This window comes from Quercus lobata, chromosome 5 (genome assembly GCF_001633185.2).
Source record: "Quercus lobata isolate SW786 chromosome 5, ValleyOak3.0 Primary Assembly, whole genome shotgun sequence".
In the NCBI taxonomy this organism is placed as follows: Eukaryota; Viridiplantae; Streptophyta; class Magnoliopsida; order Fagales; family Fagaceae; genus Quercus; species Quercus lobata.
In genome coordinates, this window is record NC_044908.1 from 48983813 (window position 1) to 49055901 (window position 72089).

A 72089-nucleotide genomic window follows, 5' to 3' on the forward strand; every position below is an offset into this window, starting at 1 on the left:
TTTTGCATAAAAATAAATCTGCACGAGATTCAATCGATCGAGTCTAATTTTCGATCAATCGAACTTTGCAGATTTAGCCCAATAAATTCTGTAGTCACTTGATTCCAATTTTACAAATAAATACACTTTGAGCAAGCCTAAATCTAAACTCTATATTTTAATCATGGTTTTCCAACAGATTATAAATTGAAGTTCTAATACATTTAGTTTCTAAAGTCTTAGAACCTAACAAACTCCCCTTTTGACAATCCATGACAAAAAATATCACAAAAATGAAATGCTCAAAGTTAAGAGAAACAGCCATTCAAATTAAACAGCCCTATATATAATTCAACCTAATTACTATCTATCAACTACTAGACTAAATTAACCTGTAAATTCCTGAAACACTCAACAAACACATAAACACATGCGTTGAAAATACAAGTAAAACAAAATAAAATTTTGATTTCACATAACATAAAATACGACATATACCATGAATAACCTCATAATATAAATCAATAACCAATGTATCATATGTGAAACAAAAAATAAAAAAAAAAAAAATGAAATACATCAAGAAACTCCTAGATACAATCTATCTCCAAAACAAAACTCCCCCTATCTCCATGCATATGTACTCCCCTTTTTTGTGACGAATTGCCAAAAGGCAATCATGACTCATCATCAAAAGGTGGAGGCTACAAAGAGACTCAGGCCAAAACTCGTATAGCCTAAAGCTCAGTGAGCACATCCAAAAGAAGCTAACCATGGACCGCCTGAATGGTCATAACAGTATCCAGCATGCTCCACAAGGACGAGTCGCTCGATAAAGAAGCAGGAGGCTCAACAGCAACTGTAGGGTCTACAAACTCCTCAGTAGTGGGTTCACTAGATGTAGGAGGCCTAGATGCACCTGTAGAAGACTCAACTTTAGGGTATTGGAGCTATGATATGTATGGGCTCAGATGCGGGAAAATCCTATAAACCTAAATCTAACAAAATCCTATGAATAAAAACTTGAAAGAAAAGACCATGAGATTTTGCACTACTCCTATGAACCTCAACAAGAGAGCAAATGAAAAGAGTAGGAAAACTCATAGGAGTATCGATAATAAGAGTATACAAAAATGCACATCTCTCAATGGGAATAATGTGTAAATGAGAGATAGGCCAAATGGAATGACAAGAAATCCGGAAAAAAATAATAATTAAGCTTAGTAAACTCATGGGATGTGACACGAGGATCAGTACCCCAACTAATGGTAGTACCAGTGATGAAAGACATGATGTCATTAAGAGGAAGGGCCTCGATGTATGGGTACACGGGCTGTTGTACTAAATGTACACCAAGAGTAGAGGCCACTACAGTAAGAGTAATGACATACTCTTCACCCCTTATCCAACTCCTCACATATTGAGTGTTGGAATCATTAGAGTGAACAAAGATATTCGAATAGAACTCTCTAATCAAAGTAGCCAGAGGAGGATGCTCAACCTCCAAAAGTGGAAACCAGCCCCTACGCTTAAAGTTCCTATGTATCCCCAGATCTAACTCATCTAGAATGACCTTACACTCAGCCCAAACCGACCTATAGATGCTAAGCTTTTCATAGGTTTCTTGGTTTTTCTCGGTTCTAAACCTATCACTCTCGAAAGCAGGGGTAGAAGGGGTGGTGGTTTTCTTTGCTTTAGACTTCCTAACCATGAAGCTAAGGGATGAAAAAAAAAAAAAAAAAAAAAATCCAAAGGCAGACTGCATTAGAGAGGGTTAGAGCACAAAAATCTCAATAAATAACAATCTATATGATGCATGTAATGAATTCACATATGATGCATGCTCAAATGCATTCAAATTTGTTCAATTTTACTTTATAAACCATCAATTGACTTGAACATAGAGTTTTAGTTCAAAAACCCCAAATTTTGAAAAACCCAATTCCAAAAATTAAATTGATCAATTAATCATTACACTAGTTAGAAAACATCATATAATGACATAATCAATCAATAACACAAGTCAATTTCATCAACTTTAGCCCAATTGAACAAAATCCCTAATTTCACAAAGTTCCAAGCCCTAGAAAATTCAATTTTCCTCAAATCACAAAATTAATCAAATTAATGCATGGGAAAAATGTTAATACCATCTAAAAACAAAAACCCATTGATTTATTTTAATTAAAAACAACTGAAATGATCTTAAATCCAAAAAATGGTTGGTTCAAAATTTTCAATGAAAATGCTTGAAAAATGTGATTTTAATGAAAAAGAAAGGGTAAAAGAGAATTACATAAGCTTGAAGATAAAAACCCTTGAGAGATTTGTGGAGAAAAACGACAAAAATGGCTTAGACTGGATCGGTCGAAAAAGAATAGTGATAAGAGTTTTTGAAAAGTTTTGAAAATAATGAAGAACACGTGAGAAACTTCTTTTTAAAACAATCATTGATTGACTTTTGATCGGTCGAAATTAAGACTCAATCGATTGAAAAATAGATTCAATCAATTGAGCATCAATCAAGCATCGATCGAGCTAGGCAAATTTAAACCAAAATTTTTATCGCAATTTTGATTGGTCGAGAAATATATTCGATCGATCGAAAACATGGAAAAATGAGTTTTTTGAAAAATAGAGCAATTTTATGCAAAAACTCCTCAAAACACAATATTTCATGAATGAAATGCATGAGTATGAGATTAAAAGTTTTTCAAAAACACTTGAATTCAACCTAGATCTTCCAAAAACAAATTTTGTAATCAATTTGTCCTCAAAACTCAAACATTAAACACATTTTGCATTAAAATCAAGGAACATATAATCTTGGATGGCCAAAGCTAATTCACACACCATATCATGTACTAAGTTTAACAAAGAATAACTTGTGTAGTGTGTGCAACTTGAGATACATGTGAGGTGATATGTAGATAGTAATCAATCACAATTTCTACAATATTCATCACATAATTTTGAAAGAGACTATCATCTAAAGAGTTATATCATATAACTCTCACATCTCCTAGAAAACAAACTTGCAATCATGTAAGTTTCTTGTTTTGCCTTATAGTGTATACACAAATTTTATTTCATTATGAAATTATTACATTAGTCAGATAATGTACACACTAATTTTATTTCATTATGTCATCTTTATTATAACCCAAAAATATATACACCAATTTTATAATTAATACAATGCTACACCTTATATTTTTTTTGTGCATGTACTACGCTTTTTCGAACACATAATCTTATAATATGCATTAAGGTGTTCATAATTGGCTAGTAAACAGTGGTGAAATGGTTATTTATGCCTTTCTCATTAAGTTCAAGTCCTAACAATCAAAAACATGTAACTTCAAAATCAAGATCAAGTGATCAAAAACTATAAACAACTTCCACACAACATGCACTACATAGTTAAAACTAGCAAAGTGCATTAAAATAAGTTCATCTAAGCTAAACAAGGTACACAAGCATGTTATGTAAAGATAATATGGCCAACCTTGATTACAAATCCAAGATATATGACACAAAACACATATTTCCTTCATTTAAAAAAAAAATAAATAAATAACAAAAACAACCTACCATGAAATGCATGAATGTTATACAATGTAAATCCTAAAAGCAAAAAGAAAACAAAACAGCAAAAGAAGAATGGTCACAAAGAACATTGAGATGAAGCACAAAGATCAAGAGAACCAAGGATGATTAGGGACACAAAATCACACCAATTACTTGACGAAGTGTCTCAAACTTACTTCTATCAAGAGGTTTGGTAAAGATGTTAACATTTTGACGTTCAGGAGGAATATATTCAAGAATAACAATCTTTCTTTCAACTAGATCCCTAATAAAGTGATATCTAATCTCTATGTGCTTAGTGTTAGAGTGTTGAACAGAGTTTTTAGAGATATCGATAGCACTAGAATTATTATAATAAACGACCATGGTGTCTTGTGATATCCCATAATCACTTAAAAGTTTTTTCATTCAAAGAAACTATGAACAACAACTTCCAACAGCAATAGATTCTACTTCTGCAGTAGACAGAGAGACAAAATTTTGCTTTTTACTCATCCAAGCATTCAGATTGGCCCCTACATAAAAACACTCACTAGTGATACTTTTTCTATCATCGGTATTGTTGGCCCAATCTGAATCTAAGTATCTAGCAAAAAACAAATTTAACTCTTTGGTATAATACAATCCATAATCACAAGTTCCACTAATATATTTTATGATTCTTTTAACAGCATTCAGATGTGAAACCTTAGGATTAAATTGAAACCTAGAACATACTGCAACACTAAAAGTAATATCAGGACGACTTGCAGTTAAATACAAAAGACAACCAATCATGCTTCTATATAAGGTAACATCAACAGAATCACTCGAAGGATCATTGGTTAGTTTTGCATTAGTAGCCATTAGTGTTCTAGTATGTGCAGCTTTTTCAAGTCAAATCTCTTGATAAGATTTCTAGCTTGGTTGATATAAATTCCAGAATCTGTTTGCTTCACCTGCAATCCCAAGAAATAAGTTAGTTCACCAACTATACTCATTTCAAACATCTTTTTCATTTCATCTGCAAAAGATTGAGCAAGAGAATCATTAGTAGCATCAAAAACAATATCATCAATATAAATTTGAGCTACTACAAAATAATTCTTATCCTTTCGTATGAAGAGAGTAGTATCTACAAATCCTCTTTTGAATCCATGTTCAGTGAGATAGGTAGTTAACCTATCATACCATGTCCTACATTTCAATCCGTAGAGGGCTCTCTTTAACTTGTAGATATCATCCGCTCTCTGAGGATTAACAAAACCCTATGGTTGTTCAACATACACCTCTTCTTGCGACATCCCATTCAAAAATGCACTCTTGACATCTATTTGATACAACTTGAAATTCAAATGACGAATTATGGCCAAGAGTATTCTAATGGATTCCAATCTTCCATCTCCAAATGTGATTGTCCCAATCTTTCCTTCAAAAAGTGTCTTGAATAGAGCTTTATTTCCTATCATATGTCTGGAACAACCACTATCCAAATACCAAAGACAAGAATTATGTGCCTTTAAGCAACAAGTGACATAAACCAAAAGTAGACCAGTTGGAGTTTTAGCAATAAGAACTTCAAAGAATCCATGACAACCGGGGTTAAGGATCAACTCTTAGATCAAAAGATCTAAAACACAAGAGCTAACCGACTCTGATACCATTTGTGCGTTTTTAGATATTTTAAAACACAAGTTGTTTAACTAAGTGATTATTTAGATAAATTATTTAGTTCTAGGTTAACACATTCAAATCATATTATGTAAAAAATGAGGAAATATAAAGAACACATGATATGATAACTTAGGAAAACCAAACCAGTAAAAAACCTGGGGAAGATTTAACCTAACTATCCTCAAAGTAAAATAAATCCACTATGAAAAAATTGAAGTTTGAACAATAGAACTTAGACCACTAACATCCTATTGCTACTTTGAGTAGAAAACTTACTACCACGACCACGTGATAACTCTAAGTCCACGGACTACTTATTTCCTTGATCCACTGCAACCACAAGTTCTCCTACTTGTGACTTTAAGACTCCACTCAAAGGTTTCACATCTTCTTTAAGTTCTTTATGCAGCAACTGAAGCAATCACCAACTTCTTGACATGAATCTTGATCTTGATAACTCTAAGTGTGTATTAATATAAACACCTCTAAATTTCACAAGAAATTCAACACACAGCATATCAAAAGACTTTTAAAATATAGTTAGGGTTTTTTCTTTTATACTTGGAGTAAAACATAAAACCTTATACATCATATGGGCTTGGGCTAATCGAATTGGAAATTCTGCAGAAAAATAAATCTACACGAGATTCAATCAATTGAGTCCAATTTTTGATCGATCGAACCTTGCAGATTTAGCCCAATAAATTCTGAAATCACTAGATTCTAATTTTACAAATAAACACACTTTGAGCAAGCCTAAACCTAGACTCCATGTTTTGATCATGGTTTACCAACACATTACAAATTTAAGTTCTAATACATTTAGTTTCTAAAGTTTTAAAACCTAACAACAATATTAGGATTTTTTTTTTCTTGGATTTTTCCATAATATTTATTTTTACAAGTATTCAATTTCAGCCTACCTCACTCCAACTTGTCCTCCTTGGTTTTCCCATAAAGCAATTATCATCTATATAGATTACACAAAAATCTCTTAGGTCTTTAAAGATTTTATCCATCAATCTTTGAAAACCTTGAGGATCCCTTTTAGTTTTTTCTTCTTCTTCTTCTCAATAAATTTAAAAATAAAATAAAAATAAAAATAAAAGTCCAAAAGGGTATTACATTCCGATGATAATGTAAGTGTGCTAAATGTTGTTAATGGTTTAGACTTCTCAGTTAACTGTATTTGCCAAAATCCTGACTCACAATCAAAAATGCTAAAAATCTTTGATCCTTTGGTTTGGTTGACAAACACATCTTTTCAGGGAATTAAATGTCTATCAAACTCAAATTGTTCATTAAGTAAGTCTCTTATAGTTGATTACCATACGAGTTTTTCCTCTTTTGATTTCACTATGGTTTCTTACCATTAAAAGCAAGATTAGAGTGGGAACTGTTTGTTTCTTCTATTAATTTTTTTTTTTCTTTTTATCAAGAAGTTCTTTAATGTGAATATCAAAATCGTCTATATCTTGTTTGGTAAGATCATGCGTTTGACTAAAATAAAAAATAAAAAAATTTTAATTTTAAGCCACAGAATCGAGGGTTTAAATTTAAAAGTGTCTTCCAGATATGAGAAATGAGGTTTTATCTGTAAACAGTAAAGAATCTTCAAATCTAAACCAAGTAAATCATAACATATATAGGGTCAACATAAAGAGAACACAAGGGGAGAAACAGCAAGAATATACCAGAACCAGATACCAGGTAGTTGTTGGTCACTTGGTCCTTTAAAAAACCATTAAATCTAACTAACCATTAAGAAGTCTTTAGTACCCATCGGTTAAGATCATGTCAATAAGATATGTTACAAACCATTTGAGAAATTACGCCAAGTAATGTTACGTTGCATATCGCAAGCTGAAGCTTACAGTGGTGGAACTTCACTAATGAGGACAGAGTCAATATATGTGGGAGCTTAGTCATTTCATATCTATTTATTATTATTATTATTTTTACAACTTCATAGTTGGGTTAAGAGATTTGAAATTTAGATGTTTATATAGAAAATATCATAAAGTGCCAACATTTTTTATTTTGTTTTATGAGAAACAAAATAAATATCAATCAATTGAACTACAAGCCAACAAGGCATTTGGCTGCTTTCAATTTTAAATATGTTGAGACATATTATGGCCCAAGTGGCCCAAATCAATTGAAAGTCTATGTATTTGTAGAATATTAATCTTAGGTTAGTTCATGGTTCGCCTAGGGTTAGTTAAGTTTTCTCTAACCTACATTGCAGCCGTCAAGAGCTTTCTCATTATAGACACAGACCGTAAAACCGAACTATGTAAACATTTGTGTATGCTCTCTCTTTCATACTTCCACTCATCATTCAATCATTACATGCAATCACACAACAACTTTCAAACTATCAAGATAAAGTTTATTTTTGGATTGGCCAAAGCAACCTTATTTTTTGCGTTAATGTTTATTGCACACATTCATACACAACCTTGAAAATTCATGCTTTCATTTTAGTTATAATTTTGAAATTGTGAAATCAAGGTTTTACCGTTTAACTAAAATTATGTTTTAAAAAAACCATTTTAACTGAAGTGACATACACACCTTTTTTTTTTTGGATAACAAAAAAATGACATTCACACTTATCAGTTTCGGTATGTAATAATCAACGCTTTATTTATTTTTTTATAATACATGATTGGGCCAAAGCAATATTAAAACTGCATAATGCCATTGAAAAAGGTCCCATTTGATTGGTTTTAAAATTCATATATATATGTACGACAAGTGGTATTTAAAGAAAATTGGTTCGCCTATTACATTAAAAAATGTGACAAAGGGTTGAACATTTACCAAGTTTGTGAAAAAACGTAGACCGCTTCACTGATTCATCACTAGAAATGGACATTTCCATTTCCTATGTTTCTCATCCCTCACTGAAGCAAGAATAGTATACCATAAGATAGTGATAACCTTCTCAAATATAATGCAAAGTGTTTCTTTCCTTGTAACTGTGGCCCTTTGGGCCTTGGCATCTGGCCTCCTTTGCTTCTGCCTATGACCCTAGTCCTTTGCAAGGCTTCTGTGTTGCAGTTAATGACGTCAAATCTCTGCTGGTATGTAATGTACACACTCTCATTATTACTATTATTATCAAGTTCTTTTGAAATCATTATAAGTTCTACCCTTAAGCCTTAGGGTCCGTTTGGTTAGAGGGGTGAAAAAATGAAAGGATAGAAAATGGTGGAATGATATAAAATATTTTAATTTCTCTCTTTTTTATTTGGTTTGGAGTGGAAAAGTGGAATGATGAAAAAAGTGAATTTATATAAATATATGCATTAAAACTGCGAAAAGGATAAACAATTAAAAAAAAAAAAACCAATCACCTAAATTTATTAAAAAAATAAAATTAATGTCTAGAAAAAACAAAATCACATCTAACCAAAAAAAGAAAAAGAAAAAAGAAAAACACACACAAAAAAAAAACACAAAACACAAAAAAAAAAAAAAAAAAGAATAAGAATATGAGCATTGGACGCGTAGGAAGCCTGCCCAGTAAATCAAAGAAAAGGGGGGGGGGGGGGGGGAAGAAGAGGCAACGTCCAAGATGAAAGAAAAAGGAAAAAGAAAAAAAGAAAATGAGCAACGTGGACAAGCCCATGTGCAACTGCACAAGGGCATTTTTGTCCAAAAATGATGTCCAATTTTTCCTTTCAGTTTTCTCTTCATTTTGTAGAGAAATTTTTTTTTATGGGCCCGGAGAGAAAATACCTAAGTCCTACCATTTATTTTTCTTTCTCCCTACCGAACCAAACACACTCCAAAAAGTTTTTTTTTCCCGTTTTCTCTCTAAAGTTTTCCATCCATCCTATTTCACCTCCAAATAAACATACCCTTCATGAAATTATGCTCAACGATTATATCATCTACATTAGATTTTATTTATTTATTTATTTAATTTCCCTTAAATGACATGTTACTATCCATTTTTACAATAACAAACTTTTATTTGTATAGTCTTTATGAATAGAAAATTTTGCAAGGACCTTGCAATGGTCGTAGCGAATGATTTTTTTTCTTCTTTGGACTCAGTAAACCTAGAAACAAAGTTAGATCAAATGTCACTCTTGTGAACGTCGGTAAATTACCAGGTCTCAACACTCTAAGCATATCTTTGCCTCGCCTTGACTTTAAAGCATTCGGCCTAAATCCTCCTCATATTCGCCCTTGTGGCACTGAACTTTTCGTAGTCATTGAGGGTACTCTCTTAGTTGGATTAGTCACATCCAATCTAAACAAACTTTTCACCAAAGTTCTGGACAAGAGAGACGTCTTTGTATTCCCAATTGGTCTCATTCACTTCCAATTCAACATAGGGAAGACTAATATTGTTGCCTCTGCTGGTCTTAGTAGCTAGAATCTTGGGTTGATCACCATAGCAAATGCAGTCTTTGAATCTAATCCTCCCATCAAACCTGATGTTCTCATCAAGGCCTTCCAACTAAACAAGGGTGCAGTTGAATATCTTGAAAAGAATTCACATCAAACTAGAACTCTAAAAAAATATATGTAATAGGGATGGTGAACCATTACATGGTTTGAATAAAGTTTGCCTTGATTTCCTTTCTGTAATGTCATAGAAATAATATTTTCAAATAAAATGGTTTCTTATGATAGCAAGTCAGTGCCAGTGTATTAAGAATAGACAAAATCTTGGTAATGGTAAAGCTTTTCATATTGCAGCATGTTGGCAACCCAAATAGTTGTTACAAAATAGTTATATATAAAAATGAACTTACACGTGTTAACGCAATGGCGAAACCTAGATTTTGATTTAGGGGCAAGATTAAGATAAAATATTTAATGCAAAGCTAATTCCAAAAAAGAAATAATTAATATAAGAAATAATTTAATTATTAAACAAAATATATGATTAAATTAGAAATTATAATGTAAATATAAGTTATAATTTTTTCATCCATACTTGGTTCAATTAATTTTTTTAAACTAGCATTAAATTTATTATAATCATTATTTTGAGAGGGGGAAGCCTGAGGTGGGAGGATCATTGAGTAGAGACCTCCCTGGGAGCAATTGGGCCCAACTACTTATTAGATGGGACCCACCCCGGTCAAGACAACCTAACTGATGTAGAACAGACTACCATGGCTTTTTTGGAGTCCAAAGTACGCCTAAAATCACGCAAGGCAAAAAAGCACTAGTAGAAATCATTTGGGCGACGAGTCAAAATCGCATGAAATTTGGCAAGTTAAAGCGAAACAGCCTTCTAAGAAATAGTTGTAGCTTTTCTACAAGGTACCCCCTAAAAATGGTGAATTCTTTCATTTAGGTCCTGAAAACTGTGTTTTTGCTATTTATAGTAATTTTTGTTTTCTTAATAACTTTTTGCTCAAAAGTTAGAATAAGGTTCTACTTATTTTGAGACAACCCTTAAGGTTGGTAGTTTATGATTCTGCATTAAACTCAATTTTTCAATTTTTGGTAAATTTTGATATTTTGTCACCTAAGCGCGTAATTAATGCAAATTAGGGTTTTAGATATTTTTCTCAGTATTTATATGTTTTATAATCATCAAAAGCAAATTAAACTATTAACAATAAACACAGACTTTTGTCAAGTTTTGTTCTCTGATGGATTCCAGTTTATCTCCTTGTGGATTTAGGGAAAACTCTCATGGATTCAAGGTTCACTACTAGAAACTAATAGTTTAGTTTCGATTTCATCAAAGAGATCATCATGTGTGCTTTCTTCAGGCTTCCGTGACATCACCAACGATAGAAACTGAAGAGAGCAACCTACCCGAGTAGAACAAGGAGCATCAATTAATTCCTCGGAAGTCCCAGGACTGACCCCAATACCATCAAGTTAATGGACAAGGAAGGAAGTAAAGACGTGCAAGTAAAGGAAAGAGGGAGCTTCCCAATAAAGCACCAATCACCTCTACATTGAATGCATTGTACCCATCCAGCCTACCGCATTAAATGAAGAATGACCCCTGAATAGTGCCCCTACAGCTTGCAGCCTACTCTACCACCACTAGCAAGGCAGTGATGGGACAAGTATCTAAACTGAGATCAATGGCCATCCAAGTAAAGGGTTGGGATGCCATCTTAACAGGTATAGATAGGAGGGAAGATCCTCTAGGAAGAGGGATTGGAAAAAGTTTAGAGAGATAAGGAGAGAGAATGGAATAGTGCATATTGTAAGACTGAAAAGTGAAAGCCTTAAGAACCTATGCCCCTCAGCCAGTTCGAGGAAGAGCTTGAACAACTATCCCTCTTTTTTCCTAACTTATTTTTCCAACTAAGATATCATCTCTACTATATCTTTCTTAATATTTCTGAGCCGACTTTATCAAGACATAAGGGTTGACCTTAACCATTCATCTCTTCAAATTAATTGTATTAGGCCTTTTCTCCCAAACAAATTGTTTTCCATCAAGTCCAGAGGTTCCTCTGTACTGAATAAATTTTCTTTATCTTTAAACAAATAAAAACTGTTGTGTTAACTTTAGTTTGATGATTAATTTCATTAAATGATGTAGCTAGGAAAAATGGGAAAGGATCCAAATCTGAGCTGACAGATTTGGACAGCAACTTGTGAACAGATGGTGTTAATGGTGTAGAAAAAGCGTAGGATTTTAGATTTGGAGGACAAGAAAGGGAGAAAACTTGAGGATTTGGGGGCTGCTCTCAGTGCCAGCCCTTCCACTAGGCCAATTAGGCAATGGCCTAAGACATTGAATTAACAAACTCCTAGGCTTTGCCTTTTGATTTTGACCCTGCTTGTTCTTTAACTTAGATGTCTTGAATGCTTTACAGTTCTGTTTGTTATGTTCAACTACTGTAGCGGAATAGCTTGTACTCATGAGTCTTTCGGCATTGCAGTTTTACTTTTTTTTTTTTCTTTATTGCACTTACTAAAATTTTCTGTAACAGGTGTCTGGTCGCCGAGATCAGATCAGTTTTCAGTTGCTGTTGTACTTATAGGGCTCATATGTAAATGTGCCTTTAGTGGGGAGAATTGGAAAGATGAAACAGAACCTCTGATCTGGGCTTCGGAGCAATACGATATGAAATTGAAGTCTGGCTTCCAGCCAAATGACTGTCATCTCGTTCATGAGAGCCTGAAGGCAGAACCTGGTTTTCATGATCTTGATGGAGCAGCAGACAAAGATGATATTTCACTGTATGAACTTTTTTTCAGTGAAACGTCCTACGATGTCGCAGATTGTTCAGTGGTTGCAGGGTTTACATGTTTTCAATGGCGATTTTGGTGTGGTGGAAGGTCTTTTACAGGGGTGGGACTCGTATACTTATCCAGGGAAGAAAAAAGGCTCAAAATGGAAAGGATGTCTTAAGATCGCGTGTCTGGGTATGAAGGATGATGAAATAGATCAGGGGAACAAGAAGGATGCTCAACAAATCAAGCACTGATGAACTGTTTTTTTTTCTGTAGGAGTGAACCAAATGTAAGGTTACTCTGGGCACTGGCCTGGCATGAAAATACTTTGATATATAGTTTTCTTTCCATTTCGTTGATGGACTTTGTGGAGATTGCAACTAGTAGATGAAACTACAATTTAAAGGTAAGGTTTAATGCTAGCCTTATATTAGTGAAATATTTCAGATTAGACTCCCTTTTTGTTTCCCTGCAATTTTGATTAAATTGCTTCTGGATGGCTCTTAAAAGTGCATTTTGTATTTACTAAAAAGGGTCTATTTTTATCCTTTATATATATTTCGAATGCCAGTGATTAGATTTGACAAATTTTGTGTGATGATTTGGCAATAAGAGAAACTTTATATGGGGCTGAGCCCTATATTTATATTACTTGTGCAGTACTATATAGGTTGCAATTTATTTTAGTGAGTGAAGGGGGTGTTTATGTGAGTAGTTGTCATGTTGTCAAAATTACATCAGTTGTCACTTGATGGCCACGCGGTGGATATATAGACTACTTAATTGAGATCTCTTCAATATATTATCTCCCCAATAATAGGAGAAAATAGAAAATAAATCCAACTTGTAATGCCAAATAAACTCATTAATAAAAAGTGCAGGTTGTTAATAATCAAAAGAAATACGAGCGATTTTATTATAGGAAGTGGAGATATCCAAATCCAAAGTTGGTGGTGATATTAAATTCTTTTCGAGCTTTATCACAATAAAATTTTTATTGTGATGTTAATAGTGAGTTCAGATGAGAATTAGTAAGAATTTGTCACACAATAGTTTATAAAAATGCAGAAAAATAGTTTGTATTTGTACGTAGCATTACTCTTTATGAAAATTACACTTTACTCCTTAAACTATAACAATGCACACTTTATCTTCCTAAATTATACTCGCCCTCCCTAAACTATGAGAATGCACACTTTATCCCCTAAATTATAACCCTTTTATACTTACCCTCTTAAACAATGAGAACACACACTTATTTCCCTAAATTATTACCCATGGGATGAGGTGCAAAGCGTTACACGATTAATACTTTTTTAGGGTAATTAAGTGCTACATGAATAATAATTTTTTTTGGGGGGGGGGGGTAAAGTGTGCATTCCCATAGTTTTAGAGAAGGTAAGTATAAAATGTGGTATAGTTTAAATGGGGTAAAATGTAATTTCTCCTTACTCTTTAAAAACATCCATATTAGATTATCTACTCTAAAAATTTATTTCAATAAATATTTATTCTTCTACATTGTTTATTATCTCCTTTACACTCTCATTCTCTCTAGAACCCTTCTAGTCTATTTCCTTCACACTTTCTCCCCCTCTCTCTAGAATCCTCTCATTCACTCCCTCTCTCTCTCAAAGACCTAGCACAACCCAAAATCACCAAGCAACTAGCCACCATCGATGGAGCAACCCACAATCATCAAGCAACTAGCCACCATAAGCCCATTTAGCCACCATCAACATATCAACCCCACACTCATCACATTGCAAAACATGCGGGCTATAGCCGCGTTTATTTTAGCCATGTTTACAAAAATGCAACTATAGCCAATCTATAGCCGCGTTTTTAGTAAACGCAGCTTAAACTATTGATCTATAGTTGTGTTTTCAAAATGCGGCTATAGGTAAGGTCTAAGTTGTGTTTATAAGTGTTTTTAGCCGCGTGTTTTGGATAGGCCCTATTGTCATGTTTAGAAAACGTGGCTATAGGACTAGTAGAATAATTTTTTTTTTATTATTATTTCAAGATGACCTATACCTGCATTTATAAATCGCGACTTTAGCTTTCCCATAGCCGCATTCTTAAAACATGGCTATAGGTTAGGTCTATAGTCACATTTATAGGATTAAAATGTGGCTATAGGTTAGGTCTATGGTCGAGTTTATAGGATTTTAGAAGCGCGACTATAGGTTCATTTGATATTGTCATCAAAATATAGCTCACCTTTTTTAGAGAATAAGCAATTATTAATGCAATATCATGGCTAAATACTCACCATATTTTTTGTAAATGCTACATAAATAGTAAAAAATAATTGAACCTTGTTAAAAATAAATAAATAAATAAAAGAAGCAATTCCTATGCAATATCACTGCTAAATAATCAAAATATTATTTAATTACTTGAAAAATTATTGATGCAAATATATAAACTTTTGGTAGAAATGTGATTACTGTAAAAATGAAAACATTAAAAGCTCTAATAAAAAGAATATCAACAACCAATCATATAATTAACCATTAATAATAAGAACATAAACAGTAAAAAATAACTGACCTTTGCTAAGACAATAAGCTGTTAAAAAAGCCTCACTTCATTGGCAACAAAGTTCCCAATTTTATGACAATCTCCTATGAACAAAAAAAATTACACCAAATAAGAACATAAATGGTAAAAAATAAGATGACATTTGTTAAGAAAATGCGCAGTTAAAAAAGCCTCACTTCGTTGGCAAAAAAGTTTCCCAATTTTATGACAATCTCCTATTCACAAAGAAAACTACACAAAATGCAGCACACATGGTCATATTTTTGCAACTAAACAAAAATTAAGCATAACTATATGAAAGAATGGCGTACTCAAACCTTATGAATGCTTGGAATGCATTTTGCAGAGCATAGACTAGAACCATTAAAATTGTGAAGAAAAATAAAATTGGAATTTGTAGGAGTGGAATATCGGTTTTCTTTTGATTATGAAATTTTGGTTTTCTAATATGAGAAATACGGTTGGATTTGGGGAAGGGAATACCTTCATATTCCAAAAGAAACGTAGAATTGTAGAAAGGGAGGTGAACCCTAAAATCGGTGACTCTTATTTGATATTAAAGAAACACGGCATTTTAATTTGAATGGACACTAATAAAAGGATAATTATTGATGGTGCCGAAAATCATCAGTAAGTCACATAATCCTCACATGCTCGAGACAACACTTGCGCAACATAGAAAAAAGAAGACTTTAAGAGAGTACAGGTGTGGTATCGGCCAAATACCCTCCGAATGTCAAGTTAGCATTTTTACAACTCTAGAGTGCCAGAGCTGGTAGAAATTATGTGTACTATAATTTGTGAGGGTTTTGAGATTTTTATAGTAGTGTAGAGTTGACATTCATTTCTAGGAGGAGAGGGTCTTTCCTTGTGGGAAAGATCCTTGTTAATGCATGTATTTTACGGGATCCTTTCCTTATAAGGACTCTCTTGATTAGGGTTAACCGTGAGGCATAAGATATTTCCTTATGTGTTAATTCATGAAGCCCAAGCAAAAAAAAAGAAAAGAAAAAAGAAACACACTAGAACCATTAAGAGCACCCTTTTACTCCTGTCAACTTATTTCCATCAGTTCTCCATCACGCTAAGGTGATCTGGTCATCCAATAGAAAGTCGTCGGCTTGAAGGCAAAGTCGTCGTCTTCTGCATAGTAAAGCTGACGGGTTCTCTGAGTTCGACGGTTTTATCTTATGTGGATAGGACTAATATCTTTCTCAAAATTACCCTTATCAGCTACCCCCTACTCCATGGTTTCATCAGCTCATCAACTTTAGCTTACAGGTTATGGAGTTTGATTTGTAGGTCTTTTTTTTTTTTTTTTTTTAAGGAAAAAGGAAGGGGGTATTTATTGATGATTCCTTGAGCATCCAATATTAAATGCCAGAACACGTGACATAAGCTAGTTGTCCTCGTTTCTGAACAAGGGCATCGCTTCGTCTCCCGTGCATTCTTCTTCCTATATATATATGTATATATATATATATATATATATATATATATCTCACCTCCTCCCTCATTTCTCCTATTTCATCATTGTTGATCTTCAGAGAGAGAGCTCGCCACTTTGAGAACTTTGCTTTTGTCATCTTGTTGACCTTATCACCTTTGTTGCTGTCCTTATACTGAGGCCGTCACTTCTCAAGGAACTGTTTACTAACTTCGTAAGTCACATTTTCTTTTATTTCATTCTATCTTTTTCTTTCATTTTTCTAGTTGATCATTAACTCTTTTAGAGAGGTCGTCAACTTAGGTTCTTAGAATACTTCTGTCGCTTGTAGGTGAATAGATGTCTAGAGAAGCAAAGAGTGAGCAGTCGTCAATCCGTGAGGGAGCGGGCTACAACAAAGTCTTCTAGCCAGGTCATGAGCTCGATGAGGGCCTTTCCTGGTCGTTAGAGAGAGAAATGTTAGCCCATTCTCCTGATGAGGTAGTGGAAAGTTGTGATGGAAAGGAAGGTGAGGAAGAAGAGGTAGATGAGGGTAAGGATGAAGGTGATAAGGGAGGAGAGGAGGGAGAGGATTATGGGGACGAGGGTTAAGTTGAGGGGAGAATCCCCGAAGGTGGAAGTTTAGGAAGCCCTAGGGATGGGCATACCCATCTATTTATTCTTCCCAAAATGTGGATTGTCAATGACTTTAAGCCAACGCCAACATCTTTAAGAATCAAAGGGATCGTTACCAAATTCTTGACCATATCCCAATCCGTCTTCATGGGAAATTTGAGAAGCGTTAATCGGGAAAGACTGCGAACGCCAGCATGTACAATTGCATGTTCGCTACAGGATAGAGATTGCCACTGATGGTGTTGCACTATCAGTTGGCCAATTTTCTTGGATTGTCCGTTAGCCAGATTGCTTCAAATACTTGGAGGATATTCATTGGAGTTGAGATTTTGTTGGGTTGTCTTAGTAGTGGGAACCGTCAGCTTTCGTTGGACGAGTTCTTTTGGTGCTATAGACCCCAGCACACCGTCTTGTCTCAAGGGTTATATCACTTTGCTACAGGGAAGAAAGGACTTAGGCTTGTGTTGGATATGCCTAATTCCAATAGGAACTAGAAAGGAAGATATTTCTTTGTTCAGGAGACGGATTGGGTATGCCTTCCAGAGGCGTGGGCTAAAATGACCCATGGCTTTGACAATACTTGGGGTATTGTCAAAGATTCAGGTTTAATACCGTTAGTTTTTTCTTTTACTTTTTCTATTTATTTGTTAGGTGTTTAATGTTGTCCTTTCCCTTTTTCAGCTAGTGTTCATTCGTGCATAACTGACGAGCAAGAGGCTTTCATACGTCGGGTTCTTGAAATTCCATTTGAGGAACGAAAGTGTAGGAATCTGATCACCCTTGATATGCTGCATGCTTATTGTGGTAGTCCAAAGCCAACACCTGCAACATGTAGATTAAACACTTACTCTCGTCGGCATAAGTTATTACCTATTTCTTTTCGTCGTTTTTTGTTTTTTTGTTTTTTTTTTTTTTTTTTCGTCTTTATGTCTAACTCTCGTCACTTATCCTTTGCAAAAATGGAGGCAGCCAAATAGAGGGCATTGGTGAGGGCAGTTATGACGCGTAAGAAGGAGGAGGAGAATAGGGAGAAAGGGAAGGAAGGACGTCCTCGTCAGCCCCCAAGGCCGTTGAAAAGGGGGCGCCTAAAAGAAAGGCTGACGGGAAGGATGACCGTCCTTCTAAGAAACCATCAGTCACACCTAGGGAGAAGCAGCCAAAGAGGCCGTCGCCTTTCAAGCCGAGCCATGGAACTGGCAAAGGCTTGATGACATCAACGAGCCCCGTCACCCAGGGAACCCGTTGCCTTCTTACACATAAAGGATACGCTGTCAAGATGGTTAAATCAATCATCAAGGAGACGGATGTGGATCCTTGTGCCGAGCAGGAGATGGAAGACTTGGGGGCTTTAGGTCTTTTTGATCTCTTCAGGGTAAGTTTTTTACCTAATCAATTTTTCTTTATTGTTTATTTGTTAGCTGACAGTTAGTTCCATTTTCAGGCACTGGTGCGCATGAAGGCACTCCAAGATAGGTGCATTACTGAGAAGGGGGTGATCAGTCGTCTCAGGAAGTGCAACGAGATGTTGACCAATGAACAGGATCAATACAAGGACGCCCTTTGTACTCTCAACAAGTAGGTGACAAAGTTATATGAGAAGCTAAAGAAAAAGACCCGTCAGCGAGAGAAGGAGCAAGAGGTGAAGGCATCCTTGGAAAAAGAGCTGACAGCTCTCCTCGAGCAGGTTGAGATGGCGTGACAGAGTTTAAGGCTTCACAGCCTTTCATAGACTCTTGCGTCGTCTACTATAGGGGCGGGTTTGAGGACTACCTGAAACAGGTTAAGTCCGTCTACTCCCACTTGGATTTATCCAAGGTCTCCATGGACGACCCCATACCGTCGACTCCAGCTAGTGACACCATTTTTGAGGAGACAGACGACTCCACCCAGTTAGAGTGGGATCCAAAAAATGATGGTGTCATTCTTGCTCTGCTTGCCATGGAGAAGCTCGTCACTCCAGTGATCCCGTCTACTGAAGCTTAAGTTGCTGACAAACCCCCAACTCAAAACGTCCAAGATCCTACCCCCCAACTCCAAACGCCTAGGACCCCTTAGTGTAGTTGTTTTTTATTTCTATTGGCAACTTTGTAATGTATTTCGTCCATTTCCCAGATAGTGTTAAATGCCCTTTTGTTTTTTAGGCCTTGTTTGTAAAAACTCTACTTTATTTATGTATTTCTTATTTTATACCCATCGCTTTTAGCATGTGTGCTTCATTAGTTCATATGCATATGTCTGGTGGTATCATGTGTGAATCCATCTACTTTGGTGTACTTGTCCTTTTTTAGACATAATAGTGAATCCGTCCGATCTGAGGATCAAATAATAAACTCGTCTCCTTGTTTTCTTACAAGGATGAACTCGCCTACTGGTGGACTGTAACAAACTCGTCCACTTATGGACTTAACAATTTTAAGGCATCCTAATTTGGTGAATTCGTCCTCTTTTGGACTTAATAATGAACCTGTCTATTTGTGTACTTAGTACTTTTAGGGTTGAGTTTGTCCACTTGTAGATTGTAATAAACCCGTCCTAATGTGGACTTGGTAATGTTACGGTATCCCAATGGAATGAACTCGTCCACTCTTGAACTTAACAATGAACTTGTCCATTTATGGACTTATAATCTCAATTCGTCCACCTTTTGGACTTTGTAATAAACTTGTCCGTTTGCGGACTTAATAATAAACTCGTCCACTTGTGTGGACTTCATAATTTTAATTTGTCCACATTGCAGATTTTGCAATTTGTCCACTTGTGGACTTAATAATAAACTCGTCCACTTGGGTGGACTTCATAATTTTAATTTGTCCACATTGTGGATTTTGCAATTTGTCCACTCGTGGACTTAATAATAAACTCGTCTACTTGTGTGGACTTCATAATTTTAATTTTGTCCACATCGTGGATTTTGCAATTTGTCCACTTGTGGACTTAATAATAAACTCGTTCACTTGTGGATTTTATAATTTCGAGGCATCCTCATGGGTTGAACTCATTTAAAAAGTAGTTTTGTAGAGACGAATGTATGTGTAGGCTGTATCTAAATAACTCCTCTTATTGTGATAAATGCATGCACAAGTAAAAATTGCTCTTACAAAGGATAAAAAAACATGCCCTTTGGGCTTTAGAAAGTATTGTAAGCAAAATTTAACTAAAAGAAATAACTGGAAATGAGGAGTGTCATTCTTCCTGCTGTCATCTATTGGTAATATTTCCTGAGATGCTCGGTGTTTCATGGATGGTGCAACTTTTGTCCATCTAGTGTCTTCAAGTGGTAGGTGCCTTTCCTTTGGTATGTAGTGATTTTGTAGGGTCCTTCCCAGTTAGGATCGAGCTTTCCTTAGGTGGGATCTCTAGTCGCACATATCACCTTTCTTAAGACGAGGTCTTCAACCTTGAAGTCTCTGTGTTTTACTCTAGAGTTGTAGTGCTTGGCCATGTAGTCTTGGTATCGTGCGAGCCATTGTTTAGCTGTTGCCCTAACCTTGTCTATTAGGTCAAGCTGTAAACGCATGGCCTCCTAATTTCTCCTTTCATTATGATTGTCCACCCTGTAGCTTGTGAGTCCTACCTCAGTTGGGATAACTGTGTCGCTTCGTATGCTAGTCAGAACGGTGTCTCCCCCATAGGTGTTTTGGCTGTCGTTCTATATGCCCATAGTACACTTGGCAGCTCCTCTGGCCATATACCCCTTGCCCCCTCAAGCCGAGTCTTGATGATTTTAAGTAAGGATCAATTCGTGACCTCAACCTCTACATTGGCTTGTGGGTGAGCGAGGGAAGAGTAATGGTTCTTGATTCCCAATTGTGAGCCAAAATCCCTAAAAGAGTCATTGTCGAACTGTTTCCCGTTATCTGAGACCAAGACTCTGGGGATCCTGTACTTGCAAATGATGTTCTTCTAGACAAAGCTTCTTACGTTCTTCTCTATGATGGTAGCTAGAGTTTCGGCTTCGACCCTTTTGGTGAAATAGTCTATGCCGACTATAAGGAACTTCAGCTGCTGTATTGTTATTGGGAACGGGCCCATGATGTCCATTCCCTATTGAGCAAAAGGCCATGGGGCCGTCATTGGGGTAAGTTCTTTTGTCGGCTGTCTGATGACATTGTCGAACCTTTGACATCTGTTGCAGGTTTTGACATATGCTTGGACATCCTTCTACATAGTAGGCCAATAGTATTCTGCTCGAATCAGTTTGTGTACTAATGATCGTGACCTTGAGTGGTTTCCACAAATACCTTCATGGACTTCTCTCATGACATAATTTGCTTCTTCGGGGCTTAAACATCTTAGGAACGGGCGAGAGAAGCCTTTTTTGTATAAGATGTCCTTTATCAGGACGAATCGTATTGCTTGGACCTTCAGTTTTCTTGCAACCTCCTTACTCTTAGGTAGTGTGCCTTCTTTCAAGTATGAGACTAAAGGTGTGGTCCAATTGTTTTCGGAGCCTATTTCCTACACATCGATGGTATTTATCAATGGCGAAAACTGAATAAAGGAAAGTACCTCACTGGGGATGATCATGTGTTCTACTGATGCGGCCTTAGCAAGGCGGTCAGCTTACTCGTCTTCTCCTCTTGAGATTTGAATAATCTTGGCCTGTAGATCATCTACCCTTTTCTTGACTTGCTCTAGGTGCTTCTTCATCCTCTCACCCTTACATTCGTAGTCGTCGTCCACTTGGTTTGTGACAACTTGTGAGTTACAATGAACAACCACACTCATAACCCCTGTTGCTTTAGCGAGATCTAGTCCTATTATTAAAGTTTCGTACTCTGCTTTGTTGTTAGTCATAGGGAAGTCAAGATGGACCATGCATTCAATCTTGTCCCCTTTTGGAGAATGAAGTACAATTCCTGCACCTTTAGCCTGTCTGTTGGACGATTCGTTCGTCTGTGTACTCCATTGATGACATTCTTCTCCCCCTAGCCTTCCACGTTAGTGAACTCCGCAATGAAGTCAGTGACCACATGCCCCTTGATGGCAGTACGCGGGCAATGTTGTATGTCGAACTCACTCGACTCTATTACTCATAGGGCCATTTGTCTGACGGCTTTAGGATTGCTCATAGCTCGCCCTAAAGGCTTATCAGTCAGGACGATCACTGTGTAAGGTTAGAAGTAAGACTTGAGCTTGCGGGCTACTGTAACTAGAGCGAAGGCGAGCTTTTCCATCGATGGATACCTTTCTTTTGCACCACGAAGTGCCCATTTGGCGTAGTATACGAGTTTTTGCATATTGTCTTCTTCTTTGATCAAGGCCGCATTGATGGCGGTTAGGGATACAACTAAGTAGAGGAATAATTCTTTCCTTGGTTTTGAGGGACTCAACAAAGGCAGGGAAGAGAGGTATGCTTTCAAATTCTCAAATGCTTGTTGACACTCAGTGGTCCACTCAAAAGATTTCTTCAGCATGGAGAAGAAATGTAGACACTTATCTGTCGCCCTTGACACGAACCTATTCAGCACGACTACCTTGTTGTTAAGGCTTTGTACCTCTTTCACGTTCTTTGGAGGTGCCATCTCTATTATGGCCTGAACCTTGTCTGGGTTGGCCTTGATACCTTTCTGAAACACGAACCCTAGGAACTTTCCTGTCGTCACCTCAAATGCACACTTGCCCGGGTTGAGCTTCATATTGTAATAGCAAAGGGTGTCGAAGGTTTCCTTGAGATCATCCAAATGATCATCCTTCCTTCATCTTTTTACCAACATGTTGTCAACATAGACTTGCACATTTCTTCTAATTTGATGTGCGAACATCTTGTTTATGAGCCTCTGATATGTCATGCCCGTGTTCTTGAGGCCTAACGGCATCACTTTGTAGCAAAAGAGGCCCTAGTTAGTAACGAATGAAGTTTTCTCCTTATTGGCTTCATCCATTTTGATCTGGTTATAACCTGAAAAAGCATCCATGAAGCTTAGTAATTGGTGTTGAGCTGTAAAGTCTACTAGGACGTTAACCTGTTGGAGGGGGTAGCTATCCTTGGGGCATGCTTTGTTCAGGTTTGTAAAATCCACGCACATTCTCTATTTCCCGTTGGCTTTCTTGACCATCACCACATTCGCCAGCCAGTCGAGGTAGTAAACTTCCCTAATGAAGCTTGCCTCTTGTAACTTGCGGACTTTTTCCGGTGTAGCTCGGTCTCGTTCTTGGGCGAACATCTGCTTCTTTTAACGGATGAAAGGAGGGCGATACATTTAACTTGTGCACCATGACCGAAGGGTCGATTTCTAGCACGTCTTCATGGCTCCAGGTAAATACATCATTGTTTTCTTTGAGAAAAGTCATGAGTGCTTGGTGGACCATCGGGTTGGCGAGGGTGTCGATCCTTGTTGTCCGATCTGGCCTGGAGTTGTCAAGAAGTATCTCTTCAAGTCTTTCAACGGGCTTTGCCACTGTTCGCTGCCCTTTTATATTCATTGTCTACATATGATCGTCCATCTCCAACATTGCTATATAACACTCGCGAGCAGCCACCTGATCTCCACGTACTTCTCCTGCTCCGTATTTGGTGGGAAATTTGATCATTATATGGTAGGTTGAAGTTACAGCCTTCCACGAGTTAAAGGTAGGTCGTCCGAGGATGGCATTATAGGCGGACGAGCAGTCAACAATAATGAATGTAACATATTTAGTGATTTGCTGAGGATAATCACCAACCGTAACGAGTAGCGTGACTGCACTGAGGGGGTATACTTTATTTCCTTCAAACCCAATGAGTGGGCCGTTGGCCAAGGCCAGTCGTTCTTTGCCAATCCTTATTTGCTAGAATGCCGGGTAGTAGAGGACCAGGACCCTGTGTGTGTTTCAATCCCTTACTCGTATGCTAACGACGAGAGCATTGTTATGCAGGTGATGGAGACGTCGAACGTCTTCTTTTGAGAATTTGATGATGGGGTTGTCGATTTGCACCATTTTTGGGATGACACCTGTCAGCTGGACATTCTAAACCAATCTAAGGTAAGTCTTACAGGCTTTTTTGGATGAACCAAAGGTTGCAGTGCCTCCCACAATCATTCTAATATCTCCTATAGGCAGCTTAGGACGCTCATTCTCTCGTGGAACCTACTCTTGTGGTGGGTTCGCTCTTTCTTTGCTAACAAATCTTTGTAACTTTCCTTGTCTGATGAGAGTTTCTATTTGTTGCTTTAAGTTGTAGCAGTCGGCTGTGTCATGACCGTGGTCATGATGGAAGCAGCAATACTTGTCTTTGGACCTCTTAGTGGGATCTCCCTTCAGCTTGCCGGGAAATGTTAAGGCTCCTTCATCTTTGATTTGCATCAAGCCTTGGTTGATTGGGACAATCAGCGAGGTAAAGCTTGTAAACCTCCCTGTGGGGTTTTTAGAGCACCTATCCTCCCATTGTTCTTCGGTCCTAGCTATCTTCTGCCCCCTATCTTGCCATACATCCTTCTATCTTTCCCTCTTCTTAGGCTTCTCTTCTCTGGCAAGGTTTTGAAACTCGGACCGGACCGTATGGTCCGACTGGGTTAACCGAGAACCGCTTCTTAAAATGGTTCTTTAATCACAAAAAACCAGAAATTATATTTTTGCTGTGAACCTCTCGAATCGCGGTCAAACCACACGGTTTTCTGAACTGGACACAGGTTTTTCGGTTTCCTACTAAGAAAATTTCTTCGTGAAGAGTAGTTTCAGGTTGGCCGGATATGTTCTTTAAGGAAGAACAAGTGAGACAAGAATAGAAAGAGGGAGAGTGAGTAAAGGATGAAGCTGTGAAAGAGAGTCTTACCTTTAGATCTGTTATAATTTGCTTAAGAACTGAGGAAGACCGAAAATGAGAGACTGAGAAGTACTAGGGAGAGAAGGACACAAAATTTCAAATCTGAGAAGTAGGTGCTGGAAAGAAAAGTAAACAGATTGCTTGGGGAAAGAAGAAAAAAAAAAAAAAAAAGATTCACATCTTCTATGTCTCGATTGCTCTCTCTCTTTCTGCGTTTTTGCAGATGCTGTGTATGTGCATTTTTGCCTCTGGAGTCTTCTTCTTCAGTTCTTTAAAGATGATGCACTGGTGTACTGCCTTGCTTTACTCTCAACCACAAAAAAGCTTGCTTTATTGTACCCACTTATGCTTGCTGTCAAGCACTTCTTAATTTGATGGGAACTTGATTTTTATTAAACCCATTTATTATTGGCTGACAAACCAATGTTTGTCCACCTACTCTTGTTTTTTTTTTTTTTTTTAAAATTCACAAATGGTTAACTATTCAAACTGGCATAAAAGAGAAAATATTAGATTGTATTATGCTTAGAATTTAATATATTTTATTTGCATAATTATTTTTGCTTAGAATTTAATATTTTTATTTATATTATGAAACTTATGACATAAAAAAAAATTATTTGAAATATAGTTCTTTATATTTATTTGGATTATTTTAGTTAAATTTTCAATTTTCAATTTTTACTAATTTAATATATTTATTTTTTAAATAATTATTAAATTAATTATGACGTCATTACGGTTCGACCTCGGTTCAACTTCGGTTCAACCTCAAAAACCTTAAACCTCTTTTTTTTACGGTTCAATGAATGGTCCGGGTTTGAAAACCTTGTTCTTTGGCCAGTAGTGCGTCTTCTACGTTCATGTACTTGGTAGCCCTGTAAAGCACATCTGACATGTTCATTGAGTCGTTCTTATATAAAGAAAATAGGAACTTATCCTTCCGTAGCCTAATCATGAATGCAGCCACGAGTATATTGTCGTCAGCTTCATTGATTGAAAAGACTTCTTTGTTGAAATGGGTTATGTAAGATCTCAACGACTCATCCTTTCATTGCTTAATGTTTATCAGCCATGTAGTGGACTTCTTATACCTATGTCCCCCAATAAAGTGTGAGGTGAACTGGGTATTTAACTTCTTGAAGGTACTGATGAAGTTGGGCGTCAACTTGTTGAACCAAATCCTTGCGGGTCCCTTCAGCATAGTGGGGAAGGCCCTGCACATAATCTCGTCCGCCACTCCTTGCAGGTGCATCAGGGTCTTGAAGGACTCCAAGTGGTCCAGGGGATCCTTAGATACGTCGTAAGTCTCCAACTGTGGCAAACAGAACTTTAGCGGAAGGGGGAACGAAGTGACAGATGCCGTGAATGGTGAATCAGTTCGATGGACTAGGTCATTGAGGTCGCTAGACACCCGTCTTGTGAGGGTGTTTATCATGAAATCCGTCCGTTCCTTCATCATCTGCATCTCCGTGACTATGTGAGGTGGAGTGGAATCTGTGGTAGATGGATGACTTATGTCATGTCGCTCTGGTCTGCTTGGGGCATTGCTACCTTCCGGCCCCTTCTGGTCTGCTTGGGACATTCGTTTCTTGAAGGAAAGAGTCTTTCCTTGTAAGGAAGATCCTTGTTAATGCGTGTATTTTGTGAGATCCTTTCCTTATAAGGACTCTCTTGATTAGGGTTAACCGTGAGGCATAAGATATTTTCTTATGTATTTATTTGTAGAGCTCAAGCAACAAAAAAAAAGAAAAAAGAAAAAAGAAAAAAAAAGGATGCTGGAACCGTCAATAGCCCCCTTTTACTTCCATCAGCTTCTTTCCATCAATTCTCCATCACGTCAAGGCGATTTGGTCGTCCAACAGAAAGTCGTCGGCTTGAGGGCAGAGTCGTCGTCTTATGCATAGTAAAGCTAACGGGTTATCTGAGTCTGACAGTTTTATCTTATGTAGACAGGACTAATATTTTTCTCAAAATTACCCTTATCAATTATAAGTGGTCCCCATAGAAATTTAAATACGTGGAGCAAGATTGGACTTCAATTCAGATTTTAATTGAACACTTTGAAGAATAATTATGTTGTGGTCTCACATAAATTTAGACACATGAAACAGAATTGAACTCTAATTTAAAATTCTAATTTGGATTTTTCTAAGCTTTGCCTATATATAGATTATTATTATTACAAGACAAACTAAAAATTTTCCTAAATACAAATTTGTAAAATCCCGACTTTAACGAAGTGGGTTTGACTTTTTTTTCTTTTATACTTTTGTTTATGCAAGCAAAAAAGAGACGTATAGGATGTCTTTTACCAATGCTCCAAGGGTTCCAACGACTAGGCTCGGCAAATGCCCAGCAGTTTAAGGAATGGGATATTCCATATTGAATATCCATGTTGACCGAGGAAATGACTAATTTCCACATGAATTTGAGATGTTTACAAGAAGAAACATCTTATTAATTTAGAAGCCAAGCATTTTAATTATGACCTTATCACTTAATCTTTATACGTTCAATATTTATTAAAGTGAAGATTTGAAGTTTAAATTATTGAGAATAAGGTTAATTTAATTGTTTGGAGGTGGAAAGAAAAAACCAATCAAACATGAATGATTTGTGTGTGTGTTTTTTCATATAAAAAAAAAAAAAAAAAAATCTAATTTTACAAATTTGAATGATGAAGCCATAAAGATTCAACAAAAACTGGGAAAAACTTTTGTTCTACATTTATTAAAACTTGTATACAAAGGAAAACAAGAAGCAAAAATATCAAAATTTACCTACAAAAGTCTACAATTTTGTATCAAAAATTGAGGGAAAAAATATAAAGAAGCAAAACCTTAACAAGAATGTTTACATTATCTCACAGTGGAAGCAACAGTATGAGCCCACAATCTTAGAGTGTCTTTCATGCGAGTCTCATTGTTCAAAGCAGGAAATGGAACCCTCAAATTCATCAATGGGTTTTCTCTCTTTCTCCTATCTAAAACCTCCCAAGCTTCAGAAAGATAAGGCCTTGGAATTGTAGACTCATCCACTGCCTCTTCTTCATCATCTTTCTTTCCCAATCTATGCAATCCAGGAATGACTGAAGCCAAGCTTGAATTCCTATCTTCTTCAGAAAAAACAAAACCCAAATCCATAAACCCTTTTAGCTCTTCAAATTCAAGGTCTGATAAGCTCTTGCTTTCACCACTTTTCCTCCTACTAGCACTTCTTTTAACCTTCATTTTGGACGATAATACTTCAAAATCTCTCTGTTTTGGTGTCTCTGATTCTGTGACCTCTTTTTCTGAAAGGTTGGTATCGAGCTTTGAAGTGTGGAGGACCGAGTTAGGAAATAAAGAGCAATTTCCGAAGCTTGTGTTGGAGCTCAATTGGTCACTCATGGACCTAGTATGGAGGGTAGAGATGCGTGAAATCTGAGGTTCTGATGGTTTTTCTCGGATTTCGTTTTCTGGGTTTGCTTCAAAACTTGATGGCTTTGTTAGATTTGGTTGTTTTGTGAAGATTTGACTCTCAAACCAACAATAATCAAAGAGCTTCATGAGTTCCTCTGCGTTCATCAATGGCTGCTGGCCTGCTGAGATATGTTTGGGTTTTCTAATTGTGTAATGTGTACGATGAGAGGCTGAAGCATTTAGGCTTGATATATACTCAATTTTAGCACGGAATTGACCTTTATGTTGTAGAATATTACTCCAGAAAAGTTCAAATACTTCAACTGGCTCTGAACACGTTTTTCATTTGGGTTACGTTTTTTAATAATTTTTTATGATAAGTAAGTTTCTTAATGGCCTTGCACTACCTTATTTTTTTTTAGTTTTATTTAATATAGTGTGTTGTTTTTTTCAGGAAAGAAAAGTGATGTGAACGTGTTGGCTTTAATATGAATGGGTAAAGCAATTGAATTTTTCTTACACTAATCCATGTTTTGCCACACGCAAAGACATTCCTGATTATTATTATTATTATTATTATTTTGGTAATAAGTCTATTATATAAACAAGAAAACGAGTGGGCCATAAAGGCAATACAAATTGTGTTACATCCCAAACCAATAAGGTTATACAACAAAAGTAAAGATAAAAAGTAACTCCACACGAAGAATAGAATAAGGAAATTTTGTTGTAGATAGACCGTAGACAGCCATCTTGTAAGGAAATCAGCATAAAGTTGGCCTCTCTTAACAGTGGTTAATCTTTTACTGGGGAATTTGGTTCAACAGGTTTTGTAATCATCAACAATAAGTGCATATTTAGCTTTTGAGAAATCATTATTGGTGAGCAAGCTAACAACAGAGCTGACATTACTGATTATTATTGCTTTGGGACAATATATATATATATATATATAATATAATTTTTTATACGTATTAGAATAAAATTACTTTTCTCTACGTTCATTATGAACTCTACTTCACGTATACATATTACACAGCAAAATATGTTAGTAGTGGTAACAATATCGTGTAGAGTTCACCTTTAAAATTATTTTTATTGTGAATTAATCACCTTTAAAATTATTGCGTCAATAATAAACTCATTATCAGTGTGAACTGTGGACTGTAGAGTTCACTAGATGAACCCAGACGGTGCCCAACGTTCTTGATGGCAAACATGAATGAGCATTTTTTGTGTTAAATCCAAAGATGTTGATTTGTTACCTACATATCCTATCATGTTAGGTAACTGTACCAGACAATTATGTGGCAAAGATTGTTATCGACAAATGATGCTTTTGACTGGTTGATTGTTTCTAAAATACACAAAATTGTAAATACATCTACTAAATTATTAGGTAGGTAAACAATCTTTTCGAATTCATTAAAATTTTTGACATGTGACAATTAATAAAATTATTCAGTAGTTCTGGTCATAATTTATTTAATAAATTATGTAATTTATTTAAATAATATATATGAAAATTTTTTAGAATTTTAATCTAATAAGTTGAAAAACAATTCTTCTAAATAAGTTTGAACTTTAAGGATATGTTTGTATGGAGGTGAAATAGGGTAGAAGGAAAATTTTGAAGAGAAAATATGAAGAAATTTTTTTTTGAAGTTTGTTTAGTTGGGTGAAGAAAAAGGAAAATAAATAGTGAGGTCTGAGTGTTTTCTCTCCGGTCCTATCAAAAAATTTTATTCCAAAATAGAGAGAAAATTGAAGGGAGAAAATAGGAGTGCTTAATGGACAAAAATACTCATGCGCACTTGCGCACTATCTCTTTCATTTTATTTTTTATTTTTTATTTTTTTCTTTTCCTAAGCACGTTGACTCTGCCAATTTTTTTTTCCTTTCTTCTTTTCCTTTCCTTGGGCACGCTGCCTTTGCCAATAATTTTTCTTTTCTTTTCGTTTCCCTACCCTGGCACGTTGCCTCTCCCATTTTTTTTCCCTGGATGTTGCCTTCTTCCTTCCTCATTATTTTTATTTTTATTTTTTTTTTTAACTAGACATGATTTTTTTTTGGGGACATGATTTTTATTTTTTAATAAATTAGGTGATTGCTTTTTTTTTTTTTTAATTATTTGTCACTTTTTTTGTTTTAATTGACCATCATTTTTTAACTAGGATATATGAGTAAATTTATATAAATTCATTTTTTTTATCCTTCCCTTTTCTACTCCAAACCAAATAAAAAGGAGATAAATTAAAATCTTTTCTATCATCTCACTTTTTTATTCTCCCACCATTTTTTATCATCTCACTTTATCCTTTATTTATCATCAGAAATAAAGTGAAAGTTGAATCTTCACTAATTAAATGCATCTTAACAGTTTACTAATTAAAAACACCTTATACCTGGGAATTCTTTCCAAACATTAATGTATATGTGTGAACTCGTTTAAAAAAAAAAAAACTGTATGCCATACTCACAAGAGTAAAAATTGAGCACCACAATTATTATTTTTGATGCAGCATTCTTTAATCAAGAAATGCTTGGAGCATTCTCCCAAAAAAAAAAAAAAAATGCTTGGATGGTCAATAAAGCCAACACTGACAATTAATATTCTATATTTTATGTTAGGGAAGTATATAATTAGTTAAATATTTTATTGCTTTTTGAGCGCTCACGTTTTAGTATTAACTAGTATGTAGCCCGTGCTACCGCACGGGAATAGATATATTATTAATCATGAGTTTATTCATGTTTAAAAAACTCAGTTAAGTCTAAATTCATATTATTAACCAGAAAATTTCATTAACAAAACTTAGTAATATATATATTTGTTGATGAGAATGAGTGGTAGGATAAGATAGAATAGATGAAAGGAGGAGGGGAAGAGGAGATGATAATTAAGCACAATTTCAGTCAAGCAGGCCAGCAAACCTTATACGATATGGCTTATCAACTGGGGCTTTAGTTGTAAGTGCTTATAAATAATTGGCATAAGAGTGGTTTGTGTGCATAGGTGAATTGTGAGTTGGGCGTATAGGAAATGTTGTTTGTATTGTCTATTCTAGCTTAGATGAGTATATTTTGATTGGATTTGTATAATTTATTTGTGAGAGCTATGTGATGTGTCATTAGTGGATGGTTTACTTTTATTTTATTATATTGTGTGCTTCCACATGAGTATGGTTCACTCTCATCACAGTGACATAAAATATGCTTTGGACAAGAAAGATTGTGCTTTATTATTTAGCAGGTATTGTTTGGTAGATTGGAAAGAGCTTACCAAACAGATGCGGGGATTTAGCAGGTATTATGCTTACCAAACACCACTTTATCTATTTTACCAACCTATTTTTAGAAAGAGCTTGCAACTCGTGCAAATACACGGGATTTTTATTTAAAATTTTTTAATAATTTTTTTGTTGTATTTTTGTAGCATCTCGAAAGTATTTTATTTTTATTTTTTATATAACATCATCAATATTAAATCAAATCATACTTCATTATAGTAACATGAATTAACACACTTTGAATAAGCGGGAGCGGGAAAAAATTAAACTTACAAAAGTGGAAAAACAAATAGTTTTCTTCATAACATCATAAAAATTTAGGTACATAGCTCAAAATAACATTTATAACCTTAAAATGAACCAAAAGTCAAATAGTTTAACCCCCTTAAAAGTTTATGGGTCTAATGTTGTGAGCAACCAAGCCATTGATGGTCTTTTTGCATACCTGGACATATCAGAACTTTAAAAAAAAATATGTTAAATTGATTCCAAATGAAAAACACATACAGATGCGAAATTAGTTCTACCATCTCAAATTTAAATCACATGAATCAATGTTAGACAGCTTATCATTTCTTTTTCCTTTCAACACGTCTATTAAAAATCTCTAAATTGGAAAAAATAAATAAATAAATAATTATTTTTATGGTAAGCATTAATCCCTTGGACAATAGTATCATTAAAAGTACATAATCTAAGCATGAATCTCCATTAATACACCAAAGAAACCATGCATAGATTATGCAGTCCTCTCCAGTCATCTTAAGGGTCACATTTATATAAAAAAAATCCTCTAATTTCCTTTTAAGTTGTAAACTTATAGTTATTTCTTTCTGCAGATTATGCATGTGTGGTCCTAACAAAAATTAAAGGTTTAGAGATTAATCCAGAGAGATCCTAAACCTTCCTACTTTTTGAAAGGTATTAGAAATAATGCATTGAAATACTGAAGGAAAAAAAGGGCACAATATTATAGTGGGTAAATAGACATTCCTCACTATGGTTAAAAAAGCATCACATGGTCCAAAATAATGCTGAGGCACCCTAGCCAATAATTTTCCTTCAAATTAAAGTTTTGACTACTTGCAATCCACACAACATCACCCAAAAAAAAACACAATTAAATGGTAATAATCAAGCTGTATCTCTCTTCAATAACTACCTAAAATCTAAAAGATAGAACAGCAAGGAAACATCTTAAAGAAACAAACTTACCTTCTTCTTTTTTTCCAAACAGTTGCATAATTTTTTAATGGTGCATTGGTCAGATCCAAGGCAAACTTCACATATGCCACAAAATCTCTTTCTTGTGATTTGGCTTAGTTGCCCTCAGTTCCTCACATAAATCAAGTGCACTCAATTTGCATAGAGTAAGAAAATGTAAATATTAAGTATTCAAAATGGCACAATGGATTCTACATAGCCACCTTCCCTAATCATATCAAAATATGCCCAAAGGATCCAAAAGGCAAGACAAAGTATTCAAATTAAAAACTTTCACCCCTAACCATAACACTATTTGCCTTATAAACAACTTTTGCATGTCAATTCCCAATTATTAAGACTACGAATCTTGGAGCAAAGCAAATGAGGATGGCTATTTTTCAATTACCGATATACGTCTTAAGACAACTACAGGTTTTGTTTTATCAAATTTTATTGTTTCTCTTTCTCCTAATCTCCCACTAAGTTATGCATTAAAATATGAACTTTGATAGTTTTAGTGACATGTAATGCAGCGTCAAAATTGATTAAGAAATTTAATTGATTTTAAAAAATTACGTGTCCTGTTTTATTCAGGTCCAATTTCTTTGTCATATTTATTCCCTTTAAGAACAAAGAATGGTTTTGGGAAATGTTTATAGATTTTATTTATCAGAACCTATATTTGTTCTACGTATTCACTGAAAAATTTAAACAAACACACAGAAAAAACACAAAGATAACCAAGACAAAAGTTATTTTAAAAAAGTGCAGATAGTTATTCAAAACAGAGTAGATTTAATGAAATAGTGCAGTGCAGTGCAGACTTTTTATGAATCAGTGCAATGTAGATTTTGTGAAACAATGTAGCGAAGATTTTAGATGTGTAGCAGTGCAGATTCTTTGTAGAAGAATAGTGCAGAAAAATAACATTTTGAAGAAGAAATCCTTTTAACAAATTGGATCCATAGACCAAATTTTGTTCACTGAGAAATTTAAACAAACAAATAGAGAACAAACACAAAGATAACCAAAACAGAACCTTCAAACTCACATTGCTCATTTTATAGAACTTGGCAAATGAAACAAAAATCCCAAAGCCAAAGCTTATTAGTAAAATCACATACCAAATAAAATGGAGGTTATAATGTGGTTTTGGAGAAGGAGATGGGCAGAGAAAAAAGAGCGGATAGACTAACAGAACACAACGTATTCAAGGCCTAGTGATACCCATTGAGAAGCTTCAAACAGAGCAAAAAAAATCCTTTGAAAAACCTTTCTTTTAAAGGTATAGATAATAGGTTATACAATATCAATTGATTTTTTTATATTCTAGATAAAATTTGATTTGTGGTAAATTATGATAAAATAAGCTTCAAGACCCCTTTATTTATAAACCACTTAAGTCAAAACATAAATTCCCAAAGTCATAATCTATTCATTCTAAAGATAAACCACACACAAAGACATTTAATGTTCTTTCAAACATTACCCTAACAAAAACATGAGAGAGACAGAGACATAGACAAAGACAAAAAGGGGGTAATTATAGAGAGACAATGTGAGAAAACTGGTGAATCTATTGGACAAAATTCTGTTTTGATTAGTATATTAAAGCCAATGAATGTTTTAGAAACCAAAGAATGTTGAAGGCTGATAGCAAAGGGGTTTTGAAGAGACCATTGTTGATTTATTTAAGTTTTAATTTTCTTTAAGAATACCTTACAAATTGGCTCCTTGACTAACTCTCCTCCCTTGCTTGGTTGAGTAACTATTCTTGCTGAAAGAAACTGATACAAAGGGAAAAATACAAAGGCGTTTACAATTTAAAGAAAACAGGTTGAATAGCCAAAATTGATGATATAAACTTTGCAACATTTTCTAATATTGCAAAGCAATAAAACAAAAAAATAAACCAAAGAAAACTTAATTTTGCAGAGAACTATCCCAAATACATCAATTGGCAAAATGTAATCCAATGGATGAATCCAATGATATTGATATTGAGATAGAATAGAGAAGAAGTCCATTGGAGAAACAACAGAATCAACCTAATGGAAGTCATAGGATAGAGAATGAGAAGAATGATAGTTAGAATCTCCTAACCTGCCAGTTTTATCCAGCAATATTTCTTGAAAACACCTGGTGAACATCATAAATCTGTCTAAACAGAGGTAATTCAAACAACAAATACATAATGGATAGAATCTATTACAAAGTATAAGATAAACGAAAGAGAAATTAGTCTTTCATAAACAATGCTGACCTAATCTCCAAGTATGTTTGATCATATCTAAAACAAAATAATAAAGTACCAATATACCTCATTGTCATAGTCAATCTTTCTTTAAAAGACTGATTTTCAAATGGTAATCTTATCACTTCTATGATGCCAATTCTATTAAATGCTCTTCAATTGGCATATCTCATCCATATATATATGTAAAGAAATCACACTGGGTTAATCTGCATATTTTAGCAAGTAACAAATATTGATTTCGGAGTTTAATCAAACAAATTGGAATCAAAGATAGACTATATACCAATTATGAATAGCTACCACATTGAATTCAAACCCACAATCCCATTGATTCAATAGTACAAAAAAATTAATATTTTTTGGTCACAGTAATTTCTCTTTCATGAACAACTTTTGTTATATTTTTTTGGAACATAGCTTTTTATTTATAACGAAAACATATAAACATTGTAAATACCAAGACAAAGAAGAATGTACAACAGAGGGAAAATGTGAAGTTACAGGCTATAGATTAAATCAGACAGATATTACAATTTTACAGGTCAATTCAATCCAAATACTTGAGGAAAAAAAAAACCTAAAATATGGAAAATAATTATACAACAAAAAAGGACATGAGTAACAATAAAGAAAACCCAATTGGATAGCAAAGCAAAAAACCAATCCCTGATACGCAAACAACACTGGTTACAAAACATATAACATGGAAAAATAAATAAATAAATGCAACTTATGCACAGGTTAGTGCTTTTTAATTAACTTTTGTATTTATTTGTTTCTAATTTCAGTACAAATGAAAGTCAATTATAAAGTCATCAAAGGATAAATATAATTAACAAATTAGTAAATAACAAAATACTGGAATTGTTCTTCCATGAAATCTAAAGACCAAAACCAACAAACACCAAAAAAGAATAAATGCTATAGAGACCACAAACCAAATATAAAACCTGATTTGAAACTGAAATTAATGATTACATAATCATCACTAATAGAAAACTCAAATCCTTCAAAACCAACACAATGTAATCATTGAGCTACACTGAATAGTAAAATTGCACAAAAACAAATAAGCCAAATTGATTGCAAAGCAGAGCAAACATAAAAATAAAGATCCATGGACTAATCAAAAACATTAATGTGTTCACAAGATTTTAGTTTCAAGTTTAACACTTTTACTACTGCTTTGGTATCAGTTTGGTAAAACTGCCATTATTTCCGATTGCTCAAAAAATAAATCATAGCAGTTTTAAATTGCAGCAGAGAAAAATGAAAGAAATATTGCAAAAAAAGCCTGAGAAAACATTGAACATATGGGTTGAATTGTCAACAACACACCATTTAATCAAATCTATGTCATTTATTTCTATGTTTCTATTTCAAAGAAGGCAGTAAATAAACGAAGAAAACAATAATTTCAATTTGGAAAAGATTATAATGTTACTAAAACAGGAAAAACAAATAGTATAATCTGAGACCAAATCATTCAAAGAGAGAGAATAAACAGCCGGATTTTAATTCAAATTTGAATAAGAAAAAGTACCAGTGAGCAGTTCCTGAGAAATTAGTGCATACCTTCTGAATACACTGGGTTTTAATATGCAATAACACCAATCAAGCAGCGACAACCAACAAAGAAAGCATACCACCTTTTAAGCTCGTGAAAAGAAAAAGAAAACACAGACACACACTCTTGTTTAGAGAATGACCAACCTGGCATCAACACATGATCTAGAAAAAATTATAATTGAAATCTCATAAGCTATAACTAATGCGGATTTGAAATAAGTAGAAGGGAAAATTGGCTAAAAAAATCAATTTGTAAAGAAAAAAGCTGGCTAAAGCATGCAAATCAGGGCCAATTGAAACACAAATACAGTAAATTGATAAAATCTAATACAAAGTATGAGATAAGTAGAAGGGAAATCAGACTATCCTAACCTATCAGTTTGTTCCAACAACGTTTCTTACAAAAATGCCTGGTGAACATTATAAATCAATCTAAACAGGACATTCAACATGTCACTTTTGATATATAACTTAAGTATTAAGCATATGTCAAAGCATAAAAAGGAATCTTCCACTCAAACCTGAGGCATTTAGTAATTTAAGATGCCCAATAAAAACTCACACACCGTGACTGTTGGGTCAATTGGTATCTCTTGATGTCCCTAACTTACACGTTTAGGATTTGCACCTCCTCTCCTCCTCTCTTAAGCTTAATGCAGAAAAGGAAAAAAAAAGTTCAAATCCCACATGGAAAAAAATAATCCAATCTCTCTCTATTAGTTAATGAACCACCAACCTCTCCTTCAATTTCACATACACTGTCTGTGGAAGACACTAACAAAAACTTCATAGACACAAAGGAACTGTCTGGGTTTAATTAATATCAGATCAAAAAAAAGGGGGAAAGATTTGCTCTAATTTAATCAAATAAAATATATGGCACTTGCGATTTGCAAATAAAACAGTAAAAGAGAGACCAGAGAAAAGAGAAAAGAGTTTGAAGTAATCGTTGTAAAAAACAGCGCCTAAAAATCTGTTGCAAAGTGTATAACATACTTTAGTTATCAATCTGTTTATTTGTTATTTTAAAATGCAGTAATTAACCCAAAAAATCCCATAATCCCACTTACAAAGAACTTAAAATTACTATACACTCTGAAGCATCCATGTTGAAATCTGTTTATAATCCCTAATGTATAATACAATAGACCAAAGAAAAATAACAGTTTATACCTTGTACAAAAGGGAAAGTGTATAATACAATAGTCAAATTTTGGCCGAATGGCTTTCACAAATGGTTTAATTATTCATAGCCCGTTGACCTCATGTAAACATTCCCGGCAGAACTCCATTCAAGCAAACTATAATAAACTGTAAAATGGTTTTATTTTTCAATAATCTTCTCAATGTTCCCCTTAAATTAAGAGATTGGTCTGATTTTTCAAGAATCACCATATCTAGAGGTCAGTCTGATTTATATATAGCCATTATTATATATGTCCTTTGGAGATGGCCTCTCATGATTCTAGGGTTCTACCATTCTTGTCCATGCCGTAAGAATTAATATTGACAACAAAGCAACTAAAGAAAGAGAATAAACATCCAAATTTCAATTCAAATTCAAACACAAAGAAGTGATGTGTACCTTTCATCAGTCTGTGTTTAGTTCCAATTATATTGGTCACGGAGTAGTGCTGATCCTCAATCTCAATCCCTATTGCTTACGGATTGTATCTATCTCTCTCTATTTCTGTCTCTCCATTTCTCTATATCTGCATCTCTCTATTACCGGTGCCAGTTAAGAGAAAAACCCAAAAAATTTGCAGCAACCACCGATTCAATATTTCAGGATAGTTAACAAACTTTAACAACAAAAATTATTCAATAATCTTAACCAGGTAAATATCATAAAATTATTATTTTAAAAAATTATCTCATTGGACCCATTATAATAGCTTGACATATCAATGGCCAAAAATATCATTCAGATGCAATTAATAACATATCAAACAAACATAAACACACAAATAATAATCATAATAAACAAACAAACAAAAAACAAAAACAAAATTTCTTCTTTTTTTAATTTCCCAAATAGTTTTAGCCATGAAACTAAATCATGGTTTGAGCACTATTACAATATTAAAAAAAATTATTTTAAAAAAATCTTAAAAACTGCCAATCTAAGAACCAAACACAGAGGCAATTGTTTGACAGAGCCATCCGTAAATGGGTTAGGGGAAACGATGGGGAGACTAAGAAAATAAGGAGATAGAATTGTGTGAAGAAGAAGAAGAAGGTCATGGGAGTGCATTAGAAAGAGAGAGAGTTTGATCGGGTGGTTCTGTTATCCAAAAGAAAAACCAAATCTAACATAGATATCTGATATTAAAAACCATTCTATCCCAAATTCCTTACTCAAAACTGAATCTAAGCCAAAACCTAAATGCAATCCAATACATTCCAATCCAATACAATCAAAATACCCAGACCTAAATCATATTTAAATCCAAATTTAAAGAACCAAAAAACAGAGACTAACCGATGGAGGATACGGATCTGATGGTCTTTTATAGTGAAGAACCCTAACTTCTTGTCTGCCATTGACAGAGAGAGAAAGAGCTGTCAAAGATTTTAGAAAGAACCCACCTCGTGGCGCAAGGTTTTCTTTTTTCTCCTTCCCTTTCTCTGTATCGCAGTGTCGCTAGGGTCTTCTAGTTGAAACGCTTTTTTATTTTATTTTAACCGGCAGAATGTTTTATTCAGCCAAATCCAAAAAAAAAGAAAGAAAGAAGCACAGCGTTTAATTGACTCTAATTTCATATTGAAATTGGTGTATATACGTGGCACACAATTAGAGTACTAATTGGAATTGTAATTTCACATTCTCTCTGCTTCATCTATTATTTTATATATAGATTAGACTATTATTAGTGACATGTTTTACATAATTTGAACATAAAATAAATCGTTTTCACACCTGATTGCTAAAGCTAATATGCAATAAAGGAATTATTGCACACTCGTGGTGCGATAGTCACTTTATAAGTATAAGTACTTGTGGAGTGTGAGGGGTAAGGAGCGAGGTTCAAGTCTCTAGGAAGGAGTTTCACACACATATACACTTAGATTAGACTATATTAGAATTCTATCTTATAAAAAAAAAAAATGGAAAATTCACCTATAATAATTAGATAAGATTGAAATAAAAGTAAATTCTACCTAAAAATAAAATAAAATTAAGAATGTAAATTTTCTTGTTCGTACCGAAAACATGCGTGTTTATTTATTTTTGTTCTCTTTGCCATCAAATATGATATTTTTGTGGACAATTTCAAAGACAAGAATGTATAATTATGGCTGCAAACATAAAAAAGAGATAGAAGTGTCATTAATTATCTTCCTTTACTCGGCATTAAGAAGATATTTACAAGTAGATGGTAATAATAATATGCTATGGATTATAATAGATAATTAAAACTTAAAGCAGTGATTCCCAAGTCAAATATCTAATTCAAGGGCGTAATGGTAAATGAGTCACTAATTAAAATGATATTCCAATTTCTCTTGCTCCCAATGTGAATGGAATAACAAAGAGTGTACTGTGTATGTGGATTCTCCACACACACACACACACACACACAAACACACACAAAAACGTGTACTGTGGACCTTGGAGTCAACTTTGCTATTTGAATATTATAAAATAGACAAATATCTCATGTGTGCCTAGAATCCACGAGGGCCACGCGTCAGGCAAGACTTTAAATGCCCAATAGCGACTTAAACAGATAGATCCTCCCAATTTTCAGTAGCAACATTTTTTCTATTATAGATAATTACAACATACTGCTAATTCTGCAACTCAAATCCATTTTTTTCTTAGACCCTAAGTATTTTATGTATAGAGAAGTGTCAATTCAGTTACAAGACCTTTGGTAGTAGTAACATCTAAGACATCTTTATTGCTTAAACATTTAGACATTGCATATTCTTATGTATTTGGAGTATGAAATTTTATCTTATTTCATATTTTTGTGGATCAATTTTTACCATATGTAAAATATCAAAATGGAAGAATTAAAAGAAAATTTAAACATAAACATAAACATTAATATATATATATATTTATTTATGAGCATTCCAACTTTCTTCCGTTGTACTAACACTTCATGTGAGAACTCTAAGAAATTTTTTTTTTAAAATGTGGATACATTAATTTCTTAATTTTAGTATCAGTGTACAATTTTGTAATGATACTAGAAAATTTTATAAAGGCATATGATGGAAGAATGGCTATATATACATATATACTCAATTTGTAACATATTGTTGGTACTTCATTCCATTTTTGGATGTCTCAAAACATTAATTTTTTTTAAAAATAAATTTAATATTGAAATATAAAATTGTTATGAAGAAAGTTGAAACCATGGATGTACAAAAATATAAATGAAAAACTTTTTAATCATTTTTTTTCTTGTATAGGCTTTTTTAATGATTTTCCTAAGATAATTAATTTATAAAATACATCACTTAATCCATTTTTCACATGATCAAAGTTTAAACATTTATAAAAGAAACCAATTTTATTAAAATAACCCAACAATAGTCATAAAGCCAAAAAAAAAAAAAAAAGCAGTAGCAAAAGGCTTTTTGTTTTCTTCATACTTGATAACTTTTAAAGTTGACATTTTTCAAGGTAAGATGGAAAAAGAAAAGAAATTAATGATATATTTATGTCCAGGAATTGATATTGAAAATCAAAAGTTGTTAATTTGTTAGTAAGTTTATCTGTTAAAAAAGAGACAAAAAAAGTTGAATTAACACAATGTGATTTTCCTATAATGAAGAGTTATTTATTAAAAGTAAGTGGTAGTGATGATCTCAAACTAATTGGACGAAAAACTTTCTCTAGTTAGATATTGTCATGCAAGTTATTCAACTATTCTTAAGTGTGGAATTTTTTTTTATTTAATTATAAATTAGACCATAGAAGGTGGACAATTTTTGGTTGTGTCAATTATATATTTTGTATCTGCTATGGACTGACTTGATAATTTCAAGTTTACAGATAAGAAAGTGACCAAACATATGTCGGTTCGTAGAGAAAATTGTTACCATTTTTAGGAGGAGAAAGATATTTTTATACATGTTTGAAAAATTTCAAACATAGAACTAGAGATAAGTATAAACATAAACATAATCATAATCATATGAAAAATTATGAAGAGCATTGACATAAGACTTAATGATTCACTTTTTCATCTAAAATATAATTGAAGTTGATGCAAATGCTTATACAAATACCTTATTCAGGATAGGTAATCTCCCTTACAAATACCATGTTTATGAAGGTGGAATGCCTTGGTTAATACTTTAATTGTGATAGGTAAACAATTTCATAAATACCGTATTTGCTAAATTCAAATGCCCTTACATATACCTTATCTATGATAGGTAAAGACTCTCACAAATACCTTATTTATTATAGCTAGATGACCTTATAAATATTTTATTTGTGATAGGGAAAGACTCTTAAAAAAACATTTAATTTGTGATAAGGTAATGGCTCACAAATACCTTATTTATACTAGCAAGATGTACTAACAAATAAATGATTAAAAAAACTATTAAATTTTATATTAAAATTTCACTGAGTAAAATATCTCATCTCCCACACTAGTTGGCTACCCTCAACTCCAAGAGGATGTAAGTCTAAACCAAAGGCTCATGAGAGTTCTCACGCGCTCTTAAGCACGCGAAGTTCATGTCTCTCAGTCTCTCTAATCCGACATCTGATTTGGGTGGTTTCTATGTTGTTGGAAAGCTTATTTTAAGTACTACAACTTAGGCTTGTGAAATACATTATAAACAAAAGCCCAAGTATTTAATTATAAAGATATTCGAGTTACAAAATTACGTTCCAAATATGTAAATCCTACAGAAATAAATTGGAATCTCTCTCAACACTTATCCAAAATACATTTCGTTTGTTCATATGAACTCTTAACTCTTGAGTCGAGGGGGGTCTACTGGTAGTGGTGATGTTGCCGGAAAGTCACCAAAGTACCAAATATAGCGAAGGACAAAATGTCCATCAATGGAAAAACCTAGAAAAAATATGAGTTACATGCCTCCCAAAACCATTTATTGGCTTGGAAACAATAAAAAATAGCCGATGTCTCTAATACCGATCAAAAACTGATAAAAACCAATAAAAATAGGAAATCATGATCTTTTTTGTTTTTTGATTGTTCCCATTTTAAAAACCATGCAAACATGGGTGACGTTACTTATGCTTCAGGGGTTCAAATGAACTTCCTGACTTGCTATATAAAATTTATATGTATAAAATATTATTTTATTAGTTAATTTACTTTGAAAAATACTTTTATACACCTTGACTTAAAACTTGCACACTTTGACATTGATAAGTCTAGCCCAAAATTAAACAACACAAATTCATCCATTCTAAAACCAACCAACTACATAAATCACAAATCTCTCTCTCATTAATCTCTTTTCTTTATCTAACTATCAATATCTCCGACTTTAAATTTATATATTATTTGCATGAGTGTGTGTCTGATATTAATTGTATGCATTTTTTTGTTATTTGTGTATATGTGTGTGTATATTATAATATAACTTTATACAATTTAATAATTAGAAAATTTAGAGGGTTTGTTACATGTGTCATGTGTGCATATTGTTATTATGTTATAACAAAATTTTGTTATAAAGTTAGTGATTAAAAAAAATAGTAAAGTTAGTGATTTTTCTAGTATTTGATTGGTTAATTAGACACATAATGTATTAGTTAGGGTGAGGTTTGGGTGGGTCCAGTGCCTAGTTGCACCAAACTTGTTGAGATATTAATGATATGTGTCACCATCTTAATGGGTCTAGAGCATTGGATGTAATGGACCTAAACCTCACTCTATTATTTATATATGTATGAATATGGGTGTGGCTTTTTGGGTCAATAATTAATACAATCCATGTGAGTTGACTTTTGTCATTCAATTTAAAATAATTTATAAAAATAATGACAAATAGATAATGAGAATTGTATAAAAATAAAAAGCATAACACAAACTTAATAAAATAAAATGGTTACACCTATCCACATTGATAGATAATGAAATCTCATACTCATTTCAAAAAGTGAAAACTTGTAAAAGAAAATAGTAAGATGTCATGTATAATTATTATTTTTTAATTTTTAGCTCTTCTCTTCCTCACACCGAAATATGATTCAATACATAAAAACACTTGTTTTTCGATGACACCTGGGTTTGGTGTGCGTGCTGGCAGATATGTGTTTTTTCTATTTAAAAAAAAAAAAAAAAAACCCATTGAACTATATCACTTGAACAATTGAACTCCCTTGATGTCTTTTACCAAGAAAAATATTTCAATTTAAGCTCAAATAAATACCCCATTTATCTCTCGCTTTCTCTCTTCTGTTGTGTATGTTTCTTAAAAAAATAATTTAAAGGTGATATATATTTTTTTAAATAAATGAAATTCTATTGGTGCCACATGGAGATGCATTAAAACTATTTAATTAACTCTTCGCTAATACTTTATTACCCAAATTACAAGATGTTAAATTACTCTTTCAATAACTCCATTACTAGGAGTTAGAAACTTCAAAAGGAATTTAGTTATTTATTTCAAATTATTTTAATCATGTATAATAATTTAAGGTAATATTTATGTTTTTTGTATTTAGTATTTTATTATTCAACTAAATTATATTTGTAAAATGTTTTCTTTGCGTTACAATAAACGTCAAAACTAATAGCAATAAACATCTTTTTGCTAATTTTTTTCTTAATTATAAACACATTATAATCAGGAACGGAGCTAGAGTTTTGAGTCAAGGGGGGTGGCTTTACTGTTAGCTGTGTGCAGCGGTTTCAACCTTTGACTTTGCTACTATTTAGTTCCTAAGATTTTTTTTTTTTTTTTTTGGTTGGTAAGAACAAAATTATTTTTGTTTATAATTTTGCAAATGATAGGGTTGTTTATTTTGAATAAAATTGGTTAACTGAGCTTAATTTTTTTTTTTTTAAGTTTTAATATTGGTAATTTTTGTTGGGCTATTTTTTTGGGCTTGCATATTTTGTTTTCGATTTTAGATCTATAAATTTTTTTATAGTCACTAAAATGAGGAAAATACTAGCACTACAATTTTTTTTATAAATTATTGATGTAATAAGTGGTAACTAGTAAGTAAAAAGATGATGTGAGTGGTGAGTGGTGAGTCTATGTGCAAACCAATAAGAATTTGTTACCAAAATAGTTTGTAAAAATGTTGTAAAAAAGTTTGTGAGTATTGCATTACTCTTAAAAGAATTAATGATATTGTTTAAGGGGAAAAAATTGTAATTTTATAGAACAAAATTACTAAAATTAGTACACACACACACACACACACATATATATATATATATATATATATATAATATGATACTTTTTAAAAAAAATTTAGGAGGGGCCATTTCCCTCCCTAGTCCAAAGCTGGCCCCCGCTAATCCAAAGCTAGGTACGTCCCTGATTATAATGTAAGCCCTTACAAATCACATAACAAAGAAATTATATAAAAGAAATATGTTTATATATATATATATATATATATATATGTATATATCTTCTCTTAGAGAGAGAGAGATAGAGAGAGAGAGTGAGATGGGCTGATTGACTGTGCAGATTATGTATCGAGTGAACAAGATCCATTTGTATTCTATCAGTGGTTATCATGTTGAAACCGTGTCTAACACACGAGTCTTTGCTTTTAGTAGTGAACTTTTAAACATTGCAACGGAATGAAAAATACAGGAAATTAAGTCAAATTTACAGAAAGAGAAATTGATAAATATACCTTGGTTTTAGATCGATGGAGATTAATGGAGCATAGCTAGATGACTGCACAGTTGAATTGCTGGACAAATCTCCCTTGGCAGAGGGCTTATACTTACATATGTACCCATTTAAAAATGGATCACGTCAAGTGGAGTGGCCACCTGCCAAAGGAGTATCTGCCCTGTAATTCATTTGTACACTTGAGTACTCGAATCTTTTCAATAATTTTGACCAATTTTTAAGGCTTGGTTTCTATATATAGGTAAGATAAATAACTGCATGTCATCAAGAATAGGTGCTCCCTAGCTAGTTGAAGAACAATAAGAAACTACACGATAGTTTTCACCAAAAAATGAAATTGTTCATCTTTCTTTGTTCACTAGATTGTGGTCTTGATTAGAGGATTAAGAGGGTTTGGTGTTGGTATGGGAATTAGGACAAGTGATGGCTAGGGCTGTTTTGTATTGGTTGTGCTCTTTTCTCTCTTAGGATCTCTCTGCTTTATGCATCAAGGGTTAAGAAAAACCCGGCCTTCGATCAAGTACTTTATTGTGTGAGCGATGACTTGAGGTCTTGACTATATTAAATTATAATCAATATTAACTAAATTAATTAGGTTGGTTTTGACATGGATGTTTGGAATATAGAGAGAAAAAAAGTGTATTAACCACGTGGAAGTTGACATGTGATGAAGAGGCAACGACAGAGAGAGTGACATTTGAGGTATTATCAAACCAAATGAATATTTAAATATTATCAAAAGTGCTGTTCTAGTATTTTTTTTTTAATCAAAATTAAAAGATTTAAATATTATTTTAATACTCTAACAATTGGGAGAGTTTCAAGTATTCCGTAAAAAAAAAAGAAAATTGATTTAAGCTTTATATACTGACATGACTAAAATAAATTAATTCATCTTTTAAGCTTTACAAAATAAAATATTTGATTTATTAGAAATTTAATATTCAAGATTTTAATTTTTTTTAAAACAGACAGTTTAAGAACTAAATTTCACAGTGAAAAAAAGAACTAAATTGACCCTTATGTCAAAGGATACAATTTGTAAATAGTCCAAATAATAAGTACAATTTTCAAGGTTAACGACAAAGTAAAATATATATTGAATAAAGATAAATTTAAGTCTTTGAGATGACTAATAGCCTAATATTGAGATAAAATCTTTTATTGAACAAAAATTAAAGATTTTAGATCACTAATATTTCCTTAAGAATTTTAACACAAATTTTATAAGATTTAGCTTACTTCTAATGTTTTTTAAAAATGAATCTCTTTTTATTTTAATGAGAGACTGTCATATTATCCACTAACTAAATAAAAGGTAAAAATTAAAACCTACTACCACTTGCTATTGTATATTTAAAACAAAATGATATATCTAGTTAAAAAAGTACTGGAGGTAAGCCAAACCCAATTTTATCTTACATGTGTCAAAGATCCTTTTGTTTTGTTTTTTTTTGGTTTTTTTTTTTTAGAGAACATGTATCAAAGACTTAATATGTTTTTATCAAATATTGCTAGATTTTTCATTTAAAAAAAAAATTATTATATAGATTGCTGCTAATTTTCTAATGTTGATCAAAGGTTATACAAAGAAATCACCTTGCTATTTTTAGTTTCGAAAGTATTAATATTTTGATATTATTCCATATTTCCTAGAATATCATCCCATGAATTAGGACTTGAGAAGAGATTCCTAATGGGATGATATTCTTAAAAATAACATATCATGTCTTTCGTGCCCATTAAACAATGGGGGTAAAGAGACAAATCAAAAGGGAGTTATTTTCTATTATATATCATTTTCATATAATTTTATCATTGATATTATTTTCTATTAAATATCAATTGTAGGGGCTAGTCAATCTATAATTATTAAAACCATGTTAACTGGGCCTGTGGCCCATCCGAGGACGTTAAACCATCCAAGAAGGTACACATAAGATCATAAGGGGAACCAAATGAAAAAAGGAGTAAATATCACATGAGATGGGTCCAGAATTCGCCCGAGAACAAAACCCTTCTCGGAAATATGTGTCTGAGGACGACCTGAACGCGGTATTGTCACAAACATACTTCGAAGTTGCATTACCACTAAAGGTGGGACATGGGACCAAGGGTAAGAAAGAAAAGATAAACAAATATCTTTAATAACTGCTACCTCCGCAATAATTACGTCTCAACCAACTCTCTGGCCACATTAATGTGGAGGTGATGCCTGAACAGTGATGAAACAGCCTTACAGCTGCTGGTTGAAGGTTCCAGGAAGGAATCCCCCGAATCTAACCTACACATGTGTGGTGAAGATGATACAAAAATGACAGTATATAACATGGAAGAATGCATTGAGAGAAAGGATCAGAACTTCTAAACAAGTGATGCTTAGAAGAAAATTTTATGAAATAAAGAACTTAGCTTGTTTCAAGGATAAATTGATCGTAATATTTGTATTAATCCATCTAGAAATGTTAAGTTTAATCGTTTTTCTTTTGAAGTTAATCTAGTTCTTTTATATCCATGCTCTACAAATTTATTGTTTGGGCCTTTAGCATTCAAACCCAATACAAGTTTGGGAACATTACAAATTGAGTCATTACATCAATCATAACAGCTACCTCATTAGAGATAATGAAAAATTTATATATTATTATTATAACAATGATGATATTCTGAATGTTGTGTGGGTAGGTTATAGTTTCTTGGAAAAAATAACAATTAGGATTAGAAAAACATCATTCTCATATGAGTTCATTCTTAGTACCATTTATATTTGATATCAATCACAACAAGTAATGACATTAGAAATTAAGAAGAAAAAAAAATTTGTATTGCGTCACTACATTTATTGATAATAATTATCAAGATGATGTTCCGCGTGATATATATGTCGGAAGGTTATAGTTTCATTTTTAAAAAATTATAAAAAGTTTATTTTATTTTATTTTATAGTTCATATATAATACTTATTTTTTCATATGTGATTTTATATATTAAACTTTAAAATATTATTTCAAATTATATTAAGTGTCATTAAGAAGAAAAGCTACATTAATTGCTAAGTACAGTATGGTAATTTGACTGTTATATTAATAATGTACAGATTAAAATACTATTTACAAATTTAAATTTTTATGGAATGGATTTAGAATTGTCTACAATTTTTTTTTTCTCAAAAAACATTTGTAGACAATTCTAAATCGATTCCATAACTTTGCAACTTGAAATACAAATTTCCCTTCCTTGGAATCCATCACATTTATTGTTAGACCACAAAAAACGTCTTATTATTTTTTAATACATGGAATAATAGGAACCAAAATAAGAATTACAAAAAGAAAAAAGAAAAAAACGAAAAAATGCTCACAATTTCTTTTCTTTTTCTTTCTATATTTCTCTGTAATTACTCTCTCACTAGATATTCCACAATTCTCACTCCTCAAATCCACACGCTGATGTACAAATCCCATTCATCCACAACAAAAGAAAACTAAAAATTATATATGTCACAACCCTAGCCTAGCTAATGAACAAATTAGGCATGCAACAATGATTGTACACTTATAGACATTTTCCTTACAAGCATCCAAGGGTTCTTACATGTAGGAATATCCTAAGGAATATTCTCAAAGAATTATTATATAAAGTAACATCTAAAACCCATCTTTAATAATTCAAATGCTAAAAATCTCCAAAGTATTAGTGAAAATAAAAGTTCAAATCACATATGCATAAAATAATGAATAGAAAAAATTACTAAATACTATCAGTTCGATTTTATTTTTTCTCATAATTTCTTAAGCTCCTTTCATGCATACAACCTTAGTGCATTCAAAACCTGTGATTCAATAAATTCTGAATTTGATAGGGGAGAAAAAGAGGAGCCGAGTTTGACAACTCAGTAAGTAACCAAATCTCAACTAGCGGAAGCAAGTGTGAGTGAGTGTGTCTATAAACTTTACACAAGATGAGACTTCATAAGTTTAGAAACTATGGCTAAGTTCAGGTGAGAAAATTGACATGTAATTGTAATGGATTTTAAAAACATAAAAGTATATTTTACAACGAGTTCCAAATACACCAAAAATATAATTGCAACCTGTTATGAGTTCAAAAAACTTCAAACTTTTCATGGGACTTGGAACAGTTCATATTCTTAATTTCTTTATTACTATTGTCATTTTATATCCCCATGATTAGACTTAGAATCATGTATTGACATGTAATTAGCCTTGAAAGAGACTAGTTTTTATGCCAATGTATAACCCCATCGGTGCGGTCAAAGTATAGTCAAACTGTAAAAATAATTCCATAAGTTATCCAGTTTTATTTCAATTTGGATTCCTTCTTTGTTACCGAGGATGAACCCAAAGCCATAATGTCTCAAAACGACGTGGTATCCTATTTTTTGGCCTAATTCTTCTTCTAATGATTTCATATGAAAAAGAAAAAAAAACTTGCAAATTGTAATAAAGAAATATAATTGCAGTGAGTTCCAAATACACCAAAAATATAATTGCAACTTGTTATGAGTTCAAAAAAACTTTGAAATTTTCATGGGACTTGGAACCGTTCATATTCTTAATTTCTTTATTAATATTTTCATTTATATCCCATGATTAGACTTATATATATATATATATATATGTCTTTTCTATGAAAGCAGGGATCATAAAAGTATAATCTACAATGAGTTCCAAATACACCAAAAATATAATTGCGACTTGTTATGAGTTCAAAAAAACTTCAAAATTTTCATGGGACTTGGAAAAGTTCATATTCTTAATTTCTTTATTAATATTGTCATTTATATCCCATTGATTAGACTCAGAATCATGTATGGACGTGTAATTAGCCCTGAAAGATACTAGTTTGTATGCCAATTAATGTATGGTCAAACTGTAAAAATAATTCTAGAAGTTATCCAGTTTTATTTCAATCCAGATTCCTTCTTTGTTATCGAGGTCAAACCCAAAGCCATAATGTCTTAAAACAAGGAGGTATCCTAATATTTGGCCTAATTCTTCTTCTAATGATTCCATATGAAAAAGAAAATTATATCATTTGGCATAAAATCATAGTTTCACTATATTTTTATTTAAAACTTGGTTCTTTTCACAAAATTTACACATCCTTGAACCGGGTTTGAGAAAATAAAAAATTTTAAAATGTCCAACTTAATCAAATAATTTTTAATATTTCATTGTGGAAGAAATTTAAATTATTTTCTTTAGATCAGTGTAGCCAAAATAGGGTATATTTTCTCATTTTCTTAAAAAAACTATTTTATATATACAACTTATTAAATATTCTTCTTTCTTTCCGTCTTACAACTTTTTAATAAGGAAAGAAAGAAGAATATTTAATAAAGAAGGCATTTTATTTTAAATCATATATAACTAGTCAAGAAAAAGTTACTTACCTCAGGTAGGCTTACAAAATTTTCGACTTCTCTGTAAACCTTCTCGTCTAAGGTCCACTACAAGTCCTACCTAACACCAATTATACAATGACCTAAGTCCATCAATCCATATTAACATACTATTTACTTAGAGATTAATTGATTAACTATAATCTTGCAACTGTATCTGGCCAATAATGATTCTCTCTAAAGTGTACATAGGTGCTTACTAATAACTCTCCCACTAAAATTAAGATTAAATAAATACAACTCTTAAAAGTACAAAAATATAGAATGGTCCAAACAGTATAGAACGGTCACTTCAAATTTTACGCAATAAAACATATTTAAAATAATTCTCTAATACTTCTAAAATGTAACAAATACCTTGAAAATTCAATTATTAATTACACGAAAAAGAGGAAATAAATTATGGGTAGCCATTGTGAACACTAAGGAAATTGCTTTCCAATATCATATAATAAAAAACAAGAGGTTGGGAGAAAGTTAAATGAATGATCCAAATTAGATTCCAATTGCACTCTATTTTTATGTCAAATATTATTTTAATTGTCTATTAATTTGATGGTAAGTGTCTATATTTTAAATACATTTCACTTTCATGTCAAGTGTCCTTCCAATTGTACTTTAATTATATATAAATTATATTTACAAGCAAATATATATAAAAAGTTACAAGCTAGTTTTATTTTTTAATTATAAACCTACGTGATACAAACTCAATCAATCTTTATATTAAGTTTTTGAAATTATATATATTTATTGACAATATTTACGATGTGAAATAAATTAATTTATTTTTTTGAAATCTGTAGAAAATGAGAAAATATACCCTATTTTGGGTGTATATTTCTCCCCTCACAGTTAATGGGTTCCGTGGGTCTGCTTCATCGTAAAATAGCTTGAAAGACCCCGACTGACCGCCATAAATTACGTTGGCTCTGCCACTTGGAAATACGTTATGCAATGAAGGTCACTGGGACACATAACCTAGCCTAGGTCATTAGGTCATGGTCTTTTCTTGAACCTTTATTCTTTCCCCACCCAATGACCCCTCCAGGTAAGTAAGTCAACCTGCCTGTTGCTTTCTCATTTCACAATCTGTCTCCTTGTTAGTTGTTAGGAACTTTTTTTATGCATGCGTGCTCACCCAGATCCAATGCACATGTGCATCATGCTAGTATGTGTATATGAATTAGTCAAACCTAGCAGCCTGGAAAGAAAAATGTTAAATTATTACAAATTTTAAATTAATAAACTATTTCAACAAGATAATATAAATAAGTTTTTGATGATTTATATTTTATAATCAATGACGTCTGAGTTTTTAATAAAATATGCAATATTCCTAACACGACTTTATTAAACAAAAGTTTACATTTAATGAGCTAGTTTTAACCACTTTGTTTACTCTCTCTATTACCAACAAGACATATAAGTATTTTACAACTTAATGAAATAAACCGTACCACACAACACTTCCTCATTGGTTAGAAATCGGGTTGGGTTTGACCCCACCCATAACCCAAGACATTATCTGATAATTAAGTTTAAATTAAAATTGAATGATTTTGATATGAGTCATTGTCATCAGTAGTGGAATAATTTAAATTTGATGGCTCATCTAATAATGGAAGAGACTTTGGTAGCCTCTCCTATGACAAGAAAGTGCTCAAGAAGCATAGAGAGTATGAGATGGATTTTGTAAAGCAAGTAATGAGAAAAATCCTGCAAGTGCAATGATTCGTCCTCCCTAGGTACGTGCCCACATGGCCTATCTGATTTATTATAAACTCATTATAATCCAAAATTCAAAAAATCAATCCTATTAAAAGTCCCTTCCTTAGAACTATTGCCTCCAACCTGACAAAAAAAAAAAAAAAAAAAACATTAGAGACATTGTAGGAGCCTTTGGAGAAGTCTTTTTGTAATTGGTAATATATTAATGTTGAATACCTTATTGAGTAAAATCTATAGAATCCCTAGTACCGCTCAATTGCAAAATGCACAAATTTGTTCATGTTTCTCGTATTTGTAATTGTAAATGCAAGATTAAAATATCAAACAATCGATATGTGTGTACTATGTGCAATCACGTGTTTGAATGTTATACATGGAGATGCCCTAGTTAACATGAAGGATTAAAAAAGGAAAAAGAAAAAAGGTGCATGCCTGTGTAAATCAGCAACAACCAATGTCCTTGCATTATAGAAACATTACCTTCGGGTTGATATATATATTAGGTGACTGAATGATTGCACAGCTGAATTGCCGAGCAAATCTCCTTTGGCAGTGAACATCTCCACCTTGTGAACCAAATTACATGCACATTTGCAGTGCAGGTGAGTGGCTAACTGCCAAAAGAGTAATTGCCCTGTAATGCAACCATACACTTGATCATTCATTTCGTTGATGAATAGTTTTTGGAGTCCATTATCTATATATAGCTGATGATAAGTCAGAAAATTCTGGACTGTGCCATGCAAACAGGATATTCTTAGCATATATCCTTCGTTTGGTAAGTTGCAAAGTGGTCCTGTCGCTTCAATATACGCAGCCCTAGCTCTTTTTCTGTACTAGGTTTGACACCACATTTTGCTCTATTCCTTGGCAGAAAGAAAAAGAAGAAGAAAATGTGAATAATCTATAAAGAATATCCGCATAATAATTCTCCTCGTACTTTTATTAGAAGTCGTGGTTCTTCTTCTTGTTTTTGTTTTTATATCTTGTAAATGCGCGCCTTTCAGAAAAAAAAAAAAAAAAAAAAAAAAAAAAAAAAAAAAAAAAAAAAAAAAAAAAAAAAAAAAGAGACAATTAATTTCAAGTGGACACAAGATAATTTCATGCACATAAGGATTGTAACAATTTCAGTGATTTCACCATGTATTGGTTGCGTTAGAACATAGAGGCCGGCTGACCTTTGGGGCAGTAACTTGATTCCACGCAAAAGTTTAAATTCTCCACAGCCTTTTTAATCGTCTTTAACTGTTTGTCGGGAAAGATATGCTGGCTGCTGGAAGGTAATATTCTACAATGTATCATCCTCTGGTTATCTTATAAAGATACTACTTTCCTTATCCCCTCTTCTTGTACGTAGTTTCATCGATCCTACGCGAATACAAACCAGTGGATAATTCTTGTCACATCAATATTATTTTACATATAAAATGAAATAGATTTTGGGTTAAAATCATTTTATTAACAAAAAAGCTCAAATTTCTTCACTTCACAAAATGGGCTCAATGCCCACATTTTTGTACTCTATGGATTGGGTTGATGGCACGTATCTTATCTATATAATGAAATAGGCTCACAACAAGTGGTTTAATGCATAGTTAATTAGGCTGAAGCCCATATTTTTTCGTCAATGGATATGGGCCATATCTTTATCCATTGAGGAAATTAAACCAAATGTCTTAAAGTTAACCATATTTAAAAGAACTAAGGCGCACACTAAGGAACACAAAAATAAATCAAACAAAATAACCTCAATCATCGTCATCATCATCCACATAGAAAATCCATGCCCTTATACTACTACCTGTGTCTTAAATACCTCATTGAAAAACATTTCCAAACTCCGTCATCTCATTCCTCACTTCACTTTACTAAAGCCCATCTTAAGGAAGATAAATCAACCTTATTAATTAAGGAGACTTATATCATTCCAAGCTAGTTATCAATAAATGGATTCGGCCAACTCATCTTCGTATATAGTTGATTGTACTCTCTCCCTCCATAGTCCATTCACACTTAAATTTTCCCCTTGGATCTAAGAATATCATGGTTGAACTTATATCGGTTAAAGAATAGTACTGTTACCATTTGAATTCTATTATTTTACTGATCATGTGATGCATATCGCTAGACTCAAATTGATTTTTATTCTTGAGTCATGATAAGTTACTATTCCTCCACGTACGTCTGAATTTGTAATTGTTTAGCCGCTGAAAATGAGTTATATAATTTCCTATTACTTCATTGTTATATTATTGCTAGATGCTTATGGCGCCACTGATTCTTTACCACCAAATAAGACTAATTTACTGAATTTTTTTTTTTTTTGTCGTTTTTTGTTTTACCTCCAAATATACATTATTTTGATTTATCTCACCGTTGAAAGTGTATTATTTTGTTTTCATTTAGCCCTAGACACTATCATTATGTTTTCATTTTGAATTATGCTAGGGATACAATTTTGTGCCACAACTTGCTATGTGATTGGTAAGAGTATGTCTCCATATGGCCTACTGATATATTCTTATCAATCACAACTCTCCATGTGGTGAGTTGTGACACAAAATTATGCCAAAAGTTGGGTCCCTAGAATATTTCTTTCATTCTATTGCAACACATTTACCTAGGTCTGGCAAGACAAGTCTTCCAGTTCCATATGCTGATATAGATGTGGCCATAAAAACACCTCCTCAGATTTCCGGTCAATATATATTGATTATACGTGTGACAAAAAATCGGATGGATATTAATTTAAGGAGAAAAGGGATTATTTTAGTATTTGATATTTCGGATACAAGTACTGCAAGTTGAAAGTTGAAACGCAGTTTCATGCGTGATGAACTGAAACTTATTCCACATGGTGTAGTGTAGGAATATCCTAAAAGGACGAGCATAAACTCTAAGTAAACTTGGGATAATTAGAATTCTTTTTAACCATATATTGAAGCTTCTTACAGCCCAATTTCACAATTGTTATATTCTTATAATTATTAAACATCAGCAAACATGCATGATGCAGTTGAGTTCTCACCCTTTTTTAAAAATATATTTTTTTTTATCTCTCTTCAGTGCTTGGAGTGAATTTTTCCTTTCGTAATAATGTGGTCCTGGACTTCCTTTTCAAAGACTTCCAACAACTATTGGAAATGAACATATGCACATGTATATATGACATGGAAGCATCAAGCTTTTATCACTTTTTATTTTTAGAGGATCATCGGTTACCCATCAGAGAAATGATAAGAAGAAAACAGAAACTGAAACAGAACATTCGGGAAGATCCAAATAGTGTGCTCTCTCTTTGCCACCCATTATATTGGTCGTTCTTATCTTCAATTCTGATCTGTAGCTTTCTTACCCTACTTTTTGTTCAGTTGGTCAAAAAAGGTTCCTAAGCATGCATGAAATTTTAGGACCGAATATGCTAGCATATTTGCTTATAAGGTCCCCCCCTCGTATGTGATTATATTAGCACTCACATATTCGAACTTTGTTTTTAAGTACGTATTGGTTGTAACGACGTATATATGCATAAGAATAAGTTCATCTATAATTTTTTTTTTCTTTGTAAATTTTAGCTTTTATTTTTGAGTCTATATACATTTCTATCTGATTCATTAAGAAAAAAAACCATATTATTAGAAGTGGTAATGGGAGGGTGGGGTCGAATCATGTGTGCCTTCTCCCACCTCATCTCCTCTTCGAGATGAAAAAAAATCCGTGCAAGGTGTGGTGGGTTGGAAATATTTTACTAATTTTAATAAAATTGATGAGATATAGATAAAATATAAAGGAGAAGGCCAACCATAAGAATACTAAGAGAGAGTAAGAAACAGTTTTTTGGAAATGACAATGAAATTTGTATAAAACAATTAAATCATGTATAGAAATAATTAAATCCTTCTATATATATAAAATAAAGGCGAAACTATACTATTAGTTCTTGAAGTTTACCCTGTGTGCGTAATTAATCCCTCAAGTTTGAAGTGAGCACAATTAGTCCCTTAAATTTTAAAACTGAGTTATATTGGTCATTTTACTAACTGCTATTAATGGTGTTACTTACATGGCTAACATAAATTTTATTTCTTTTGTTAGTTCTAATAGCTAACGGTCAGTTTTTGCTGATATGCAAAGATTTGATTTCCATGTGATCCAAAAGTACCAATAAATGAATGATTAGAGTAGCTCTAGGAATCTTTTTAGCCACAGCTCCAGGAAAACGTAAATTACTATAAAGGAAACTTCAGGAAGGACCAAAAGTAGATGGTTATAACATGGTTCAAATCAACAATGCTAAAGGAAACAAAAATTTCACAACTTTACTAGAAACCAAACATAATCTTTTGAATTTAGTTACAAATATCCATCCAAAATTATTTATAAATAGAAGCACTCCTAAGCATTGAACACCCACCCAACATGACAACGCACCGGCGAAGACAAAAATCAGCAATACCTGAGAGGGTTTTCAATAAATGGAGGAGGAGCGGCGAGGGCGAGGTATCGATGGTTATGCTAGCATGGCACAAAAGTGGCCGAGAAGGAAGCGTTGCTTGGAGGCAAGAGTCTACTGTCGCCAGCAGAAGGAGGCAGTAGTAGTTCAGTGGTTATGCCAGAGAAGCAGTGCTATTGCGCTGCTAGGGGTTTGGTCTCCACCAATGGCGGCTAGGCTTGGGTTTTTCTTCACTCCCTCTCCTTTTCTCTTGTGGCTTTCAATCTCTCGCTTCCCCTTCTCTCTCTCCGTCGTGCCTTTGTCAAACAAATATTAGATATTTGTTTTTAATCGAGTCAATATGATTTTTCAATTTCATCTAATGTGTAAACTATTTTTTTTTAATTTTTAATTAAAAATATGTCACATCATAAAAGAAAATGCCAAGTCATTATTCCGTTAGTCACGTAAGTAACACCATTAATAGCAGTTAGTAAAATGACTAATATAACTCAGCTTTAAAACTTAAGAAACCAATTATGCTTACTTCAAATTTAAAGGACCAATTACGCACATAAGGCAAACTTCAGGGATCAATAATATAATTTCACCTAAAATAAAATATGTTTATAGCTATACATAGTGGAACGGGCAAATCCCATTTTCACCTTGTCACCTTTTCAAAACACGGAAAATTCTTGTGGTACTAGTCAAACAGGTTAGGGCATTTTCATCATCCCCAATCTTAAATTGTCCGTTACAAAATAATTTTCCTGTTGCATTTCTTATATGGCCCGGTCACACAGGAAAACGATATAGGATATTTGGCTTTTTTCTTCTTCATCTTCATATTATTATCATTATTTTATGGTCTTTCTTACAAACGAGATTTTTTTTTCTTAAAGCATACATCTTTATAATTATTTTTTTTCTCTAAACTAATGAATCTATTATTTATGTGGTTTCAATTCAGATATCACTTATACAAAGATGTTTGACAGAACACAAATTTATATCTATGCAGAATGATTCCACCAAGTGTCTGTCTTCTCCCCCAGCTTTCAATGACCAAAATTCAATTTCTATGTGAGTTGACATTTGCTCTGCTTAACACTAATTCCATTTTTTTATTATTTTTTTTGAAATGTTTGAAAATATGATACACCACATGAACGCCTTCGGCATCCAAGGGCCACGGACCGACCATAAATTCTGGTTGTTCTTAACTATTGAATCAGTACTTCCATTTTATATAGTTTACCTTAGTTTTTAGTTATTGAATTCAAGGTTTTTTTTTTAATATAAATATGTTGTAGTTATTGTTTGAGGCCTAATACTTTATGCACGTTAATTATATTAATTAAATAGCCATTAATCATTTGCCAATCAATTAGTTTTAGAGTTTTATCATGTGAGAAGCACTTTCATTGCAGGGATCTACAAATATCATTATCAGACCGTTGGTGCTTTATATGAGAATTTTGAAATTATTTAATAGTTATATATAGTTATTAACTTATTGTTTTGCAATAAAATAAAATTATGATTTTGTATAACCAAAATGGTGTGTCACATTATAAGATTATAACTGAAACCATGAAATACACGAACTCTTTAACTTGTAAATAGTAATAAGCATTAAAAAACTAGATAATCAAAATAGGACTTTTATATGTTTATATTGTACTTATAATGTAAACTTACCACTTTTTACAAATGTATACAACATAAAATTTTCAGTCAAAATATATGTTCACATATTCACTTTGGAATGGAATATTTAAGAACCCAATTATAAATTTAAGGGTTTATTACTGAGACAGTCTTACTTTCTTGTGGTTACTTGCTGCGTGAAAGCATAATTAATCTGTCAACTCTATAAAATTAGTGGATAACACTTTCTCTTTGTGAGTGAAAAATAAGAGGATGACACCATTCTACTTGTGCATGAATGAGTTGAGCCCTCCTTTGTAACAACAGTGGGAAGAACAAAACAGTTTTCCTACGCGTCTGACGAAAGCCATATATTCAGTCCAGATTAGGTACAATTAATGAAGGCTTCTACTGTGTTTCAGCGTTTTCTATACGCAGAAAGTATATATATATATATATATATATCTAGAAACTCCAGCTTGAAGATGTAACAAAGATATTTTGAAGTCCTTGGTTTCCAGCTCTGATGGTGAGAGAATTGGGACCACGAGGCCATGAATGATAAGAAAGCGATCCTATGTACCAATTGTGCGGGCATATCCTATTTCATTCCCCTCGCATATCCAAATTTTTGTGCGAATCATTTGGTATAAAAGGCACTATACGTAGAATTGTTGTGGCAACTCGAACACGATGAATTGCCAGGGAAGCAGATGTGGGGTTAGGGAATAATAGTGCAATTCTCCTTCAGCAAAAGAGAACATGCACATGCATATTGCATACTTCTGTTTCGCCGAAGGAAAATTGCCCTGCCATTCACCTACACATGATTATTTCATGCCTGCAGCTTCAATACATCGTGGCTATAACAACAAATAAGCTTATCATGGTTTCTCTTGCCAATGTAATAGTTCTATTCTTTTATTTTTTGTCAGGTAAGTGCTAAATTGTAACTAATTACAACTGGGATCATCAACATATGTGGACTAGAAGTTTGACTGGAATTGGTGAATCCAACATGGGAACGTATTATCAAGCTTAAATAGATTTCTATATTATGGTGAAATATGGATTAGAAGAATATATGTAACACCCCAAGCCTTTTTATTAAGAAAATTTAGATGTGCATATCTCTTTTAAGGCTCCGTTTTTCATGTTTTGGACCCTTTTGGGTTTGGGCCGTGACACATATTCATTCATTATCAACAATAAAAGGAAAGCTTAAGAGTAGGGAAGAGAGATGCAAATACAAGATAACATCGAGACGTATTATCGAAAAGAAAACCGAAGAACTCGGCAAAAATTCTCTCCGTGACTCTTTAAGTCGAAATTGATCCGCTAGAGAATAAAGTTGAAGTACGTGAATAACAAAAGACACTCCAAACCTAGTCTATCCCATGTACTTAAGCCCTCTAAGCTCTTGCTACCAACTAACTTCTCGGAACCTTTTCTTCTCTAGCTTTTTGGATCCTGCAATTCAGTCTGATTGCATCTACTAATGAATGGCTACTTCCAATGCTTCCCAACAGCACCAAAATCTCACTTTACACTTAAAATATGTGTGGTAAGTGTTTGAGCTATCAATCTCTCAAGGATGTAGAGATGGAAAAGTAGGAGTTGAGGAAAACCAAAAGGAAATGTGTAGATGATTGTGGGAATAACAATCTCTAACTCTCAAGTGTATTTTCTAGGCTTTTCTCTCTAAAAAGCACTCCTTACAATTTGTGAATAATGAGGGTATATATAATGTGGGTAAAGACTTGGTAAAGCAAAACATAACTTTTTGCCAAACAGAGAATTTCGCGAGTACTTTGCGGGATGGCCTTACTCACAAGACACTCACAAAAATCTCCAACCTGACATGACTCTTCATCTTCTAGTCATGTGCTCTACACGTGGCTCTTTCATGGGTAAGCTTCTTGCGAGACACTCGTAAAATTCACTTATTCATCCTTTTAAGCGTGAGTCTTCACACTCTCTCACACTCATTCCTTACAATTAAAAATCCACATAAATACAGGAAAATATGATTGAAGAAATTTATAATTAAATTTGGCATGGAATTAAAGCCAACATAAAATAGTTGTAAATTACAACTTTACAATATCAATTTATATTCTTTATGTAGTAAACTTTACACTATTTTAGTCCCTACATTTTGAGGTCATAGTCAATTTGGTTCTTATATTTTAGCAGTGGTCAATTCAGTCCTTGTTCTTTTTAACTTACAATCAATTTGGTCTCTACCAATAACTTCTAATAGAAATTGTTTACATGGCAAATGGTGTGCATAGTTGGCACACATGTGGCTGATAAAATAATATTTAATTGCTATTAAAATATTGTGTCATAATTTTTTCAAAAAAAAAAACTAAGCCTCAGCAGACAAATAAAATAAAACATTTGAAATGGCGAATTAAAAAAAAAAAAAATCCACCTTTTCTTGCACTTTCTTGGCAACCAAACCCAACCTAAAAACACAAAAGTCAAACCAAACAATCACCCATCACAGATAAAAGATCCTACTTGAGGAATGAACTCGCAGTCACAATCCAAATCTAAAACATCAGCCATGGTAAACACATTGCAACTTGCCTACACTACACAAGACAATTATCAACAAACACTAAGCAACCAAGCCTCCTATGGTCTGACAACACAACCAGATTAACAAACCCTTCCTCTTGTCAAGATTACCAATTGGGTCAAATTACTTATTCTTCTTTGGTTGTTTGGTGAATCAAGCTGTGGATTTGTGATTTTGTGTTTTTAAGTTGTGTTTGGTTGCTAAGAAAGTGCAAGAAAAGCTGGAATTTTTTTTTCTTAAATTCAAACTTTCAAATTTTATTATTTTATTGGTCTGACATGACTTTTTTAATTTTTACAATTCCTGACATGGCATTTTTAATAGCAATTAAAATTTTTTAATCATTTTATTAGTCACATGTGTGTTGATTGTGAAAACTGTTAGCCACATAGATATTTTCTACTAGTGAGTTAATGATAAGGACTAAATTAATTGCAAGTTGAAAATAACATGGACCAAATTGACTGCTACCAAAATATATTTCTTCTTCTTTAAAAAAAAAAAATTTATATTTGAACTATGATATTTGATTCTTGCTCTAATCAACATTAATATGTTAGTAATGATCCATCAAAATATTATTTTAATTGATCAAATTAAACTTGGCTTTGTCATTATCAAATAAATTATTTAGTTGATATATATATATATATATTTTGAAACCAAACAATTCATTCATTCATCAATATGTAAAAAATCTTGATACAAAGCATCCACAGCAGGTGGTGGAGAGTCTTCGAACCAATACATTTCATCACTAATATTCCTAGCGTGTTGAGCTAAAGAGTGTGCAACTATATTACCACCCTTTTTAATGCAACTGATTGAAGCATATTGAAGCCCACAAACAAGGTTTTGGATGTCATAAAAAATGTGTCCCAGCAAGGACTTGTTCTTTGCAGAGAATGATATTGCATTCATCACCAATGCATTATTCCCTTCAATGGAAAACTCAACAGCTTTCCTACACGCCTACGCTTCAGCTTCTACACTGTTATGAATAAAAGGACCCTTGATCGACAACCCAGCCATCACCTTACCCTCTTGATTGCGGATAATTACCCTAAATCCAGAGCAGTTCAAATAAAAAAAGATTGCTGCATCAAAGTTCAGCTTATAGACTGATAGAGGTGGAGGTTGCTAGGAAGTTCTAGCAGGTGCCATGCTTGGTTGGCCCCGTCCCGTTTGGAGAATGAGTCTTATGGCATGGCTTAGACAGTTATTCTCATAGTTCAGATAAGATTCGGACTGCCACTTTTCTGAAATCATGGTTTTTGCCTTCCTCTCTCTTCCCTCCTTGGAGCTCGTCCATTCATTGGGTGATCCCTTGCTTTCACATTTGAGTGTTTGCTCATCGTTTAGGCCAGTGTCGTGCTTGGTATAGCTAGTTGAACTTGTGATTTTTTGTACTCATCGAGGTAGTCCATTGCTCTTTTATTCAACCACCTTGGATCCATCATCTGTCTTCCATGCACCACCTTGTTTCTTTGATTCCATATAAGCCATGATTAAACAAGAAACAACTCAAAATCTGCATCAGATAACCTGTTAAAAAGAAATTCAAATAGCTGAATAACATCACATTGGTTAGTTGAACACTTTTGCAGATTGATTGAACTTCCTGCCCATACATCTTGAGCAGCACCACACTCCCATATAGCGTGAACAGTAGATTTTGGAAGAGATTTGTAGCAATGACACACTAGATCTGATATGATTCTTCTTTAAGCTAGGTTGACACGAGTTGGTAGAATTTCATGGTAGGGCTTCCATCCAAAAACCTTAATTTTATTAGGCACCCGTAACTTCCACAGCTTTTTCCAAATCTGCAAACCACTAGGACCCCTTGAACTTTCTGCCCAATCCTCTTTTTGCATCACCTTTCTTGCTATATAATACCCGAACTTGATTGAATACACTCCCTTCCTATTGTGCAGCCACACCAGAAAATCAGGTACTTGTCTATGGCTCAAATGTATTTTGCAAATTGCTTCAGCATCCTCCCTATGGAGACTAGACATGATAACATCACGCCTCCAGTAATGTGATACCGAATCAATAAGCTCGGATACTAGCCACTCCTCACTTTCCTCCTATGCTGGGTGAAGAATTTTATTTGTTGGATAGTTAGGAATCCACTTATCTTTATGCACTCTAATGGACACACCATTTCCTACCCTCCAACAACAGCCACTCTTTAAAATTGGTAGTGCAGCCAGCCACCATACTTTTCCACACATAAGAACTATTAGGCGAGTCCACAACATCTAGGATATAACACCTTGGAAAGTACCTAGCTTTGAAACACTTAAAAAGCAGTGAATCATGGGCATGCAATAGCCTCCACCCTTGCTTAGCTAGCATAGCAAGGTTGAAGCTTCTCAAATCCCAAAATCTCATGCCACCATCATTCTTTGGCTGAGATAAACTATCCCAACTCTTCCAATGAACTTTCCTCTCATCCCCCACTTGACCCCACCAAAATTCAGCACACAAAAGCATTTAGCTCATCACACAACTTCAATGGCAATTGGAAAACTCCCATAGCATAAGTGGGAATGGATTGAGCAACTGCCTTAATGAGCACCTCCTTTCCCGCCTTAGACAACAACTTGCCTTTCCAACCTTGCAACTTTTTCCACACTCGATCCTTTAGAAAAGAAAATGTTTAGTATTTTGCCCGACCCACCAATGTTGGTAATCCTAGATAGGATTCAAATTGTTCCACCTCCTTCACTCCTAGGACTGACACAATCTCCACTTTTTGATTAGAAGGGGTAATACTACTAAAGAAGACTAACGACTTTTCCATATTTATACATTGGCCAGATGCATTGGCATAAGTCTGTAGAACCTCATTGACCACAGTAACCTCACTTTGTGTGGCTTGGCAAAAAAGTAAAGAATCATCAGCAAACATTAGGTTTGAAATTTTGGGCACCCTTTTGCATATAGAAACACCCTTAATACATCTCTCCACTTTTGCCTTAGCCAATAAGGAAGTAAACCCCTCAGCACACAAAAGGAATAAATATGGTACTAATAAATGATCACCTTGGCGAATCCCTCTAGTTGGATGAATATTCCCAAAGGGTTTACCATTAATGAGAACAGAAAAAGAAGGTGTAGTTACACAGCCCGTCACCCAACTGATCCCCTTTTCAGGAAAACCCAATTTAGCCATCATATTTAGTTGATATTTAAATATAAAAGAGTTCACTTAAATTTATTTTCTTAACTAGGGACTTAGGCATCAAACCATATTAAGCCGGTCCTGCTTTACTTAACTAGGTACGTCTAATTAAGGATCTACAAACTAAAATTGCTCAGCCACCAAAACAATAAATAATTAAATAATTAAATTGGATTCGAAATTCAATTAAAGATATCCTTAAGGTATAAAATCCCTTCAAATATCTTTTATTTTTTTCAAGATTATAAACTACGTACGATCTGTCTTGGAATTTTGAAAATTTTTAAGAATGGGATGATCTAAGCCTAATTGATAGATTATTGACTTTAAATGTTAAAGATCTTGAAGTGGATTAATCAAAAAAATCATCCATAAACCACATCTTAACGGCGCAATTTTCCGGAAAGAAAATAGTACAAATTTGGATTCTACATGGAAAATAACGTGTGGACTTATCCTAATTCATGAAAAAATTTGTAAAAAAAATAAAATGGATAAATAAATCTTTTAAAAAATTTAAAAAAAATGAAAGTCCATATTTGAATTCTATATGACAAATTGAGTGTTAACCTGATCCATTTCGTGAAAAGTAGTTGTACAAAATAAAATTAGGAATGAAAATTGAGAATAAATAAATAAAAAATTGGGTTCCTATGAATCATACTCTCAGGCCACCTGCTTGGGGGATCAGTTACGTTGGCAAAAAATGTCTAGAAAAAGGGGGAAAAAAAAGACCCAGTTGCCTTAACAAGATCACTAACGAACTCTACCACCGCGAAAATTCAACTAATAATATGCAGTGCAAAAAAAAAAAAAAAAAAAAAAAAAAAAAAAAAATACACTTTAAGAATCAATTTCGTGTAAGTGCTTCATGAACTTACACTTCATGGCTAATTTTTCTTTCAATAAAATTTATCAATTTCGTGTAAGTGTTTCTTCTCAAAAAATTCAGAGTAAGTGCTTTCGAAATTATTAGGAGAAATTTCTAGTATAGTTCCACTATAGTTCCAAAAATAACATAATATTTTTCCTCTCCACATTAGATGAAATATTCATAAATTTGGCAAAGGAATTCCGTCTCTCTTTCTCTCTCTCATGCAAAGTGACATGTACTACCAAGTGACCTGAAGTTCATTTTAATATGTGCACATGATTTTGCAACAAAAAAGAGTAAAATAGACATTAAGAGAAAACATATTACGAAGGGATGAATCTACATTTAAAAAAATATATATATATATAAAAACAAATTATTTTTTGCCACATGTTGATGAATCAGTCAATTATGAGTAGTATATAATCACTTTTATATAAATGAACCCATAACTTTTTTTTCATCATTTATAATTAACCACTTCAAAATCATGTTTCATATTAGATTATAACAAAAATTTTAATGAAACAGAACTTAAAAAAAAAAAAAAAAAAAAAATCTGTATGGAGTGTCAAAATAAACTTGAAAAAAATCTGTGAATAGAAATTATTATTTTATAAACCTTAATGAGAATACACAATTACCTAGTTTTTAATAGTTGAGTACAAAAATTATCAGTATTTTATGGGATTTTTATAAATATATCTTATCTGGCAATATCTTTGAGCCCGCACAAAGTTACCCGGTTGGCTCTAATATGATTTTTAATAACATAAGGAAAAACGCTTGTTACATATCTGTTATAACTCAAAATGATTAAGTTAGTCACAATTAAGGTTCATTGTAGTTGTTTATAAAGCCTAGATTGACCCGATGTGAGACATAGCATGCACTCACACAACACAATGAACTAACTTAATTTAATATCAAATCAATTTAAGGCATCATGTCAATTAAAAATTTAACAACAATAATAAAAGCCATAGTGCAAATATAAAATATTTCTACAATTTTATATACTATACGGCCCATAATTAAAACTTATTTATAATCATAAGTAAATAAAATAATTTCAATGGATCCAATTAAATCCTCAAATCTACGAATGATTCAAAAGTTATGTGATGCTATAGAAAATTTATTTTTATTAAAAACTCACAAATTGGAATCGATAACCATAATTTACCAGTTGAAAGAGGAGAAAGATTAATTCAAACGAAGATACTTTATTTTAGAATTATTCTGCTCCCACCCTTTGTTAAATAATGCACAAATTGTTTTCCTTAAAAACTCTAGCTCCCTTTGTTTCTATTTTTTTTTTATCTAATATTTAAAATTTTATTAAAAATATATTATGATTCATTTTAAAAATTTTGGGAAATGCCCCTAACCAAATGTGATTGTCAAATTTAAAAACTAGATATTGAGAAATGAACATAAGTTAATTCATGAATTTTATTAATATGCGAAATTATTTCAAATGTAATGGGCATGAAAAATATTGACATAAATACATACGTACACACATACAAACCTATTTACATACAATTTTTGTGTGCATGTGTGTGTGCGAGAACTTATACTTTTGAAGTTCATAATGTGATATCGATATATTCTTCTTCGTGGGTTCTTCAGCCATAAATTTTACAACTGTGGCTTAAATAATAACATTTTGAAGAGCTTCGGTCGGTTTTGGTTTAGAATTTGTCACACTTTTTTTTTTCCACTCCTTATTTCAAAGTTTTCCACTCCCCAAAATTGAGGAACTCTTGTCAATTTATTATTTTATAATAAGCATTGAGTGATTTTGTGCCTATGGATTAATACTAGTGTTGAGTGAGGATCCCAAAACTTTGATTTTCGTAAGCTTTGCTTGTTAATGTTCTCTTCAATAGGAAATTACTAGACAGTCCGGTTATAAGCCAGACTATAAAGCAGCTTTAATCTTCATGCTAATATTGATATTAGTATTGTCTCTCAAAATTTGGCAACTCAAACATTTTGAAAAAAAAAAAAAAAATTGAATACAATAATAATAATTTGTCAAGAAGGAAATTACCACCACGCTCTCAACTATGCATGTCATGATTGGATTACACATAATAATGTCTTTTATAGTAGAGCAAAGTAAAAAAGTTTCATGAAAAAACTATGCTCATATTGAGACACTTGCAGAGCCAGTGAGATAGAAGGCCCTCTTAGAATATTTAATTTTTTGCTCTCTATCATCTATATTTCTTATAACAATTAAATATATATATTTATATATATATATATAAAATCTCTGTCATCTATATATCTTATAACAAGTAAAAAATTGTACACAAAATTTAACTTATTTCAAGAAATAATACTACATTTATAAATAAGATAGTTTGTTCTATGCTTAAACATTATATATGTGTGGATTACATAAACATTAACATAAACCTAACCTTATATAAAATCATAGTCGAATGTAAAAATCATGAAAGTCTTTTGTAGACATAAGAATATAATATGGTCATTCATAAAATATACAGTGTGAACTCATCACCCTCCATGCGATGTGTTGCCCTTGGGAGTAAGTCTTAGTGGAGTGGGTGCAAGAAGTGGAGGGTTGCGAGTCACGCCTTGATTTAGATCTAAGAACCAACTTGTGCCCCTTGTAAAGGCCTCCACACTAAACATTGAATCTAGAGATAGGGTACAAGATGGGATGATGTTTGACTTCCTAAACCTTCCTGTTATGTGGGTTGGGCTTCATTCACTGTGTTCTATTGCCTAATTATATCAAGAGATCGCCTAATGGATCATCCTAAACATACAAGAAGTACATGCGTGAGCACAAACACACACTCTCTCTCTCTCTCTCTCTCTCTCTCTCATATAAACCCTATGTTAACCATGCATCACACCTATCATCATACACCATCACATGCATCATTTATTCATTCATCTCATCATCATTACATCATAGAATGTTCATATCACTGAAGTTCATCATTTCCATCATCCAAGTTTATGTTCACATCTTTATCACATTCTAAACATGTTCCTAATAAATTAGAAGAACCTAATCATGTTTTTAAAGCATCAAAGGAAGCTTAAGCATGTTACTAACAAGTAACCAAAGGAATAAAAGACAAAGCTTAAGTATGGATCATTCACATTGGTTATTTGATAATTGAGTTTAAATTTAAACTAAATGATTTTGTTATGAGCCGTTAAGATTAGTAGTGGAATAATTTAAACTTAGTAGTTGAGAATTTTTAGAGACCACTCATCTAATATTGAGTGGATCTATACTAGTATTTAAAATACTCCAATAGTAGTCTAATAGCTAATAACTTAGAGTAAATACTATGAGAGCAGAAAAATATATGTATAGTTTCTCTGAAGCTCTCTCAAACAGGCTATCTCTTTTTAGCGACATCATCTATAGTACCCTGGAATTTGGAGTGTGAAGTAGTAGAAGAGACTTTGGTAGCCTTTCATGTGACAAAAAAGTGCTCAAGAAGTACAGAGATTATGAGGTGGAGTTTATAAGAAAAATCCCGCAAGTGGATGAGCCGTTCTACCAAGGTATGTGCCCTTATGGCCCATCTGATTTATTCTACACTCATTATTATCCCAAATTCAAAAAATCAATCCCATTAAAAGTCCCCTCCTTAGAACTATCGCCTCCAACCCGACAGAGAGAACATTAGAGACATTGTAGGAGTGTTTGGAAAAGTTTTTTTTGTAATTCGCGATATCAGTGTTGAATACCTTTTTGAGTAAAATCTATAGTATTCCTAATAACACTCAATGGCAAAATGCTCAAATTTTTTCATGTTTCTCGTACTTGTAATTGCGAATGCAAGATTAAACTAAGCATCAAACGATCTGTGTGTACTATGTGCAATCTCGTGTTTGAATGTTATACGTGGAGATGCCCTAGTTAACATAAAGGATTAAAAAAGAAAAGGTGCATGTCTGTGTCAGTCAGCAACAACTAGCATATAGGCATTATCGAAATATTACCTTCCGGTTGATATATATATTAGGTGACTCAATGATTGCACTAGCTGAATTACCGGACAAATCTCCTTTGGCAGTGAACATCTCCTTCCTGTGAACCAAATTACGTTCACATTTGCAGTGCAGGTGAGTGGCTAACTGCCAAAAGAGTAATTGCCCTGTAATACAACCATACACTTGATCATTCATTTCGTTGATACGGTTGATGAATAGTTTTGGGTGTCCATATATCTATATATAGCTGATGACAAGTCAGAAAATTCTGGAATGTGCCATGCAAACAGGATATTCTTAGCACATATCCTTCGTTTGGTAAGTTGCAAAGTGGTCCTGTCGCTTCAATATACGCAGCCCTAGCTCATTTTCTGTACTAGGTTTAACACTACATCGCTCTATCTCTTGGCAGAAAGAAAAAGAAAAAGAAAAAGTGAATAATCTATAAGGAATATCCACATAATAATTCTCCACGTACGTTTATTAGAAGTCGTGGTTCTTCTTCTTGCTTTAATTTAAGCCTTTTGCATGCTAAGCCTTTCAACACAAAACTAGTGCAAAAGAAAGATACAATTAATTTCCAGTGGACACAAAATAGTTTCATGCTCATAAGAATTGTAATAATTTCACCATGTATTGGGTGCTTTCCCTAAAGTTGGGTGTATGTTTTCCGTTGACAACATTCGTCTTTCATTTGTTGCTCATGTTTCTGTTGCTGTAGCTACTACAGTTTCTTCAATTTCTTCTCTTGCATTTTGACATGCTCGACTTGGTCATACATCTTCCTCTCGAGTACAACAATTGGCTTCTAGAAGTTTGTTAGGTTCAGTATCTATAGAAAATTTTGATTGTGTTTCATGTCAGGAAAACAATCAGTTTTGCCTTTCAATACTAGTGAATCAATATCCATTGATATCTTTAACCTTATTCATTCTGATGTTTAGGGGCCTTCCTCTGTCTCTAGTATTAGTGGGTCTCAATATTTTGTTATCTTTGTTGATGATTACCCTTACTATAGCTAGATTTTTAATATGAAACATCATTCTGAATTGTTGCAAGTATATTCTAATTTTGCAAAAATGGTTGAAACTCAGTTTTTCAAACGCATCAAAATTTTTTGATCTGATAATGCTCTTGAATACACTCAATATGCCTTCCAAGCTATTTTGCATTCCTATGACACTATTCATCAACTAACTTGTCCAAGTACCTCTCAGTAAAATGGTAAAGTCGAATGAAAATTTCGTCATATTCTTGATACTGTTCGTGCTCTCATTTTCTTTGCCAAAGTTCCTACTCATTTTTGGGGCGAAGTTGCTCTTCATGCTATTCATACTATTAGTCGCATTCCAAATCTTGTTATTCAAAATCAAACTCCATATGAGCATTTTTTTGGATCACCTCCAGACTATTACCATCTTCGCTCATTCGGTTCTATTTGTTTCACTTTTCTTCAGTCACATGAGCATAACAAACTTGAGTCTCGATCAAGACTTTGTTGTTTTCTTGTCTATGGCGAAACACAAAAGGGGTATCGGTATTATGATCCTGTCTTTCATTGTCTTCGTATCTCCCGCAATGTTGTCTTTTGGGAATATCGCCTCTTTGTTGAGTTCTCTCATTTCCGTGCCTCCTTATCTTCCTCCTCTATCTTAGATCTTTTTCCAGATGAGGCACATATTCCTTCTATAGCTGCTCTTGATCCTCCTATAGTTGCTCTTAATTCTCCTGTAGACTTCTCTGTCCAATCACCACATATCATTGATCCCTTTTCTAGCTCACCCTTTAATGAACAGGTCGAAGACGAGCTACTTAAGCCCAACCCTGAGCTTGGGCCCCCTACTCCAGCTTCGCCTGAAGATCTTACACAAGACATTTCATCTCGTCACTCAACTCGGGTAAGATCCATTCTTACACATTTACTTGACTATCATTGTGAATGTTCAAATAGTGTGTAAAACACCTTGAATGTTTAGACCCCCAAATTACAAATTACCAATTCAAACTTAATATCAAACAATGTATGTGCAGAATATGAACATAAGTTAAAACAGAATTGATAAAATAATCTAAACCAAATAAAAGCACAACCAAAGTAGAAATTAAATGGTAAAGATTAAGGAAAGAGAGATGCAAACACAAAGACAATACAGCGATGTGTTATCGAAGAGGAAACTGAAATTCTCGGCCTAAAACCTCTTCGCCACCCTCCAAGCGGTCCATAATCCACTAAAAAATGAAATTGGGATACATGAATAGCAGAAGACCCTCAAAGCCTAATTTACCCAATGTACCTAAACCCTCTAAACTTCTTGCTCCAACGAGGTTACGTCGAACCTTTGTCTTCTTTACCTTATTGGATTTTGCTATAGCCTATAGCATCAACTAATATCAATTGGTCCCTTCTTAACTACTTCCCAAACACCAAAAAGTCTTCTCACAAATATGGGTATGGTGAGAAAATGATTTGACTAATGAACCTCTTAAGGATATAACAATGGAGAGGGTGAGAGTTGAACAATTTGAAGAGTCACTATGTTAAGATTGTGGATGAGTCAATCTTGTTTTTCTCTAGGGTTTCTCTCTCAAAATTCTCTCTGGAAGCTTTCTACATTTCGTGAGTATAAGAGGTATTTATACTTGTGTGAGAATGGAATGCGAAAAGTCAGTTTTTGAAAACAGAGCTGGCTGGCGACTTGGCCTCGTGACTTGACTGAGTCGCGAGTTCAAGCTGCAAGTTAACTGAATGGCCAATTTGGATTTTTTGTCCTATAGTTCTACAGTTGGTATGATGGTTCAGTTTTTCTGCATGCTTCACTCATGTGCATCCTCTGGCGGCTTACCAGTTGCGAGCCACCAGCGAGATCTAGTCGCGAGTC

At 33.4% G+C, this 72089-nt stretch overlaps 1 protein-coding gene and 1 pseudogene across 1 annotated transcript; one reads left to right on the top strand and one right to left on the bottom strand.

Moving 5' to 3' along the window:
• The first annotated feature begins 8240 nt into the window (after nucleotides 1-8240).
• Nucleotides 8241-12684, top strand: LOC115990614 (annotated as a pseudogene).
• A 14791-nt stretch (nucleotides 12685-27475) lies between these two features.
• Nucleotides 27476-28390, bottom strand: LOC115992814. The gene has a single exon (XM_031117054.1). It carries the CDS (start codon nucleotides 28325-28327, stop codon nucleotides 27620-27622), a length of 708 nt encoding a protein of 235 aa, XP_030972914.1. The 5' UTR covers nucleotides 28328-28390; the 3' UTR covers nucleotides 27476-27619.
• Between the last annotated feature and the right edge of the window lie 43699 nt (nucleotides 28391-72089).

Coding starts and splice junctions, on each gene's coding strand:
- LOC115992814 (XM_031117054.1), bottom strand. CDS start 28,327: ATGAACGCAGAGGAACTCATGAAGCTCTTTGATTATTGTTGGTTTGAG.